The sequence below is a fragment of the Antechinus flavipes genome, chromosome 3, assembly GCF_016432865.1.
Source record: "Antechinus flavipes isolate AdamAnt ecotype Samford, QLD, Australia chromosome 3, AdamAnt_v2, whole genome shotgun sequence".
NCBI classification, from domain to species: Eukaryota; Metazoa; Chordata; class Mammalia; order Dasyuromorphia; family Dasyuridae; genus Antechinus; species Antechinus flavipes.
Genome location: NC_067400.1, coordinates 255,175,252 through 255,236,199, shown reverse-complemented (window position 1 = coordinate 255,236,199; position 60,948 = coordinate 255,175,252). Strand labels below are relative to the sequence as shown.

Here is a 60,948-nt window from a genome sequence, read left to right as displayed (position 1 = left end):
CCTTGTGAATCATATTGAGAGAGAAAAATCAGAACAAGAGAGGAAAAAAAACAGAAGAAAAAAATTTCTAAAAAAGTGAATGTAGCATGTGTTGATCTACATACAGGCTCCATAGTTCTCTCTCTGAATGCAGATGGCATTTTACATCAAAAGTTTATTGGGGGCCATCTAGATGGTGTAGTGTGTAGCATCAACTCTGAAGTCAGGAGGATCTGAGTTCAAATTTGGTTTCAGACATTTAACACTTCTTAGCTGTGTGACTCTGGTCAAGTCATTTAACCCCAATTGCCTCAGGAGTAAAAAATTTTATTAGGATCACCTTGGATCATTAAACTGCTGAGAAGAACCAAGATCATAGTTGATCACTGCACAATCTTGCTGTTACTATGTACAATGTATTACTGGTTCTGCTTGTTTTGTTCAGCATCAGTTTGTGTAAATCTTTCCAGGCCTTTCTAAAGTCAGGTTGTTCATCATTTTTTATAGAACAATAATATTGCATTACTTTCATATACTATAACTTATTCAGCCATTCCCTAATTATGGGCATCTATTAATTTTCAATTCTTTACCACCACAAAAAGAGCTGCTACAAACATTTTTGCACATGTAGATTCTTTTCCCTCCTTTATGAATTTTTTGGATAGTAACACCACTGGATCAAAGGGTATGCACAATTTTATAGCCCTTTGTTCACAGTTCCAAATTTCTCTCCAGAATGATGGGATCATTCACTATGTATTAGTGCCTCAGTTTCCCCAAATCTCTTCCAATATTTATCATTATCTTTTCCTGTCATCTTAACCAGTCTGAGAGACGTGAGACGATATTTTGAGTTGTTTTAATTTGCATTTCTCTAATCAATAGAGATTTAGAGCATTTTTTCATGTGATTATAGATGACTTTAATTTCTTCATCTGAAAATTGCCTTTTCATATCCTTTGATCATTTGTCAATTGGGGAATGACTTGATTTTTTATAAATTCACAGTTCTTTATTTTAGAAATGAGGCCTTTATCAGAAACAGTAGCTATAAAATTTTTTCCCTAGCTTTGTGCTTCCCTTCTAATCTTGGTTGGGTTGATTTTGTTTGTGCAAAAACTTTTAGTTTAATGTAATCAAAGTTGTCCATTTTGCATTTCATAATGTTCTCTAGTTCTATCCCTTACTCTCCTAATTTGCTTTTAGTATTTCCCTTTCTGTCCAAATCACATGCCTATTTTGACTTTATTTTGGGATGGGGTATGAGATGTAGATTTATGCCAAGATTCTAACATATGATTTTCCAATTTTCCCAGCAAATTTTGTAAATAGTTCTTATCCCAGAAGCTGGAGTTTGGGGTTTATCAAATACTAGATTACTATAGTCATCGATTATTGTGTCATGTATATCTATCCTATTTCACTTATCTTCCATGTTACTGACTAGAACTCTTAAGAATTTAGCTATTTAAGATTCTAGAGGCAGAGTGTACCCAATTTTACTTTTTTGTTCTTTTTTATTTTTTTTGAAGAATGTTTCTACTTGGTACTGACTTTATTTACTTATTCATTCTGACAGCCTTAGTTTTTGGGTCTAAGACAAAGCTTCTTAAAATGTGTACCTCTCTTTTTGTACTTGGAATCTGTCATCTTTTTGTCAAGATATCTGTAACATGTTTCATGATTAGTCCTCTGGAGAAATGATTTATTTAATATTGATGAGATTCTCAGTAGCTGGGTACAGTTGGCAGAGAGATACTGGAGCATTGATAAAAGTATTCCCTGGAACAGGCAGGGAAAAGGCTCTGATAAGAAATCAGTTTATTTCAGTGGTCCCATTCTTTGTGGAAGTCAGGCAATCAGAAATCCAAGTTATGTCAAACCCCTGAGGGCCACCCTCTGTGGAGGTCATGAACAGCCCAAATATGTCTGTCAGATATCCCAGGCATGTCCCTAAGGTTAAATTTTCCCCATAAATCTGCTTATGCACCATATCATTTTTGCTGTATTCCTTTGGATCAGGCACTCTGCTCTGTCCTTCTCCTAACCCTTCTCTCCATGTGATGTCTTTTCTCTGATCCTCCCATCATGCTTCATGGTGTCTTTCCTCTCATCCCTCCATTATTATCTCCTCTCAAATCCCACTATGCTTCCCATAGCTAATAAACTCTTTTAGGATGCTAAATCCTTTTTAAGGTTTAGCTTGACAGCTAAGGGCACACCCCAACTTCATGGGGTGTTTCCTTTCTCCTGGATAATTGCAAGATCCACTAGGGAATTTGTCTTTTCCACCATTAATTGCTAAAATCATTTTCTTGCTCTCCTACTCTATTTCATATTTACTATTCCTGATATCTATTATATCCCTTCATTTTGTCTGTAAACTCTTCACTTAAATAAATCTACTGTTGCCAAAGAGAATGGCCATTGTGAACTCTTCAGATGCCTGAACATTTAGTGCTTCTTCTAAATCACATCATCTGGTACCTACCATCACTATATCAGTCACTTCAATGTTTCATGATAGGTTCTCTGGAGAAATGGTTGATTAAGTTCTTAAGTCTTTCAAAGTTGTATTTCTTACAATATTGTCTTGGAATAGTGTTCTCCTGATTCTGCTCACTTCACTGGGCATCAGTTTGATGGGAGTATAGCTTCAAGGGGAAACAGCAGTAAGGAGGTCCCTCCTGACCTTAAGAGTGCTTTTGTTCTAACAATCTGTCAATGATTTTAAAATCTTTTGGCTTTAGAATCAGTGATCTCGAGATCTCCCCAATCTGAGAGTACTATTGTTCTAACAGTCTGTCTGTCAATGATTGTAAGTCTTCTGGCCTAGGAATATAATATTTCTTCCCTTAGACTTTAGGGAAGATGTATTAGTGATCCCAAGATTCTCTGACCTTAGAGTGCTATTGTTCTGACATTCTGTCTGTCAATGATTCTAAAGTCTTCTGGCCTTAGTCCTAGAGCTACTGGTCAGTGATAACCAAATTCTTAAGACCATTTCTCAGTTCTTCTTGTAGTCCATAAAATTAGCATCTCAGTGACATAAATTTGTCTCCTTGCTCCTGGTTCTTTGCTAAATTCTTTTGGAACTTAGCCCACTTCAATTGCAATTAAAATTGCAATAAACTTTGCCCCTTGACTTGAATATAGGTTCAAGTCTGAAAATTCTTTTGAGATACCTCATGACAGTGATCTGCAACTCATTTCCTTGGTAGCAAGGTCCTGACAGAGAAGTAAAATTTCTAGCAGAGAAATCCTGACAGAGAGGTATAAAATCTTGTTAGGGAAATAGGTAAGAAAGAAATAAAGAGGGTAACACTGAAAGAATATCGTTTCAGTGGGCAGAAGATTATAGCTATGCAAAGGGGAGAGAGGTTCCTTGGTATAGCATGGCATGGCATGTTAGGTCCTCTGTAAGGACTGAGCCCCAAGTTGGCTCATTTTATAATAGAAGTCTAGGCTAGCTCTTGATGGGGGCTGGGTGCAATTTCGGAATCAGAATAGAGAATCTTGGAACCGAATCAGTGTCTCTGGGCTAATTTTCACCTCAACAGAGAGCTTAATCAGTAGCGAGTGTTATCAATGGAGGTGGTGTCCCGTCTCTCAGGATAACAGAATGAAACTGTTTTTCCTGTTTCCCCCAAGCAGGGTCTTTTACAGAGACCAGAATTCAAGGAGACTTTCTCATTGAAGGAGTTTCAGAGAGAGAGTTTCGGGGTCCCCCCTTCAGTTTCAGGCTCCCTTTGTCAGGGTCAGTCTACCAAAGGACTGCCAAGTCATTTGCACTCCTTTGCCACTGCACTCCTTTGCCAAGTTCTCCTTTGCCAAGGAACTTTGCTTCAGTGTCTTTCCCCTTACCCCTCTCCCATGCCATGTGGTATCTGTTTTCTATGCCCCAACCTCATGGGGTGCTCCCTTTCTACTGGATAATTATGAGTTCCACAAAGGAATTTGTCTTTTATATGCTCTCCCACTCTATTTCATATTTGCCATTCCTAGTATATTTTATCCTTTCATTTTGTTTGTAATCTCTTTTAAATAAATCTCCCTTTTGCCAAAGAGAATGACCATTGTGAATTTTTCACAAGACCGAACCTAACATCGTGCTTCTAAAGCATATCACCAGATGCCATATCATGTTATATCAACCACATTCTTTTTCTTTTTTTCCATCTACTAATCTTAGGTTCAAGATGAGGAAGTTTGTTTTGCTTATAACTTTTACCTTTTTGGTAACTTTTTTTTTTTTTTTTTTTTTGCTGAGGTAATTGGAGTTAAGTGACTTGTCCAGGGTCACACAGCTAGGAAGTGTCTGAGGTCAAATTTGAACTCAGGTTCTCCTGATTTCAAGGTTGGTGCTCTATCCACTTCACCACATAACTGCCCTCTTTCTGATAACTTTCTTTCTTCTAAATTCCTTTCCTTCTGCCTCCCCCCCTCCCTATTTCCACTTGGTTCCTTGTTAAATTTATGCATTTTTATCAAACTAAGACTGTTTCTTTTGTTTCAAATAAAGTTCATCCAATGCTCACTGTCCCTCCCCTTACAAATTTATATATGTTTCTTTTCATATATTTGATTATTATTACCTCTTGCTTCCGTAGTATATTCTTTTTATTCTACCTTCTCTTTCCCCTTCTTAAATCCTCAAAATAGAAGCAAATTACCTCCAGGCCCTCTGTTTTTCTTATTTCACTCCCTTAATGCTCTTGGAAGATATGAATTTTCTGAAGGGACACTTCTTTTCTATTAGAATGTTACCATTATATCACATGACTTATTTCAGTTGTTTAAAATTTTTATCTTTCTAGGTTTCTTTTTAATGTTGATGTATTTTTCTATTTTTTTTACATCATTTTCCCCTTCCCTTTAAAATTTCCCTTTTATGTATTGACTTCCTCAATTAAAATGTAAACTTCTTGAGAACAGGAGGTATTTGTATTCTCCAGTGCTTAGTACAGTATTTTGGCACATTGTGAATGCTTAGTAAATGTTTGTTGTTTTTAACAGAAGCTTCTCTGTCTTGTATAATCCTGACTGGTTCCTTTCAGTTGAGCTGGGTTTTTTTTTCTGGATTCTTAAACAGGATTTTTTCTTTGACTTTAAAAAAAATCTGAATTTTGGCTTTGACATTTCTGAGATTTTTACTTTGAAGATTTGTTTCTAGGATTCTCTCTTTTTTCTAATGCTACCCTCTAGTTTTAATAGATCAGAACCATTTTCATTTGTAATTTCTTGATGTGTGATAGCTAGGCTTTTTTTCCTCCAAAATAATGTTTTTTTGGGCCTTTTTGAGTCCTTTTGAACTTAAAAAAATGTTTTTCTAATATTACTTGCTATCTCATGAATCATTAATTTGTTTGGTCTCTTCTGGTTTTCAGAGTAAGATTTACCACTTTTTTTGATTCTACCTATCCTCCTTCCACTTCTTTACCCCAGCATTTTTATTTTTTATCTGTAGGGTTAGGTCTTCTAAGTTTCTCCATGGATTGGAAATCAGACTCCACTTGAATCTTTGAGATTGGAGTGCTGGATCTTTAAGTTCTCCTCTGGTGTCTCAGGACAGAGTGGTAGAGAATCCAGGTGTAGCTTGCTCTAAACTCACTTGCACTAGTCACTTTCAGAACTTCCAAGACTCCCAATCTGGGTTTTATAGTTTTTTTCTCAGGAGGACCCTTCACTTGCTTTGATTTGACACAAAGTTACCAGGCTACATGTGTCTTTGGCCCTTTTCTGCTATCTCTGGCAACTATAGATTTGTTTGCATGTGCAGATGCTGCTATTGATGTTAGCTTTACTGGTGACCCCCTTTCTAATTGCTGCATTTTTGTGCAATTCTGGGGTGAAATTATTCACTTACCATAGTTTCTCAATGAATTTCCTGAGGATTATTTAATCTGGTATGAATTTCATGTTTTTGCTGGAATATGTGTGGGAACTTGGTACTCTATCATTCAGACAGCCACCTTGCCTAATTTATTTTCTCGACAATGGAATTTTTCCCTTCTTGAGTCATTAAAGGGTTCACACTCCTTAAAGGAATCAGAGTGCAGACTCATTTTGTTTTTGTATTAAAACTTTCATTATGTATGTCTACATTCTGTGACTACGTCAGTTGAGCTGAAATGGGAATTATAATGTTCTCCTTCCACTACACAAGTTTCACATATGGTACTAGTATTCTGTATGGTAGAAATCCAAACTCTTAGTAGTATTGCAATTTGTTTATAACTAAGCTCCTTATGATGTAAACTAAACTAGCTTATTCTCAGAAATTGTTAAAATGAGCTCATTCTATTCCTATTAATCATATAAAGTTCAGTTCTCCCCAACTGTCCTATTTGCATAGAATGATGTGAAGATGGAGTCCATTGTTAATCCATCCATCCTGTTTTCAACCTCTGAGATCGTCTTGATTAGCATACTTGAGACAGCTTGATGGGAACTCAAGTTTCCCACATCTTTAAAACAGTCTCAATATCTTAATACACAACCTTGTCACTCCTTAGATTCCATCATTATTTTATTCTCTTCCCTCTGAACTACAAAAATCTTGGCCTCCTAAAAGCAAGTTGTTTAATCACCTATGATGCTGCCTTGCAAAGTTGTAGTTAGTTTGAGCCCATGAGTTATTTTACATAAACAAATGGCAGATCTCTGTTATTTGTGATGGATGTCTTGTCAGGGTTGTTCCATGTCACTAACTACTATGCTCTCCCAAATCTACTTCATATTTCTCTTTCATATTACTATTTCTTGTGCCTTTACTACCACATCATTTATCTATTGTATAGTCTTCATTCTGCTTATAGAATTTCTGGCCAAAGCATCTGCATGCATGCATCTTACTTGACCAATAGTTCACCATTACAACTTGTCTTTTCTTCTGTAGACCTCTATATATGTTGCACGGATGGCCAAAATGAATAGGTATTACATTCCATCTTTCTGTTTATTGGAATTATTTCCAATCAGTATTGACATTCCGTTAATAGATGGCAGATCTGGAAATACCAGAGCCACAAGTACACTGTCCTGTTGATACCAATGACTTCATTGCAATATTTCAGGTTCACTTTGATGTATCCCATATATTAGTAATTTTTGTTATCCAATTCTCCAAATTGTGATTGAAATATGATGGCTATTGAAATCTACTATTCAAGACAATGGTGCATCACATTGTCACTCTTTTATGTGTTCCTTTGTTCAGAATCCTATAGATAGAATAGATTCATAAGGAGTAAGAAATGAGACCATATTTCAGTCTCTAGAGCGACTTCTTTCCCTAGCCTTGTTTTCTTTGCTTGGTCTCAGAAGACATCAGCTTCTGCAGCATCAAGGCTATATTCTTCTCACAAGTACATCTATCCTTCATAAAGTTATCTTCTCCCCAGTTATAGTGGAAGCCATTCTAATTGTCTGCAGATGGTGATGTTTGAATGTTAGCCCAATACATACCATTCCTTTGTCTCATTACCTTTCCATACAATATTGTTTTCATCCAGTTTGAAAGGTCTTCATGATGCTGTTTGAGTGGTCTAGATTAGTGGCTATAAGAGAGTTGTTAAGAATCCCCTTTAAATCAGCCACAGGTTTTAGGAGTGAAAGAATTCATTCATTCCCAAATTATTAATTGCAAAATGAAAGTTTATAGTTAGATAGAAATCATTTTACCAAGAGACTGACTTTTATAGTGGCAGATCTATTGGAAAATGGAGTTTTGCACTGAGAATGCAGTTCTTAGTGGACAGAAAGTCCTGGCAGCAAAGAGAGCTACCAAGGTCCATCTACAAAAGCCCTTTGTTGAAGTCAGCTATTTTATTGGGACTTAGTGGGGGTTGGGACAGCCCAAGTTGGCTCATCTACAAGCTGGGTTTTCAGCTTGAACTCGAATTTGAATTGAATGAATTTCTTTAATTGAATAGGATTGGAATTCTTTTGCTAAGGACTAGAACCAATCCCACCTAGATAATGGAATGAAACTGTCTTCTTTCCCCCAGCGTGGCCCCCCATTGAGGCAGAATTGAAGGAGATTTTCTTCTTCAAGGATTTTTAGAGTTTGGGGTCCCTTCTTCATTCAGACTTCAGCTTTTAACTCTATCTTTGGCATGGCTGTCTTGCTTTATTTCTGTAACTCATATACTAGTGTATATTTCTGAGCTGTTTATAGATAAGACTTCCCAGTGGAAATATTTGTCTTTGTGATTACCTTTCATTATGTTCACTTATTCTAACAGTGTTTCAAACTTTGCCACATTCTGTAGAAGTTCTTAACTGTCTGACTGGATTGTTAATATTTTGTGATGTAGCAGGTCACTTCATACTCATTCCTATTTGATTGATTTCTCTTCTTCAAGCATTATTGTTCCTATCTCTACTAGCCTCTGAAATATGGAATCCATGATACTTACAACAGAAGACTTTATCCCTGTTGGAATCTTTACAAAGTGTTAAGTCATTAAAATTGATAGAGACAATAATTATCTAATTTAGCATGGTTCAGTATGATTGATCTGATCCTTCAAGGAGATGTTATGGGCCAGAACTGGAAACAAGTATTAACTCATTAGAGTTGATGGAAACAATACTTAAGTTAACACCTTTGAGAGTTCACACATTAGCTCACACATTAGTTCACACATTTGGGAGATTTCAGGGTTCAATATGAGATATCCAAATTCACACCCTCCATAACTCCACTCTCAGAGGAGGAGTCAACCTTTGAGTTTACACATCTAAAAGAATATAAAAACAACTGAGCTCAGTCAGGATGGTTCAGTTGAAAAGATTGAGAGGGGAGCATCAGTTGGAGATTGAGAAGCCAGGAGTTGGAGTTGAGCTGGAGACAGAAGCTGGCAGAGAAGCTGCAAGAGCTCTTGGAACCAAAGAGGGAGACAGGCCTCTAAGAAAACTAACCAAGCTATTTTGGAAGAGACAGTAAAAGATTGGATTTTAACTCCTGGCTGTATTTGAAGTGATTATTGATTTGAACTGAAACTAAGGCTGTCTCCAGAAAACCTCCCCAAGAAACCTGATCCCAGAGAACGATCATATATTATAAAATAGAAGAGAACACCGCAATCCCCACTATGCTGAAATGTAGATTCAATGAATGGAATTTATGTTTTGTATGGTGTTTCACTATCACCATGATATTTAAGTTTCTGCAAATAAGTCTGCCACTTGCTGGCAGACCTGTGGCAACTTGGCAGACTTTATGACTCCTACTGGCCTCAGAGATAATCCTTTGAGACACTGATTAATTTATTCCTCCTTTCAATATCATATACCTGCCAATTCCATGATAATTCTTAATCCTTCTTTATTCTACTGCCTTCTTTTTTATCCCAGCTGTTCAATAGATTGATCCATCATGGCAGTATCCAACAATTTACAATGGCAATAAACCAAACATATAACAGTGATACAGTAAAGCAACCATCTAAGCAAATGACAATTTCAAGTAATTGTGGAGCAAATGTGTAAATTAGTAGCAATTGAATATTCCATTTTGACACTAACACAGGCATTGAATTTAATTTAATGGCACAATTAACTTTATTGAATTGACTTTCACATCTAAACTTGACATTGGAATATAGCAGTTTGAATAAAATAGAGGGAAATACTTATAATAGGCTAGAAAATAAAATGAAGAACAATTAAATTCAAAATAGAAACATGATTTTTTAAAAAAGATTTAGATTGCAAAATCTCAGTGAGAAAGAAATAAAAGTTCTTTTAAAAATTGCACACAAATTTATAAAATTCAGAAACAAGTAATTCTTCCTCAAATACCAATAAATTTTACTCTAAATTCAATGCATCAAAGGAAAATTAAAGTAACAGAAATATTTTTTTAAGATAGAATTTTTGCAAATAGGGTAGATGCTTACAGCAAGAATGCTGGAAAATTTTGCTTTAAAAAAATTAAAGAAATAGAAAATAAAATAGGATCTAAGCCCTCAGAGCATTTTTTTTGGGGGGGAACTCCTAACTTATGCTCCCACTTCTACTGGGGGTAAAAGTATCAGGTGTTGCTGTGCTAAAGAAGTCTAGTGGCTTGGCCTTGGACTCTACATTGGCTCATTACTTCCCAGTTATTTCCTCAGTCTTCCCATTGGGTTTAACTTTTCAGCAAATAGTTTGGTTTTCCTTTTAAGCTGACTGCAGGAAAGCAATTATGGGAAGAGGAAGTAGGTGGAGTGCCCCCTCTCATACCAATTCTAAACTCAGAAAAAATCTTTTTTTCCCTCCCAGCTTGAGCCCATGCCTAGACAATTGCCCTAGAAATATATGTTTCAATTTAACATGCATTGGTCTACCTGCCATCTGGGGGAGAGGGTGGGGGAAAAGAGGGGAAAAGTTGGAACAGAAGGTTTTGCAAGGGTCAATAAAAAGCTATAATAAAAAACAAATAAATAAAAATAAAACTGAATATATATATATATATATTTCAGTTGTGCAATTTATTTCTTTTTTTTTTAATAGCTTTTTATTTACAAATTATATGCATGGTTAATTTTTTTTTTAATTTTTATTTAATAATTACTTTATATTGACACTCGTTTCTGTTCCAATTTTTTTTTCCCTCCCTCCCTCCACCCCCTCCCCTAGATGGCAAGCAGTCCTTTATATGTTGGATATGTTGCAGTATATCCTAGATACAATATATGTTTGCAGAACCGAACAGTTCTCTTGTTGCATAGGGAGAATTGGATTCAGAAGGTATAAATAACCCGGGAAGAAAAACAAAAATGCAGATAGTTCACATTCGTTTCCCAGTGTTCTTTCTTTGGGTGTAGCTATGCATGGGTAATTTTACAGCATTGACAATTGCCAAATCTTTTGTTCCAATTTTTCCCCTCCTTCCCCCCATCCCCTCCCCTAGATGGCAGGATGACCAGTAGATGTTAAATATATTAAATATAAATTAGATACACAATAAGTATATATGACCAACCCATTATTTTGCTGTACAAAAAGAATTGGACTCTGAAATATTGTACAATTTAGCTTGTGAAGGAAATCCAAAATGCAGGCAGGCAAAAATATAGGGATTGGGAATTTAATGTAATGGTTCTTCATCATCTCCCAGAGTTCTTTCACTGGGTGTAGCTGCTTCAGTTCATTATTGCTCCATTGGAAATGATTTGGTTCATCTCATTGCTGAAGATGGCCAGGTCCATCAGAATTGATCATCATATAGTATTGTTGTTGAAGTATATAATGATCTCCTGGCCCTGCTCGTTTCATTCAGCATCAGTTCGTGTAAGTCTAGGCCTTTCTGAAATTATCCTGTTGGTCATTTCTTCCGAACAATAATATTCCATAATATTTATATACCACAATTTATTCAGCCATTCTCCAATTGATGGGCATCTATTCAGTTTCTAGTTTCTGGCCACTACAAAGAGGGCCGCCATGTGCAATTTATTTCTTTCTCTTTCCTTACATTGTATTTTCCTTACTGCTTTTGAGTTTTGAAAAAAATGTAATTCTGTGATGCAACAATCATCCATATTTTATTTTGGAATTTGTATGTTCAATTATTCCAGTTACATCTGACTCTTTGTGACCCTATTTGGGGTCTTCTTGGCAAAGATACTGGAATTGCTTGTCATTGCCTTCATCAGTTTATTTTTACAGATGAGGAAACTGAGGTAAACAGTTAAGTGACTTGCTCAAGATTATACAGCTTGTAAGTGTTTGAGGCCAAATTTGAACATAAGAAGATGAGTCTTCCAACTTTAGCCCTGACATTTTATCTGCTGCACCACCTAGCTGCCCCAGAATGTATAGTACTCCATATCTATCTCTGCCTCACAGAATCCTAGTTTTTCTTCTAGCCTTAGTTCAAGTGCCATTTTTCTCTTTATATTTTTTCCTGAGTTTGTCCCTCCTCAATTTTCCTTGCTATAAGGAAAATAAGTTTAAAACTCTACTAAGACTTTTGGGAACATATTGTATTTATTTGTAAACATGTTGTACTCTCTCTCTCTCTCTCTCTCTTTCAGTCTCTGTCTCTTTTCCCCCCTCTCCTCCTCCCTCTTTCTCTCCTCCCTTCCTTCCCCCCCTCTTTCCTTCTTTTTCTCCCTTCCCCCTCTTTCTTTCCCTCCCCTTCTTCCTCTCTCTTTCCTTCTCCATTAACCCCACTACTATACCTAGTCTTTATCCTCACCATGATTTCAAATCCCTCCATTTCCATCATTTCCCAAACCATCATTTCTGCTGTGGTTATAGTCTCTTCTCTCTTCAGTCTTCTTGACCATGAACAATTACAATTTGATGGTGCAGTGATAGAACAACAGGACCTGAGTTCAAATACAGCCTCAGACACTTAACACTTACTAGCTATGTGACCCTGGACAAGTCACTTAACTCTAATTGCCTTGCCAAAAAAGAAATAATCTAGTAAACCATTTCATTTCTAAATTTTCCACTATTCTCAGTCCTTGGTTCTTTGGCTAGTACTTTGCCAAGTCCTATTCAAGATTATTTCCATCCTTTTGACTCTTTTGCTGCCATTAATATGCTGCTGAAAAAGCTAAAGAAGTCATACAACTTTACTGACTGGGTCAATTATACTTTTATATTATTATTCATTCATTTCAGTTGTGCCCAACTCTTTATGACCTCATTTGGGGTTTTCTTGGCAAAAATATTGGAATAGTTTGCCATTTCCTTTTCCAATTCATTTTACTGATGAGGAAACTGAGGCAAACAGTATTACATGATTTGCCCATAGCAAGAAAGTATCTGAAGCCAGATTTGAACTCCTCAGGAAGTTGAGTCTTCTTAACTGAAGACTTGACATTTTATCTACTGTGCTACCTAGTTGCTCATTTATATTAGAAAATAAGCTTTAAAAACAAAGAGAAGCAGAAAACAAACAAAAACTATTAAATGATAATTTGGGGATAATATGCCAATTCTTCTAAGAAGGAGAGGTGAGAGAAAGGGAGCAGGACCATGAGAAATTACTATCTTTGATCTCAACAATTTGAACAAATTTAGCAAAAGCCAGCACCTGTTCTATGACTGAAACATGGCTTGATCACCTAATCCCTTTCCTTCAGCTTGGTGTTACAGGAACCATGTCTAGTCTTTTTCTTACAGTTTCCTGGGATACTTTTTTCAGTTTCTGACTTGGCTATTGATATTGGTATTGACAGCACCGCTTTCCTGTGGCCCCATTCCTATTCTTCCCATTCTGGCAGGAAAACTCCAAACACTATTCTTCTCCTTCATCTCCAGTTGCCCTACCCATGTCTTGGGAATGAGAAGGGCTAAATTGTGAATATTTTTATCTTAATCAACAGTTATCTTTACCCAGTATCTATATCTCTTTGGCAACCCCAAAAGACACTATATTCATTTGCTGTCATGTCATTTTGTTTGGAAGGAGACCAAATATTTGTTAGTTAAAGTGTTTTCTGTGCTCTTTTTATAATATTTTAATGATCATTTTAAACTTTTCTCAGAAATGGCAGTATCCACAATAAATATCTTTACGCATGTATTTAATTCCACTTAGTAAATTTGCTTCATTGTTCTAGCTTATTGAGAAATTTTTAATTCTAGCACTCAGAATATCAGTAATCTCTTCCAATTTTGTGTCATCTGCACATTTAAAAAATTATGTCATGTTTATCGACAAAGTTTGAACAGCAAGGACAGATCTCTGAGCATCTCATTAGAGAATTCCCTCTTCTAGGTTGATACCTCTTTGTTAATGACTACTCTTTGGATTTGTTGATTCAATAAGTTCAGAATGTACCCCATTATCTAAAGTCTTGAGATTTTCAAATTCCCATGTAAGCAGCCCACCAAATTTCTAGGAAACAAGATTAAAATGTAATTGGGAAATGTCTAACAAAATAAATAAAAATACAATATAATATAACTCATGTTGACTTCCTATTTTTTAAGTCAGTGTGTGGCCTTGATATAAATTGTGTCACCTTTAACCTTTGGGGGAGCCTGAATGTAAACCCTTTGGGGGAATTCTCAAACCCTGGGAGGAGCACACCTTTCCCAGATAACTCCCATTCAATTGGAAATCTCGGCCTGGAGCATAGTCGCTATCCTTTTGAGTGGCTCAAACTGCCCCCCCAGCTCCAAGCCAACACTGGCTCGATATAAGTGGGGGTCTGTCAACCTATCTTTGCAAAAATCATCCTAATCATGCCCACTAAGAAAGCTGTCTTCTTAGCAAGCTGTCTTAGTGCAAATAAATCCCCTTTTGCCACAAACTTCTTTTGCAAGGAATCTGCAACATCAACCAGTGGGGATCTCTTACCCTCAATTCTCACACCTCATCTTCAGCCTGAAGGGATCTATTTCTGTTTAAATTTGACACCATTTGTATGTGCCAAAATGTGTGTAGCAGCCCTGTTTGTAGTGGCTAGAAACTGGAAAATGAATGGATGCCCATCAATTGGAGAATGGCTTGGTAAATTGTGGTATATGAATGTTATGGAATATTATTGCTCTGTAAGGAATGACCAGCAGGATGAATACAGAGAGGCTTGGAGAGACCTACATGGACTGATGCTAAGTGAGATGAACAGAACCAGGAGATCATTATACACTTCGACAACGATATTGTATGAGGATGTATTCTGATGGAAGTGGATTTCTATGACAAAGAGACCTAACTGAGTTTCAATGGATAAATGATGGACAGAGACAGCTACACCCAGAGAAGGAACACTGGGAAACGAATGTGAACTATTTGCATTTTTGATTTTCTTCCCCAGTTATTTTTACCTTCTGAATCCAATTCTCCCTGTGCAACAGGAGAACTGTTCGGTTCTGCAAATATGTATTGTATCTAGGATATACTGCAACATATTTAACATATATAGGACTGCTCGCCATCTTGGGGGGGGGGTGGAGGGAGGAAGGGGAAAAAACGAAACATAAGCGAGTGCAAGGGATAATGTTGTAAAAAATTACCCTGGCATGGATTCTGTCAATACAAAGTTATTATTAAATAAAATAAAATTTAAATTAAAAAAAAATTGACACCATTGATTTAGACCAAATCCTTCTTTCTTTTTTCAAAAGAGTAGACTTTTTCAAGTACTTTGCTGAAATTTGATTTACAAAATCAAAAGCCATTCCTCATGTTCAAAAAAAAAAAAAAAGATCACGTGGCATGATATTCATGATGAAACAATATATTTAGATATATTTATATCCCATTTTAATCACACAACAAAATGCCGGCGTCTATTGAGTGCTTTTTTTCTATTTACCTCATTCTCCCTACTTCCTTTCTTTTATTTCTTCATAATTAAACCACCAATAGCATCGCTATTGGAAAGCTTATGTTGCCCTATGGCTTCATTCACTATCCTTATGAGTGCCTATACAAAATTTCCTTTTTTGGCTATCCTTCTTTATGTGTTACATTCCCCTATTAAAATGTAAGCTCCCTTATACTGTAACATATCTAACATATATAGGACTGCTTGCCATCTAGGGGAGGGGATGGAGGGAGGGGAAAAATCGGAACAGAAATGAGTGCAAGGGATAATGTTGTAAAAAAATTACCCTAGCATGGATTCTGTCAATATAAAGTTATTATTAAATAAAATAAAATATAAAAAAAAAAAGAATGTAAGCTCCCTGAGAGCAGGGTCTCTCAGTTTTTTTATTTGTATCTCCAATATCATAGCAGGAACATAATAAATATTTGTTGACCAATAAATGCTCACAAAACTTTTCATAATTCTAAATTTTTCCTTGAATCATAGAATTAAAGCTTTTGAGCTGAAATGGACTTTTGAGGTAATCAAGGATCACTGGATCATAAATTTGGAGCTAGAAAAGATGTCATTTTACAGATGAAGAAACAAGCACAGAGAATTTGTCCAAGCTTGTTTTATACACAGAAACCTGAGATTTGAAGGGGGAAAGTGACTTGTTCAGGGTCAAGTTAAGTAGTTTGTGGTTTGAAGGATCCACCCTCTTTCCTTATTTGAAGTATTTGGATAGTATTTGATTATCTTCTGTACTATTTTATTTTATCAATTCTCAACAATTTCCCAAAAACTACCTACCAGTTTTTCTTTTATTTAGATTTTTTTTTCTTCCTATCAAGTTTTCTACTCTGGATTGTAATCATTGACTGGTGACAGTTAATTCAGTGATGGTAGCTAGGTATTTTTTATTTTTTTATTTTTCTGAGTTAACCCTTTGTTTTTTTTTTTTTTTGAATCCAAAAATTGGCCTTGAATATATTTAAAACATGTAAGAATCATAAACCTGCAGCTATTTTTTTTCCCAATTGACCTTGGACATATTCATTGACCTCTTGAAAAGGCAGAGGGGGAAAAATCTCATTGAGTCTCCTGATGGAGGGTACTCCATGATAAATTAGTTGTTTCAGCCATTCCTTTATGCCTCCTAGGGAATAGATTTCAATGATTGGGACTGTCCCCCACAATGAATTTGTTGACTTGGACTCTTGGGAGTTTAGACTTTGGGAGTAGCTACCTTTTTTGTGATGGCCTGTAAAAAGGAGCTGACAAAATATCCTCACTTTCCTTTCATATTTCTTTTGCAGAATTCCTCAGAAGAAAGGGTGGAAAGGCTTTTCATACATGCGCTCATGCGCATGTGCACACACACACACACACACACACACACACAATTAGAGGTGTGCCCTCCTTATTCTCCACAGTTCTAGAAAGTCCATTTAAAATGTTTTGGTTTTCCCTTCATACCAGAGAAAAAAGTCTGAATTATTAAGGTATGAAAAGATAAAATATGTTGATATACAATACTGTACATATATTTGATGCATTTCTGAGTTTTTAAACTTTTTTCTGTGTCATCTGTGGCTTCTTCAACCCCCCCCCCAAAAAAAAAATTCCCATTTAATTTCTTATGCTAACTCACAACATATGGAAATTGTAATGGAGGGAAGTTGCAACGTGGAAGGAATAGATGTATTTGTTTAGGGATACTTTTAAGTTCTTTTAATCTTATGTATTTTCTGATGGGTTAAACATATGTTATCCTACATCCATTACTACTGTTATCTTGTATGGGATTGGGGTGGGAGGGAAACCTAATTGACCCAAATCCATGTAAACAAGAGCTACTTGTGAATCATATTCAGAAGCTTCCCAGAATAAACTCTTTGTGGGAACATAAGCCAAAACGTAAATAATCTTTTGGGGTCAGGATTTGAGGGTTCTAAGACATGGATTATACATGGCATCAAAAAGAAAGTTTTGGCAAATAGGAGATAAAAGAGGATAAAGAAATATCTTGGCAAATATCCCTAATTAAAGAGTAAACATTTGAACTTGATAATACCTTCATTTTTCTATATGATAAACCAAGTTCTTTCTACGTAGAGCTAAGGGATAGATCTAGTTGAAATGTAATTAAATTCTTGATCAAGGATAATTGTTGTAGGAGTAAAGAGGAGGGGGAACATGTGAGAGCTGTTATAAAAATGGAGTCCTTAGGACTAATTTATTGGATTGGGGGAAGAACTAAAAAGAATTAAAAGTGATTATAAACTTTGAATCTGGATTATTCAAGAATTAACAGAAAGAGATATGTTAGGAGGAGAAGAGTTTGCTTGAGAATTAGATGATAAATTCAGTTTTGTTTATGTTGTATCTGAGTTATCAGCAGGTCATCTGAGTTGAGATAGACAGCAGGCAGTTGGGGGGAAAATGTGCAGGACTAAGAATCCTTACACATCTAAAAAAATAGGGTTCTAGTAATGAGATTAAAAAGCACATACACAAAATTATAAATAGCAAAATTTGTGACTGAAACAAGCAAACTTTGCCTGGATAAATGTCAAGATACTCAGTTTGGAGTACGGTACATGCCATGCCAAGAAAAGGGAATAAAGATCCCAGATCACTGCCCAGGATGCTACTCTCTCTACTTCTACCACTATATCCTGATCCCTTTCCCCCAATCTTTTCCCCATCTGGTAGCTTCCAAATCAAGCTGTTTATCCTTGATAACAAAGTGCTAAGGTATACATTTCTTTACATTTGTCAGTTAAGAAATATAATTCCTGGGATTAGAGAAGAGACAATTCTTAAAAGTAAGCAGACTTTTAGGGAGAGAGCTTAAAGCCACTCTCCCTTCCCCACCCATATTCTACTTGCAAATTGTCTCCACTGTGTGTTATTGTCTGCTGGAAATTTTGAGTATGCAATACATTTGTCATCACAACTTTATATACAAGACTAATAAATGTGATATTCATACAACCAAAACAGTGATGATTAATGTTATGGAAAAAGCTCTCAAATCTGAGTTCAAATCACAACTTTTTTATTATGCCATCTGTGTGATATTGAGCAAGTCAGTTCAGAATCATAGAATTTTGTAGCTTAAAGGGGTTTTGGAGGTGATGAAATATAATCTACCCCCCCAAAAAGAATTCATCCTACATGTGACAAATGACTATTATTGAACCTTTCTTTGAAGACCATACAAGGCTATTGAATCTTTGAATACTGTACAAAGCTATCCCATTTTACTTAGGGATAGTTCTAATTTTTAGGAAGGTTTTCCTTACATTAAGACTAACTTTGCCTCTTTGCAGCTTCCACCTATCCATTGTTTCTAATTCTGGAGCCAAGAGAAAACATTTAATAACTCATTTACATGACAGCCCTCCAAATACCAAAGATCTGTCAAATCTGAGTCTTTTTTAGATACCAAATATCTCCCTTTCCTAGGACTAATCTTTCATCGAGTTTGCACTTGATACTAAGTATCTCCCTTTCCTAAGACTAATCTTTCAGAGAGCTTGCATCTGATACTAAATATCTCCCTTTCCTAGGACTAATCTTTCAGAGAGCTTGCACTTGAGAACTTTATCTATTGCATTTGTTCTATTCTAGATGCATTCCAGTTTATCTTTTATAGTGCCCAAAACAACATAATAGTCTAGTTGTGATCTGACAATATTCCTGCTTTATTTCCAGAAGCTATAGCTGTCTTCATGCAGTTTAAGACCACATTAACTTCTTTGCTGAGTGTCAATTTCACTTAGCTGGATCTTGATTTCTTTAACTGTAAGGTGAGCCTACATCTTTAAGTTCTCTTCCACTGCTAATATGGAATAATTCTTTGGATTCTTTTTTTAAAGGACCAATTCTATTATCTATGTCATATCTCATAACTTGGTACTTAGAACTTGGTACTTACAATCCACAAACTAATAATTCAAATGCTTTTGGCTAGTTACCTTGATTCTATTCTGACTATTGACTATAGCTTAAACCATCTCTCACTGATCAGATAAAGTGCTGGACAAAACATTATATGGATGCTCCAAAGAAAAACTATTGGAAAAATATCTACTGGATCACAGTTTTAAAAAATTGAAAACTAATTCTAGAGGGAAATGAATTCCTAGAATTTCCTTTGAATTTGAAGGATGAAAATATTTGATCTGGGAGAAAAAAAACTACTAGACAGCAGCCTGAGATGTAGAATAAAAGATGGATATATATTCTGGTGGAAGTTGAAGAAAAACATAGAAACTAAGAATAAAGTCTGACTTTTACATTTTTGTGAACTCTAAATAGGCTTCTAATTTCCAAACATACGTTCTTAATAAAGTAACTAATCTTTCTTAAGAAAAGTACAACTGAATTATTCAAGTGCAATAGAATGACTTATTACTACTCAGTAACCAGATTTACAATAGTCAATTCATGTCCCTCAGAACATAACACAACTTGAAAAATCAAAATAACATTCAAAACATGAATTTCAAACAGATTCCAAATTCCAAACATTTGTCATTTGTGTTTCTAATTATGATTTTTGTTTTTCAATTTGAAAGTAATTCCATTATATGAGTAATTTTTAATTATATATTTTCTTAGTTAACTTGTTTCTCACCCAATCTCAGCATCCCAAAGAAGGGGTACCTAATGTAAGGTACCAGGCAAATAATCTAATATAATTCATTCTGTTGTCATTGTAGGTCAACATAAATTTTCATTATTTTCTTTTACTCACTTTTCCCCAACTACTTCCTTTTTTTCTCTCTCCCCAGTTTTTGCCTCTTTTAATCCTTGTCTCATGGGCATAGTGTTATTGATACAAATTTTAACGTTTAAGGATGCTGTTTCCATCCTTATTTATGAAAACCCTTTAGGCTTATAATATCTGAAAAGAGTTTAAAGTGTAAGGAGTCAGAGATAGGCAGCAGTGAAGATGAAGCAGGAAAAATGACTACATTTATTTATTTTGACTGGGTCTTCTAATTATGCTGGGAGAAATAAATTGGGAATTTTCTGATCAATTTTTTTTAGATTTTTTAGATTTTGGGAGAATCAATGCATACCTCATAAAGATTTTGAAACCTTGAGTGGATCACAACCTGAGTGACCTATTTCTAAATTTTAAGGGGTACAAAATTAGCTTGCAAAAGAGTGTAAAGAAGTTTATACAATTTGTAGCTTCTTTAAGAAGTATGAAGGAATTCCTTGATTAATTTGATAGAATTAATAGGGCAGTTTTTATTGTTATTCAGTCTTGTTTTCTTCATGACCCTTTTTGGGGATTTCTTGACAAAGAGACTGAGTGCTTTCTTATTTCTTTCTCCAGCTCATTTTACAGATAAGGAACTGAGACAATCAGGGTTATACAGCTAGTAAATAGTCTAAGGCCAAATTTGAACTCACTATAAGCTGAGACTTCCTGACTTCCTGACCCACTGCATTACCAAGTTGCCTTAGAGGGAAGCTAGTTATTGACTGAAGCATCAACCATATACCTGCCATCTTTGCATACAGAAACTTTCTAGTAAGTCACTACAAACAGGAGGTGCCCTCCCAGTTGAGAGAGATTTATCCCTGGCAATTAAAAGATCCAACTGTCTTCTTGGGGAAATATTGTTGCCTCTAGGTGAGAACAAAAATTTTCCCCTCTTTCCTTTTCCTAGCAATTTTACTCCAAAGAGGGTTTAAGTGTGACATTGCAGAGAGTAGACTCAGGGGACCCAGCTAAGTGACTTACTCAGCAAACATTGGGTCTGGGGGATAGCAATGTAAGAACAGGAAGAGAGTACAACTGACAACTTTGTGCAACTTTGCCTCGTATAAATGCAATTGATACACAAGTTGTCACCCTTTGATGTCATTGATCCTTTTTCATAATGAAAGACTAACAATAATAGCATAAATATATACTTATACTCATACCTATACATACACACACATATATAGTATATATATATATAATTGATGTATATATATATATATATATATATATATATATATACACACACACATACATATATATAACTACATGTTCACATAGTTTTAATTATATACACACATGTATATTGATAAACTCAATGGATTGGCCATTCAAATACATGTCATAATGCAGACAATGACTGTTTTTTTGCCCATTTGGTTTTCCTGTATGAATTGTTAATTTTTTTGATCAATCATGGATGTCTTAGAAGAAGCCTTCAACAGAGTAACATCTCCAAAGAGAGCACATGAAAGACCCCATCATCAATAAGGCACTCATTTACACCTTACAGAATGACTTCTCTGTAACAGTGATATACACCTTTGGTAAACATTTATCTCTGGATTATTGAATAATATTAACTAGCTATTTAAACTGTGTTTTCCCTGATACTTTTTTTTTTGGAAAAGTGTGACCTCATATTCTCTTAACCTTAAAGTCAACTGTGTGACCATAATCATGTGGTTTGCTGTAGAATTGTAAGTGAAAGCTTACCTCTTTCCTTCCTATATATTTTTAATAATATATTTTAAATATTTAAAATAAAAAACTCTTTTAATACTTACTGAGCTCATTCTCATAAAAATTGTTTTCAATTCAGATAAGAAAGTATTGTTCTTTTGATTGCCATTTTGTATATTAATATTGTATGCTTTTTTCTGATTATTTTGGTATCTTTTTCTTCCTTGATCTATTTTAAAAAATAATTCTTAAGTTCTTTAAAATGTATATCCTTTTCTTGAATTGATTTTTTTCATCATATATGTAGGTTTGATCTGGCTGTTCTTGCATTTATCTTAAGTGCCATTTTTACATAAAGTTCATTGAGATCTAAAAAGTTAAAAGCAATTGTAGTCTTTTCTGTCACTGATAATTAGATTATAGAAATGTAGTACAATTTATTTCATTTTATGGCTATTTGTGGTCATCTTGTTATTTTCATCTTTATATGTTCTTGGGATGATGTGGCTCTTTTGGATCCCATGTCAAGAGTTTTGTAGACTTATTTTCCTTTCTGTTGATTTTTGCTATTTTATGAAGTTATATTGCTCATTATTTTTCACCATCTTACTTGACAGTGTTTTGCAAATTAACTTTGAGTATAAATTGACTTTGCTTTTGGTTCTCCTTGAATGGTAAGAATCTAATAAATAGTAGTTTCTGAAATCTTTTAGTCTACTTGTCATTATAATTGTTTTATGTCAGTTAAACTTTTGCAGAAAATGATGACAATTAAGATTAGTACCTATTTCTTCTTTTATATATTTCCTATTTCAGCCCACCCTCACTTAAATCCAATTCACTTGCATGCCATGGCTTCATTTCCCTGATATCATGATTCTCTTTGAGAATGAAGGACAAACAAAAACATTTCCTATCACCAATTCTAACAGGCTGAGATTGTTAAATTGTTGCATTTATTTATAGTGTTTTCATCTTTAACTTTTTGTTTAATTTGATGTTGATTTTAACTTTTGCTCTATATTTTTTTAGTCTGTTATCTGCACATGAAACTTAATTCTGATATTGCCCATCTGTGAATAGTAGTTTTCTGCCTATGGAAGTAAAGTCATCTTAATTTTCTTTGATGAGTTGTCTGGAGCTTGTCTGATCCAGTCCTTCAAACTCTCTTCTCATATCTCTATCTCTATAGAAATGTAAACGAATATATGCAAGAGAGAGAAAGAAAGGGAAAGGGAGAGGAAAAGGGACAGGGAGAGGAAGAGGAAGAGGGGAAAGAAGAAGACCACAGATCTCAAATTTTTTTTCTTTTTTAAATTGCTTACTATGGTACATAATCAATCAAAACATTCCGTAATCCATTAGCATTTATTAAGCACTGGATATCAAGTACTGTGCTTAGGTGCTGGGAATACAAATATAATAAATGAAAAACATCACTTCTTAAAAGGGATTTTGTTCAAATACATTTTAATATGATTGGCCTATTTACTGGTTTTGAGAGCATCTTGATCATGTGATACAGGATGAAGGGGAAGGAAGAAGAGATCCTCTTCCATTTTTCCTGGATAGGGCCAGACCTGAGCACATGTTTAAATGGGCAAAGATTTCTTTCTATCTCCTTTGCAACTTCTCTCTTCTCCTAATGCTGTTTCTCTGTATCAGGGACTTCAAGGAACCTCCACTTTTTTTTTCTACCCAATCTTGCTCTAATTTTCAAAGTGCAGCATGTTCTACCATTACTTACCTCTCTTACACCAGGACCCCCCAACTAAATCCCTCCTTCCCTCACTGCAATTGTTCTTAGCTAGATATTAGGATGAAAGCATTCTGACTGAACATTCACAGTAATATGTGACTAGTATATTGGCCCTTCACCTCTCAGAATTTTTAAAAAAGAAGTTTGTAAATCCAAATTTATTTCAATCTGGTGGAAATGCAGGTGTTGGAAATTGTAGAGTGAAAGAGTCCTTGAAAGTATCTTCTGGTAGTTTCTTGGTTCAATTACATAGGCCTTGTTTGTTTTTCATACCTTCTTTTCTTTCTCCATTTCTAGGCTCATGCATGCTCCATTTCCTACCCACCCACCCCCAAATGGCTTCTATGGCAATACATCATGCTATTTTGGAAAGTTCATGAGCTCTGGAGCCAAAGGTAGTTAGAGGCATCTATGTGGTAGAGTAGAGAGGACCTGGAGTCAGGAAATCACAAGTTTAAATCCACCTTCAGACACTTATAACCTGTGAGGCTTGGGCAAATCAGTTAATCTCTATCTGCCTCAGTTTTCTCAGATATAAAATGCAAATAAATAGCAGTTATTTCCCAGGGCTATTTTGAGGTTTCAAATAAGACCTGAGTTCAAATTCCATCTCTGATATAAGTTTGGACAAGTTACTTAATCTCTCTAGGTTTCATTTTCCTCTTGTATAAAATGAAGAATTTGGACTAGATAGCTTATGAAGTAATTCTCAGTTCTAGATCTATGATTTCATGGTTCCCCAGAAGTCTGATGGAAATATGGGTTGAAGGAAATATCAGTGGCTTGGCGGGGAAGGAAGAAGCTAGTTGTAAATTGGTATTTGCAAAGACACAAATTCTTTAAAGATATACATTGTACAGATTAACCATATTTTGTTAATATATGCATCAAAACTGACCACAATACAATATCAATAAATGAATGTAACAATATAGCTTTTGTTGCTTGGGATGGAAAACATTTTGAAGTAAGAAAGGTAAGGGAAGTTGTTTGTGATACTAATAACATTTTCAATGCTGTATGATTTCAAAGAAGATTCCCCATTGAAAAGAGCTGTATCCAAGAATGATACATATAAAAATGTTTGCCTATCTGTGGGCAGTTTAGGCTTATCTTCCTTAAAATCACTGTCATCACTGCTGTGTATCAATAAGCTTTGTTCTGGGAACTGATCCTTGACTTCTGTGTTGATTCGAAGTCTCTTCAGTCCCCAAATAATCAGATATTCTGTTGGGAGAGTAGTAGTGCTACATAGAGAAAGCTTCAGATCCCTAACCAATGTAAAGTTCAGTAGGAAGCCCAGTGCAGTGATGTCTGTGAACCAAATAGTCAGATCACTGTCATAGCTGGCTTGCTCTATTGTATAGGGTAAAACAGTTTTACAAGTGCACATCAGATTGGCCAAACTGTAATCACAATCCCGTATATCAGCAGAACAGCTGCAATTTCGAATGGTGTTTTCCTTGGTGAAAATCAGTGTGTTGTTCTTTTCACCTCTGACAAAGCTGCTGTATGCAAAAAAGCCAAAGAAGCTCATTAGAAGGAGGTGTTGACCAAAGGGCAGAGCCATCTTTTTCACAGATAATACAATGACACTCATTTGTTGGGTTGTCTTTCATTCGGTGAATCAAGCCAATGCCAACCACCTGGGAAAAATAAATAACCTTGTCACTACAAATTCCTCTTAAGAAAATAACATGAGAAAATGAAGCACTTATATCCCAGTTTTGGCCTTCAGTTTCTGGTTCTATCGAAGGTAGAGAATGCTGAAAATTCCAAACCATGGGCAAAGAGCTTTTCCCAGAAACCCACACAGGATTACAATCATTTTATTGTGTCTTCGAAAAGCCCAAGACACCACCCACTGATAGCAGCTGTCATTGGAATAAATGTGCCAATGAAGGCGAGAAAATGCCAGAGCTGAAGTCTGCCATGTAATTGCTGAGAAAAGCTTATATTATCTGTGGGGAAAATGAGTGATTTTGAACTATTTGTGTAATACATCTTACAGGCATATAATTGTTAATGTTTAGTAACTATTTGATCCATTAAACATGAACTACTTTTTTCCCCCCTTGCCCTCTTAAAACAGAATTTGACAAAATCTAGAACAAAGCTTTTCATTGAATTCATTGCTTCCCACATTCTCCCTAGTGTTAAATATTAGACAACATACCACAAATACCAATTAAATGTTTAGTTAATAGTAAACTTTTAACTTGATTCGCCCTTATTTTTCTTCTAGCTTTGTTCTATTTTTTTTAACTCCCTTGTATGATCTAATGAGATAACTTGCCCATTTATTTGGTGCTTTCCCAAGGTGAATAAAGATTGAAAGTGGTGGATTGAATTAATAACTTACATTTGTTACTGTGTGTTAATAAACAATGACAAAGCTAATTAAATGATAAAAACCATAATTACCTTTATCCATATCATTCCTCACTCAGAATACTATCATGCATTGTTTTTTATATCTATATTTATATGTATACATATCATATATACTACACACAATATCTACCAGGAGATAAGTAGCATGGTTGTTATTAAGTCATTTCAGTTGTGTCATACTCTTTGTGATCCATTTGGGGTTTTCTTGGCAAAGTTATTGTAGTAGTTTGCCAGTTCCTTCTCTAGTTCATTTTACAGATGAGGAATTGAGGTAAACAGAATTAAGTGATTTGCTCAGGGTCACACAGCTAGTAAGAGTCTGAGACCAGACTTGAACTCAGGAAGAAGAGTCTTTCTAACTTCAGGCCTGGAACTCTATTGTACCAACTACCTACTCAAGTAGCATTAAGCACTATGTAAAATGAAATTATTGAGGGCAATTAAAAACCTTTGTCTTTGTGGTTTGTGGGGAAGGGGAGTAGAAAATGTGGGGAAGACAAGTACCTAGCTCTCTTTCCTTTTCCTCCATGTTTTGGGAAACACCCATTCATTTTAATAAACACATCTAGTTACCCCAGGGAAAACATAGGGAAAGGAAAGATATTTGGGGAGAATGTATGCAGTCTCCAAAGTCTTAGATCCAGTGGAATGTATTGATGTGAGTCCTATTCAGGCATTGGGGTAGAGATAATACAAATTGTAATAAGTTATGAATTATGCTATAAGCTAACAGGGGATCAGAGAAAGTTACCAACTTGTAAGATGCATGAAAAAATGATTCCTTTAACTTTTAGGATATTCATTCAGGAGGCTTTGGGAAGTGAGAACCAATGTTATAAAAAGGTTTTTTTAAAAATAGAAGAGAAGAGAGGATTCTGTGAAGATAATGGAATAGGTCAAAAAATTCAAAGCGCTGTAGATTTCCCTCACAAACAAGACAAAACTATACCTCAGGGTGAACTTGGACTGGTTAAAAACAACTTGAGCAGGGGTAGAACTATGGTCCTTTTGGGACAATTAGAGAAGATAGGAAGAAAGATATCAAAATGAGGTTTTGTCCTTGTGAAGTGTAAATATCTTCAGGGTAGGTCTGTTGAAACAGCAAATGTTTGTAGGGAGTTTGGAATTTGAGTCAGGGAAGATTCAGAGAATCTCTGCTAATAAGAAATGTCAGGCTTACTTAACTTGCTGCTGAGACAAAGCCCTGGGTAAGAAGGAACCAACACAACCCAATAAGTGTAAAGCCATAGTAGGGCAGAGGCACTGCTGGCTGTGGACATTTATGGAAATGGGGAGCTCTTGGTTTGGGTTCCAGGTCAGGAGGAGAACTGAAGGAGAACCTGAGGCAGAAGACTAGAGATTATTACTAATAAACACTTTTTTTAAACAAACAGACAAAGGAGAAAGAATTCAAGCATAGAAAGTTACTATGGGAATAGAAAAGATTGGAGTTTATCTTTAAGGGAGAATACTGAAGTAAAAAAAAAAAAAAGCCTCTCCTGTCCCAAAGAGTAATGTTAATTTGTCACCTGCCCAAAGAGAATTCATAGAAGAACTCAAAAAAGATTTTCAAAATCAATTGGGAGAGACAGAGGAAAAACTTCAAAAAATAAAAACAATCCCCTAAACCCCAAGATTATGAAAAGAAAGTCAACCAAGCAGAAAAGGAGATCCAGAGTCTCAAGGAAGAAAATAACTCCTTCAAAACTAGAATTGGGCAAGGGGAAACCATCAAAGTTATAAGACCAAGAAATAATAAAACAAACTAAAAAGGATGAAAAAACAGAAGAGAATGTGAGGCATCTTATAAAGAAAACAACAGATCTGAAGAACAGATCAAGAAGAGAAATATAAGAATAATTGAACCACCTGAAAGCTATGGTACAAAAAAGAATTTTGATATAATAATACAAGAAATGATTAAAGAAAATTGTTCTCAAATATTAGAACAATAGGGGGAAAATAAAAATAGAAAAAAATCCATTGATCACTAACTGAAAGATATCCTATAAGTAAAATCTTTAGGAAAATCATTGCCAAATTCTGAAACCCCCAGATGAAGGAAAAATTTTATGAGCAAAAAGAAAAAAAAAGCAATTCAAATATAGCAGAGATCCAATTGGAATCATATACATGGAAGATAAAAGAACTAAAGGACAAACTTTATGTTTTATACATGGAAATGTAAACCATATGTCTAAGATTGCCATTGATAATTGGGTAAATCAAAAGAAAGAATGGAATAGAGTTGAATATGATATAATTCTCAAAAGCTAAACTGTATAGAAAAAGGTAAAGAGTAATTATATTATACAAATGAGGTGTGAGAGCAAGAACTAACCCAGAGGAATTAAATGAGAGTGGAAAAGGTAGTAGTTCTGGAATCCTTCTCACATTAGGAATGGGTTAAAGAGGGAACAATAAAAATGTGCCTAGAAGGGTATAAAAGTCCTCTTTTGTATAAAGAAATAAGAGAGAGGGAATAGGATAAGGGGGGCATTGAAGGGGGTATAGATTAATGGGAATAGGATAAGATATGTAGATTAACAGGGATGGGATAAAGAGGAATGGAAAAGATTGAGGGACAGGAAAAGGGAAGGATCTTTTCAGGGATAGAAAAGCAAGATAGCTGGTAGAAGCAGAGGAGTCAGTAAGGCTAGGAAATAGATACACACACACTTAGGGAACTTAGAGAAAAAAATCAGGATTAGTAATCATTGATCTCAGCAATTAAACTAAACTAAACTAAGCTAAAATAGATTTAATAAAAAGAAGAAAAATAGGGAATTTGATGCCAGTCATATTAATCAATATTGTTTTAAACTATTTAAAATAACTAGATATAACTAGCTAGTGTAAGGTTGGAGTATTGCTATGGTATAGGATATGATGAGTTGGTGGATTAAGAAAATTGTGGAAAGACTCAGACCTGAAGGATGATGTTATCCATCTTCAGAGAAACAGGACAAACAAGCATAGTATGGCTTTACATAGATGTATTTGAATGTACATGTGTGTGTATATATATATATATATATATATATATATATATATAATATGTGTGTATACATATATATGATTATAGATATCTGTATATATACGTGTGTGTACATACACATATATATGCATGTAAGTATATTCATGCTTTTATTATTCTTTTATATTTAATGTTCTACAATAGTGTTGCACAGATTGATAAAATAATTGGAGTGGTTTTTTTTGGTAGTTAAAAGCATTTGTATATAAATTTATGCTCATTGCAGGCATTATCAATATAATTCCAGAAGCAGATAAGGCCAGAAAGATGAATATATCTCATTCTGTTTCCACATTATTTTGGTCTCCTCTGCTAAGTCTACCTTTTGACAACTTTTGTTTTATGTAGTTTGGAGATATCAACTCCCTATATAATAAATTGTAGTGGTTCCTTATCATTTTTAGGATCAAATACAACATGGTCTACTAGATTTTTAAAGTTCTTTATCAATTGGCTCTTTCCTACCTTTCCAGTCTTAATGCCTGCTTCCTACCAAATACTATGTGATCTCGTGATCCTGTGATCTTGTGTGATAAGAGACTTTTGGGCTTAATTTTCTTACCACCATTTACTTAAGATGAAGTGGTAAAACTAGGTAGAACTTGCAGAATCAAGCTGAGATGTCAAATTATAGCTCGACTGGTAAAGTTCAGTTTACAAATTCCATCTATATAAACCTGGTATACAATTACTAATTTACTGTTTTACCTGCTGTAAATCTTCCCCTTTTGCTATCCATTCTTTATGGAAATGATCATCTCCTCTTCTGTCTTCTATAAAATTCCATTGTACTCATCCTTCCCATATAATTAAAACTTATATAAGGTTAAAGAAGTTGCTGCTTAGGACTTAGTCCTTTCTGTATACAGTAAATCTATGCTGTGAGCATGTAATAAACCAGTTTTTCCAGATCTCCATGTGCTGATAGATATGACTGACAACAGTACCTATCAATGACTCCTCGGAAAATTTTTGTATGACTTGTTTATCTATAATTGTTTGTATGTTATCCCCTCATCAGACTATGAGTTCCTTGAAAGCAGGAATTGTTTTTGTATCTTCAGCACTAAGCCAGTTCCTAGACAGTTAATAAATGCTTGATGATTACTTAAGATTATGAGTATTTGGTGTGGTGACAGCTCCTGAAATGTTGTTCTTAAGTTTTTGTGGCTCTGCGTTATTTCTGAGTAATTTTGAGCAAAAATTTTGACTAATATGGCTTAGTGGTTGAGTGTGTGTATCTGGATGTATATGTACATATAAGTAAGAGTGGATACATATATACACATACCTAAATTTTTTGAAACTATTTTTTGTGAAGACCATGAAAATGGTATTGGATGTAGCTTGTTTCCCTTATTTTCATTCATAATTTATTAATTGTTGTCCTATAAGATATTTGTCAGTTTTTTGTTTATAAAAATGTTGACAACCTGAAAGGAACAGGTTTCCTTTCAAAATCACCTTCATTATAAGAAAAGGATAATTCCAATGTTGTATCAAAAGCAGCTTCCTAGTTAATCAATAAACATTTATTAAAGCACTATTGTGTGCCAGGTATTATGATAAGTGCTAGGAAATACAAAAAGAGATAAAAGATAGTCTTTTTTTTTTTTAAGTCTTACTATCTAACAATCTTACAATCAAGAGAAAATGCCTTATGCTAAAAGATGGAGTGTTCTGCTCCAGAGTCCAGAAGAGTCCAGAGATCTAGTGTCACTGGAATAAAGATTGAATATGAGTTGGGAAATAAGCTGTAAGAAGATAAGAAAGATAAGAGGGGGCTAGACTATAAAGAGCTTTAAATGTAAAACAGAATTTTGTATTTGCTTCTGGAGATAGGGAGCCATTGGAATTAACTGAGTATGGGTAGTAGTGATATGATTTATCTACTTAAGACCTGTGCTTTAGGAAAATCACTACTGGCTTAATGGAGGATGGATTGAAGTGGAGAGACTTGAAGCAGGAAGACCCCTGTATCTTCCATATAAGGAGACTCTATCTCAGGCAGTATGGGCATTTCTCATACCTCTTTTATGCTGTGCATCAGTGAGATTTGGTAGACTATGACTAATGAATGCCATAGCTTTGGAAGGGCATAGCTTATTTAAAAAGAAGCTTAAAGATTGAAAGTGAGTAATAGAATAACAGTGTTTAAAAACAATAGATTTGTATAAGGAAATCCACAAACCAGAGCTGGGAAAACTCAGGAAGACAAGAGAAGGGACTGAGAATCATGCAAATCTTTTTTCAGCTTCTTAAAATTTCAGGGCTTCAAAGAGCTACTTTCCATGCCCCTGGCAACTTTGTGTAACCTGGTCTAGTGGAATGAGTTTCCACAATAAGAGTTCCCTACTCAAATGAGATACAGGTTTGGATTAAAATATAATCCCACAATTGTACAGACAACTAAAGCAGTTGTTATAAATTCAGGGGTTTAATCTCAACAGTGTCTTGTCACTAACTATAGCCCTTTAATAAATGGAAAATAAAGGACACTATAATTTTCAATTGCTCATCTTTTAAAATATTTAAACAGACAAGCTTATCAAGTTATAAATTAGTCTTTTCTCTTTTAATATAGGTAACATGTCAGACAATGATCAGCATCTTAAAATATAGCAAAAGACTAGAATTATGCCTTTTAGATTAGAATCTAAGAGGATTAAAATTAATAAAAGGATGATGTAAAGGTGCTACCATTAGGTTCAAATAGGGTTATGTGTAAGTAATGCTACAGATAGAAGCAGAGGATCAGGGTTCAAATCTTAGATGTGTTACTTAGGACAGATCAGTAAGCTCCTGGTATCCTTTTAGCTCTAAATTTGTGTGATTCTATTCACCCAATATGTATCAAGTGCCTGATGTATGGAGAACATTGTGTTAGATGCATGTAGATACAAAGATAAAAATGAAATAGCCTCTGCCTTCAAGGAGTTAACATTCTACGGAAGGGGTCCTTAGACTTTTATTTTTCATCTATGCATATGATGTTATTGGTATTGAAAGAATGTGGGTTTGGAATCTTCTATTCAGATAAACAATTCATTTGTAATTTTTCATCTTAATGCTTGGGATTACTGGGAAATTAAGTAATTTGGCTATGGGCCCATAGCTAGATAAATGTAAGTTGCCTGGGGGGGGGGGGGGAACAGGAGGATTCTAAAAGAGGTGAGGAAAGAATGAATTTCAAAAATGGAGAATAGCTTCTGTGAATACATAGAGATGGGAAATGGAATACATACTGATTTTAAGGAAGTTAGTGGGCCAGTTTGACTGAAACAGTCTAGGAGAGTAGATTGAAGTCAGAATGTAGAAGACTCTCAATTCCAGAGAATTTATATTGTTTAAAGGCAACAGGGAAGCCACTGAAGATTTTTAATAAAAGAGTGATAAGGTCAGACTTATTCTTTAGGCAGATCTATTTGACATCTGTGTAAAGGATGCATTAGAGAGGGGAGAGATTGGAAGTAGGAAAGGCAAGCTTTAGCATAGGAAGCTATTCTAACAGCCTAAGAAGAAGATGATGATGTAGGATCCTGCTTGAGTGGAAAGAAGAGGTTGAATGTAAAAGATATTGTGAAGGCTGAATTGACAAAACTTGGCAGTTGGTTGGATAAAGGGAATATATAAAAATAAGAGAGAGAGAGAGAGAGAGAGAGAGAGAGAGAGAGAGAGAGAGAGAGAGAGAGAGAGAGAGAGAGAGAGAACGAGAGAACAAGGAAGGGAGGGAAGTAAAGGGAACAAGGAAGGAAAAGGGAAGGAGGGAGAGAGAAAACTCAAGGATAACTGAGTTTCTAAACTCGAGTGATTCTTTTCGTGAAAGATGTTATTTTGGGTCTACTCAACAAAAATAGAAAAAGTTTGGAGGAGTACAAGTTTAGAGAGGAAAACAATGTGGACATGTTGAATTTAAGGTACTGGATGGTAAGTCCAGCAATAATTGATGTAGGACTCTAAATTAGAATCACAAAAGATTAGAACTGTATAGATTTGTGAGTCCTCTGTATTGAGCTGATGATTGAACCCATGAGAGTTATCAAAAGAGGGAGAATATGGAGAGAAAAGGACTCAGAGCCAAGCTTTGAGAGAGTCCTGTCATTACATTACAATAATGATCCTAGAAAGGAGAATGAGGAGTGGCTAAATAGATAAGAAGAGTCTTCTTAAGTCAAGAAGATGGATAATTGAGAAAAAACCAATGCCTTTAGTAGGTAAGAGATAGTTAATCTGGTGAGAAAGTAGTGTCAGTTGAATCGCAATTTTGGAAGCCAGAAAACAAGGGACTGATAAAAGAGAAAGTATGGTAAGACAATGGAGAAAATGAATGTAAAAGACTTCTAGGCATTTAGCTATAAAAAAGAATTACAACAATGCATAGGAGCACATTCCTTTCTGGTAAGCAATCCAACAATAATAAGAACCTTAGACCCTTTGACTATATAGTCCCACTTTGACTTTATAGAAATATGAAAACATCTATATGAAATAATACAAAATTCAAAAGGACTAGAAATATGAAATATGCATTATATACACAGTGGCTGGAATGGTTAGGTAGCATGGTGGATAGAGCACTGGGCCTAGAGCGAGAACACCTGAGTTCAAATTTGACTTCAGATACTAACTGTGTAACCGTGGGTAAATCACTTAATCCAATTTGCCTCAGTTTCTTCATCTGTAAAATGAACCGGAGAAGAAAATAACAAGTCATTCTAATATCTTTTTAAAGAAAATGCCAAAATGAATCAAGAACAGTCAGACAACAACAACAATAATATCATGTTATATACATCCACACATGTAAATAATAACTAATATTTATAAGGTTTACAATAATTATATTTGTGTGTTTATGTGCATGTATGATAGTAGTAGCTGTTTTACTAGGTTGTTGTGAGAATCAAATACACATATAAATATAAAAATGGCAGCTACTATTATTATCCTCATTACATTTTACATATAAGGAAATTAAGGCTGAGGATAAGCAATTTGCCCAGTATTACAGTGAGTAAGTGTTTGAGGTGATAACAAAGAACTAGAAACAAAATAAATGCCCATTAATAGGACAACAACCAAACAAGTTGTGGTGCATGGATATAATATAATATTTCCATGCCATAAGAGATTATCACTGAAAAATTGAGAAAAGCCTGGAAAACATATATGAACTGATACTAAATTAAGTAAGCACAAGCAGGAAAACACTATACAATGACTACAATAAAGAGCAAAAAGCACTAAACTGAAAAATTTGTAATTATAATGACCAGTATTGATGAGATAATTTTTTTTGCAAAAATAGAAGAATATAAGTATGGAATATTTCATATGCTGTGAATGTTTGTTGATATGCTGGTTGGTTTTAGCTGAACAATTCCTTTTTACTCTGTTATATATTGGGAGATAGGCTAAATTGGCCCCATCACTCTGGGCATATACAAAAACTGGATACAATTCCCTATATGGAAGAGACTGAGGAGCTTTCTAGCTTCCTTCAAGGTTCTTAGGACTATCTTCTGTTTAAACCCTTTTCTAAGTCTCCTAATTATTAGTATTTTCTCCCTAAAGATGATGTATTTCCTTATCTGTGTACCTTTTCTTTTCCTCAGTAGAATGTAAATTCTTTGTACTTTCATATAATAGGCTTCATAAATGTTTGTTGAATTAAATAAATTTATGTTGACCTTGGCCTTCTCAAAACCTTCCTCCATGACTCTGGGCTCCATAGTGGGTAAATCCTGAGAAGATTTCAAAGACTTTTTTTTAAAACTAGAACAGACTTCCAGGACTTAGTTTCCATAAAGTTTCCCTAATTCTTGTTCTATGACTTTCTTCTTGAGATACTCCAGTGGAAGACTTCCCTTTCCTTTAACCATCAAAACAATTTCTAGCCTGACTCTTAGGGTTACTCAGCATTGCCTTCTATTTAGCACAGTTTCAATTTCTCTTCTTGTCAAGTTCTATTTGGTCCTCTTCTTTCCCCCCGGATTCTTTATTTGAAGTGTTCCCCAATGCTATTCTGTTTGTAAATGAAAAATTATTTCTGATTTGAAAGTGACAAAAAAGTCCTAGAATTTCATAGCTATGTCATTCAGATTTTCATTTCAGAATAAAATAGAATTTAACTCAAAACATTATTCTTGAGAATTTCACATCTCTTTACTCTGCAAGTAGTCCAAATGATATCTTTCCTTTGATAAGATATTGTCTTACAAGTAATATCTTCCTGTAAACAGAACCTATCCTATCCAACTAACATTCCTTTTGGAGACAGATATAAGCATTATCTTTAAAAAATGTTGTTTAATTCTCGATTTAAAAGGAATTTGGCATGGAATTTGTTTTGTAATAAGTAATATCTTGTGTGCCCACGCAAAATCCATGGGGCACATAACTCCTACTACAATGCACATTAGCTCAATTCTGATGTGTCCAGACTTCATCTCACTGTCATGCACACTCATATTTAAACTGTATTGTGTACAATATTTTGTTCTAAAGACAGTCCCCAACTGTATTAGTGATACAAAGACTTTCCAAGTTCAAATCCTGTTCTATAAGCTTGAGACTCTTTCAGTAACATAAACAGAGATATTGTCACATTTACACTGCTTGAATTTTTGTAGTGTTTTGGTATAAAATCACTCCTCTTGGGTTAGAAATGCCTCTCCAAGTTTTTGGGGAGAATAAAATATTTAACTATTAGAAGAAGGGCTACAAAGCAAAAAAAATCAATAACAATAAAAAAAGAAAAAAAGGAATGTGAAGAGGCAGAAGATAATCTTGACCATTATGGGGATCAGGAAGGTAAAGAAATGTAACTCAAAGGATAGAAAAAAGAAAGAACATTAAATAATTGGTATTGAGTGTTGGGTGTAATCCATGACTCAGCCTCTCAGGTCTGAGAACACCTGGATTAGATTTGATATTGTGTATCCTCAAGAATGTTCCAGTTACCACCATGGGTAACCTCTGAATACATAAAAAAAACCTTGATGTATGTATTTCTGGGGTCCCTCTTCCCAGCTCCCTTATTATATCTTAAGAGCTTTTTTGTCCTTTGTTTTCAGTCCTTTCAGTCATATCCAAATCTCTATTAGTTTATTTGGGGTTTTCTTGGTAAAGATACTGGAGTAGTTTGTCATCTCCTTCTCCAATTCATTTTACAGATGAAGAAACTGAGACAAACGTCTAATTGACTAGCCCAAGCTCACACAGTATTTAAATGAGGTTGAATTTTAACTCCAGGTTGAATTTGAATAGTTTATTTCCTCTATCTCCTAGTTGTCCCACTATAAGCTATGTCTCACAAATATTTCACAAAGACTAGACTTATTAGGGAAAATAATAAAACCAGAAAACCAACAGAAATAACATCTTAGTCTTTGAGCTTTCTCTATTGGGATTTCAGGATTTTCAAGATCCCGATTCACAGTCTTGCTTTAATATTATTCCAATTAAGGGCCTCAGTGGCCATCCTTTCTTTGTAATTTGCTCTCCTCATCATACTCTTGGGCTGTTCACTGTTCTCTCTCTGCAGTTGCTGCCACTATTACTTTATGGATGATTCAATAACCTCTCAAGTTGAAGTACCTGCATCAGCCAGCTCAACTGTCTATCCATAGACTTTCTCTTAGTAGTGTAATGCAATCACTTTAGTAGTCTGGCTCCCACTACACCAAGTTGTTCATACAAACAAGGTATAATTGGAAGGTACCAGAGATTAATATGGTATAGGGGAGGATTACGTCCCCACATATTGGGATGATTGTATATTCATTCTTCTTGTGTCTTTGAAGTAAATATTCCTTTGTAAAAGTTCATCTAACTAGTAAGAGATTAAATGGAATGGGGGCAAGGACCCCTAAAATTAGAAGGGCACAATCAGCTTGAGCCACTGGCAAATGGTGTCAAACCCTTTTTAAGTATAAGAAAACCTTGGGGGAAGGGTAAAATATTACATACCTAGCCTTCAGGCAGTAGCAAGCAGGGTAATCACTGTTATAAGTGTAAGAAATAGCAAGAAACCTAGTATTGTTGGATCACAGGGTGTAAGAAGACGGAGACATAAAAAGCGATCTTCCTTACATAGGAAGGAATCAGGTTACGAAGCACTTTAAATGCCAAACAGATGATTAAAAGAAATCCTCGACATAATGGGGAATTATTTAGTAAGGAAGTATCATGATCAGACCTGAGCTTTAAGAAAATCACTTTGGCAGCTGAATGGAGAGAGATTTAAAGCAGTATGGCCAATTAAAAAGCTGTTACAGTAAGCCTGGAATGAGGTGATGAAGATCCACACCAGAATGGTGGCTATGCTAGAGGAGAGAAAGTGGTATTATATATGAGAGATATTGGGAAGGTAGACTTAATTGACCTTGGCAACAGATTCAGTATGGGGATTGAGAGTGAGAAGTTGAGAATGGCAACTAATAGTGAACCTAGGTGAATGAGAAAATAGAAATGATTCAACAGCAATAAGGAACTTAGGAAAGGGAGAAGATTTTGGAGGAAATATAATGAGATCAGTTTGGGACATGTTGAGTTTAACATGTTTACTGAACATCCAGTTCTAGATGTCCAATAAGGAATTGGAAATGCCAGTCTGAAGATTGGGGTCTATGAAGAGATCTAAAGAATCATCTGTATTTTAAATGATGAGACCTAGTGAAATCACTGAGAGTATAGGAGAAGAGAAGAGCACCCAGCAGATCCTTGGGAAATACTCATAGCCATTGGGCATGAACTGGATAAACATTCAATAAAGGAGATTGATGATGAGAGATCAGGTAGGGAGGAGAGGAACTAGAAGAGTGCAATGTTACAAAAAACTTAGAATAAGAGAATATACAGGAGAACAATATTATCAACAGTGACAAAGGGGGCAGATGGATCAAGAAGAATGAAATCCTTCCTTCGTATAAATTGTGTCCTCCAAACAAGTTTGTAATGTATTTTGTAAAAATAATGAAAGAAGTCTTATCTATTAAATATAAAATCAAATGAGATAATATATTTCAAGGGCTTTGTAAACCTTAAAAGTATAAATAAAAATTTTAGAAAACTAAATAATAAAGAGTTGAAGTGTTATAGGTGTGTTAATAATACCAGTTAAATACTAAGCTCAGTTACTTCTATATTGTTGAAAGACTGTTTATGTTCTTATAGTTTTGCCCTAATTGTGGCTCTTTCTGCAAGGGCAAATAAATTTTATTTGGGTGAATAATTTAATATCAGGCAATGTATCCATCCTTTTATATGAACTGTTATATCAAATGGAACCTATTTCTAACTAATGCTGAGGAAAAGGAAACTTTGAAAATATATATGTTCTTTAAATTCCATAATGCCTCCCATATCCATTAAATTATGAACCTCCATACATTCCTTAGAACAAATTCCACAATATTCCCAATTCTTTTCATAGAATAAAATGTAGGAAGAGCTTTTATTAGCTCATCTAGTTTAGTTATCTAATTTTGTAGATGAGAAAATTAAATTTATTTCATTTATTTTAAAAATATTTTTTATTTTAAATGCTTTTTTAAAATAATGCTCTTATTTATATCATTCTATCTCTTGCTTAAATTTATTGTTCCTTGTAATAAAATGGAGAGTCTTCAGGGACATGGAGTTCACTTGTAGAGATTTTCATTATAATTGAATTTGTTGTAATGAAGTTTGATTTATAATCCTCATTCTCTTCTCAAATATCCATATTTGTTAACAAGAAGCAGTTTGGCAGTGTGAATAAAGAGCTAGATTAGAAATTAGGAAATTAGTTCAGCTATTTTCTCTGACATTCACTAGCTATATAGTCATGGAAAACCTACTTAATCTCTCTCTGAGCCTAAAATAGCTCTCTACAACCAAAAATTTTAAATAGGCTGTATCTGCCCGGGATTTATTTTCTTTCTTGGTTCCCTTCTCCTTCCTCTCATTCCTCCTTCCTCTTACTGTTTAAACTTCCTTCAGCTATAATCATTTAAAGTGGTCTCATGTTGTTGTTTGTCCTTCATACTCAAAGAGGATTAATAGCATCATAATGTTGGGATGAAGGTACACTGTTCAGCTATGACTGATCAATCCATTATGAACTTGGAAGGCACTTTCTAGATTTGTATATCTCACATTTCCTTTGTCCTACTGCAATTCTGCTTTGCTCATGGAATACAGCACCTTCTTTGATTCAAGTGCACCATGCTGAGCAGTTCTCTGCTAGCATCTTATAGTTAATTCCAAAGTTCTTTGAAGAGATCTTGAGAGTGTTCTTTTTTTTATTTTTATTTTTATTTTTTTGAGAGTGTTCTTAATAGCACTTCTTTTGACCTTCAGGTAAGCACTTGACTTGTTTAATTTCTCTATAAAATAGTCTTCTAGGTAAATATACATTTGGCATTTTGGCTATTTGGCCAGCTCATCAGAGTTGTTTTCTTTGCAATAGTTTGAATGTTTGGCAGTTCAGCTCAGGAGAGAACCTTAGTGTCAGGTACCTTATCTTGTCAGGTAATCTGTAAAATCTTCCTAAAACAATTCAAATTGGAAATGATTCAATTTTTGGCATGATGCTGGTAGATTATCCAGGTTTCACAGTTATACAATCATGAAGTCAGCAGAACATTTCTGTTTGGTATGTTTCAGTTTGATATGCTGCCTAATACTTCTCTCCTACACTTTCTTTCAGAGTCTTCCAATTGCTGAACTAGCAATTCTTGCATCAACTTCCTCATTTATGTGGACATCCCTGGAAAGCATATTGTCAAGGTTAAATGAACTTATCCACAATAATTTCTCCATTTGCTATAACCAATGATTTCATGTATGGATGGTGTGGTGCTGGCTGGTGAAGAACCTCTATTTTATTGGAGTGTTATTGTTGTCAGGCCAAATTTAGCACAAAGTGACGGAGAATTGCCCACACTTAGTTGCATCTTGGTTTTGGAAGCTGTATTGAGTACACAATCATCTACAAACAAAAACCCTATTGCTGTGTCCAAACTAGCCACATTCTTAAACTAATTCTTTTTTTTTTTTTTTTGCTGGGGCAATTGGGGTTAAGTGACTTGCCTAGGGCCACACAACTAGCTTAAACTTATTCTTAAATTAGTTCATTTTTAAAAAATAACTCTTTAGTGACAGTACATATGCATGGGTAATTTTTTACAACATTATCCCTTGTACTCACTTCTGTTCCAACTTTTCACTTCCCTTCCTCCATCCCCTCCCCTAGATGGCAGGCAGTTCTTATATGTGTTAAATATGTTATAGTATATCCTAGATACAATATATGTGTGCAGAACCAAACAGTTCTCTTGTTTCACAAGAAGAATTGGATTCAGAAGGTAAAAATAACCTGAGAAGAAAAACAAAAATGCAAATAGTTCACACTCATTTCCCAGTGTTCCTTCTCTGGGTGTAGCTGATTCTGTCCATCATTGATTAATTGGAACTGAATTAGATCTTCCCTTTGTTGAAGAAATCCTCTTCCATCAGAATACATCCTCATACACTATTGTTGTTGAGGTATATAATGATCTCCTGGTTCTGCTCATCTCACTTAGCATCAGTTCATGTAAATCTCTCCAGATCTCTCTGAAATCATCCTGCTGGCCATTTCTTATAGAACAATAATATTCCATAATATTCATATACCACAATTTACCCAACCATTCATTTTCCAGTTTCTAGCCACAACAAACAGGGCTGCCACAAACATTTTGGCACATACAGGTCCCTTTCTCTTCTTTAGTATCTCTTTGGGGTATAAGCCCAGTAATAGCACTACTGGATCAAAGGGTATGCACAGTTTGACAACTTTTTGGGCATAGTTCACAACTCCACCAACCAATGCATCAGTGTTCCAGTTTTCCTGCATCCCCTCCAACATTCATCATTGTTTTTTCCTGTCATCTTAGCCAATCTGACAGGTGTGTAATGGTATTCAGCGTTGTCTTAATTTGCATTTCTCTGATCAATAGTGATTTGGAACATTCTTTCATATGAGTGGAAATAGTTTCAATTTCATCATCTGAAAATTGTTCATATCTTTTGACCATTTATCAATTGGAGAATGGCTTGATTTCTTATAAATTAGAGTCAATTCTCTATATATTTTAGAAATAAGGCCTTTATCAGAATATTTAACTGTAAAAATGTCTTCCCAGTTTGTTGCTTCCCTTCTAATTTTGTTTGCATTAGTTTTGTTTGTATAAAGGCCTTTTAATTTGATGTAATAAAAATTTTCTATTTTGTGATCAATGATGATCTCTAGTTCTTCTTTGGTCACAAATTTCTTCCTTCTCCACAAGTCTGAGAGGTAAACTATCCTATGTTCCTCTAATTTATTTATGATCTCGTTCTTTATGCCTAAATCATGGACCCATTTTGATCTTATCTTGGTATACAGTGTTAAGTATGGGTCCATGCCTAATTTCTGCCATACTAATTTCCAGTTTTCCCAGCAGTTTTTGTCAAATAATGAATTCTTATCCCAAAAGTTGGGAACTTTGGGTTTGTCAAACACTGGTTTGCTATAGTTATTGACTATTTTGTCCTGTGAACCAAACCTTTTCCACTGATCAACTAATCTGTTTCTTAGCCAATATCAAATGATTTGGTGACCGCTGCTTTATAATATAGTTTTAGATCAGGTACAGTTAAATTAATTCTTAAACTTAACTCTATCCTCAGATTTTTCTATTATATTTTCAAGGTTTGTTAATTCTCCAATCCCTTTCTACTCCTTTTACCAGTTGATTTGCTAGGTCAATCACATCTATCTTTCCCCTAATCAACTCTCATAAATTCTTCCATGTCACCATATTATCATGTCACATTCCATTGCTCATTTAATGAGGGCCCATTTTGATTTGATCAATGCAATGATCAATTATTATTCCAAATAACTAATTATGAAGAATTCCACCTGACAGGTGATTGACTAATATGCAGAATGAGACATACCTGAGGCATGGTCAATATGGGGATACATTTTGCTTGATTATATATGTTTGTTACAATGGTTTTGTTTTTCCTTTTTCTTCCTCCAAGGGGTGAAAGAGAAATATTTGTTAGTTGAAAAAAATCAAATTTTAAAAATTAAAAAAACAAAAGCATAAAAAATGTGAGAGACCTTATATTTCCTCAAGAAGTATGTTTTTGCTTTTTCAAAGAAACCAAAATGATGCGCTTGTTTATAAAAGAGTAAGCTTATTGTCAGTAGTATCACAGTCTGCTTTCCTCTCTTCTGTTAGGGATGGAGTAAAGTTGTGTTAGATTAGTGAGTTCTATGTGTCCTTTTCCCCTTTCTGTGTAAAACAGTGATTACTATCTGGCTACCAGGAATTCTCCCTGTCATTGAGTCCTACTGGACCAGGCTGCTTCTCTGCTGCTTTTGGGGGAGACATTAATAATTCTAATTATTGCAACCTTTGACAGGTTCTCCAAATCTCCCAAACTCACAATATTATCTGGGTACTTTCATATTTAGCTATTCATATGTTTAAGATCAGGAAGGAATAAATACAAAGAGAGATAGAATCAGCCATATGCTCACAGTCACCTGTAGGGCTGCTGTTTTTCTCCACCTTTTTGGGTTGATTCTAAATAGTCCTGTCTCCTTGTATTGTAAAGGGAAAAAAAAGTGAAAGATCAATGTATCACCACTTTTATATGTAAACTCTGTTCAGAATGTATGTATACTTTTGAGTCATCATTTTTTCCAACTTCTCAACCAATTGGATGACTTTACAGGGAGTATCTATATATACCTCAAGAACTGGTACTCATATTCTAGTCCACCTCATTATATTCTATTTTAACCTGTTTCAGAAATGTTCAGTTCTTTTGTTGTTGTGTAATTGAGTCTTTCAAGCATGTCCGATTCTTCCTGACCCCCTTTGGGGTTTCCTTGGCAAAGATACTGGAATAGTTTGCTATTTTCTCTTCCAGCTTATTTTACAGATAAGGAACTAAGGCAAGGTTTAAATGATTTATCCAGAGTCACATGGCTAGTAAGTGTCTGAGACTGGATTTGAATTCATGAAGATAAATCTTTTTTTTTTTTTTTTTTTTTTTTTTGCTAAGGCAATAAACTAACGGGTTAAGTGACTTGCCCAGAGTCACACAGCTAGGAAGTATAAGTGTTAAGTATTAAGAGGCTAGATTTGAACTCAGGTTCTCCTGTCTTCAGGGCTAGTACGCTATGGCAACACTTAGCTGCTATCTTTTTTCTTTTTCTTTCATTCTTTCTCTTTTTCCTTCTCTTTTTCTCTCTTCTTCTTTCCCCCCCTTCCCTCTTTTCTGGCCTTCCTTTTTAAATTTCTTTCCTTTTAAATTTCTTTCTTTCTTTTCTTCCTTCCTTCTTTCCTTCTTTCCTTCCTTCCTTCCTTCCTTCCTTCCTTCCTTCCTTCCTTCCTTCCTTCCTTTCTTCCTTCTTTCCTTCTTCCTTCCTTCCTTCCTTCCTTCCTTCCTTCCTTCCTTCCTTCCTTCCTTCCTTTCTTCCTTCTTTCCTTCCTTCCTTCCTTCCTCTTTTCTTCCTTCCTTTCCTTCCTTTCTTCCTTTTCTTTTTTCCCTATCTTTTCTTCCTCTTTCTCTTTCTCCCATTCTTTTCCTTCTCTCTTTCTGCTCTACTGAGGTTTTGTATAAGTGTATAAAGAGAAATTCAATTCTGTAACTAGTTGAGCCCAAATGCACCTAAAGGTAATCAGATCCTTGCTGACTTGAAAGTTTCTCTAATGTTTTTATCCCAAGTAAAAATGCCTTCTCTTCACATTGATCATTTCATAAAGACCATTTTTATTTTGATAGAAGGGTTCTAACAAACTCTCAGGCAATTTTTGTTTGGACTTAGCTGTGAATTTATGAAATGATGTACAGGCAGGAATCCAAATGAGCTCTATTGGATTCCTGGCAACTAAGAAATGGATTCTGGTAGTTATGAGGCCTCCCTAATGACCTTTGAGACCAGGCCTTTCCAGATGCAAAGTGGGTACTGATCCAAGTCCTTCTTTTATGGGATGCTGATCAAACTTATCCATTTCCTAAACACTATATAATGAAAATGATTGGGGCTTTTTTATGAACTTTGGGAATGAACTCAGTTGAATTATACCCTCTTCCCTTTTTTTGGATAGGGTATATATAAAACATATAACAATAATATTATCTTTTATGAAAGATACTTCTCTAATTTCCTATTTCAGTCTTCGTGTCATTTTCATATTACTTGGTGGGCTTGGGACAGCAGTATATTTTTCATCTGCTAAATTCTTTCCCTTCTCTCATATAGACTTTCTTTTAATCCTTCCTCTTGCAGTAATTCTTCCTAGACTCACTAATATACCTTGCCTCTCAAAAACTGACATGATTAGTCATTTAACCTTCCCTGTAGGTACTAATCAGGTGTAGAAAATCAGAAATATTCAAGAAAAAAAACAGAAATCCAAACCAGAACATTGAAACCAGTCATCACATAGTAATGATTGTGTGTGTTCTCTTTTGCAACTTTTTGTTCTCAGAATCTTCCTGAGTTCAAATCCTAGTTATGTGATCTTGGGCAAGTCACTTAATCCGGTTTGCCTCAGTTTCCTTATCTGTCAAATGAGCTGGAGAAGGAAATGGCAAATCACTCCAGTATTTTTGCCAAGAAAACTCAAAGGGGATGCAGGGGTTCTCAAACTTTTTAAATAGGGGGCCAGTTCACTTTCCCTCAGACTGTTGGAGGGCCGGACTATAGTAAAAACAAAAACTTTGTTTTGTGGGCCTTTAAATAAAGAAACTTCATAGCCCTGGGTGAGGGGGATAAACATCCTCAGCTGCCGCCTCTGGCCCGCAGGCCGTAGTTTGAGGACCCCTGGTAAAGTGAGTCACAACTGACTGAAATGATTGAACAACAAAGATCATTCTGGGTGATGCTACTTTAGTTTGTATTTCGTGCTACTTCTGAATGTAAACTTTCCATGGGAAGAATCCAGACTAGGAAAGAATTCTAAGTACTGATAAACAATAAACAGTAATTATGGTAATTTCATATCTTAATGAAGAATAATAGACACTTTAATTGCTATTTTGCATATAAGGAGAACAGAAAAAAGAAAGTTCTAACTTTCAAATACACTAAAAAAAATTATTTCTCAGTTAAAGGCAGGAAAAGCCAAAGTTACTAGATTGAAAAAAATAGGTTAAAAAGTAGATGCAGGTTGTTTTAAAGATGTAAACCAAGATTACAATAGATTCTATTTTAAAAATCCAGTAAACTGAATAAATAAGTGATAGCTATCTGTCCTTAAGACACCATGAAGACAATGATGTTATACTTATGTAAGAATGTATACCTAGAGAATGATCAACAGAGGTACTATGACTTTTAGGTCACTGTTCTGTTCATTACTGGACAATACTAGAAAAGTAAAGGAAAAATGGGAAAAGGGAGAGGAAAAGAAGAGTGGGGAAGATAAAAGAGAAAGGAAGGGAAAGGAAAGACAATGAGAATGGGAAGGGAAAGAGAAGGAAAAGGAAGGAAGGGAAAAGAAGGGAAGGAGAAAGAGAAAGAAAAAAAAAGGGAAGAGCAGGGGAAGGAGAAGAAATGAAAGGACTGCATGTATGCATAATAGCCATCGTTACTAGGGATTGTACACAGCATATGCACCTGCTTCTGATTTGCCATATGCATGACTCAGTATTGAGAGTATTTCATGTTTTGAGATAATTATGTGTCTCCAAGCTGACTATTAAAGGCAAATGCACTGTTGAGGACTGGCGAGAAATATTGACTGATTAACAGATGAAGAAATAAATTAAATGGTCCCATTTTTGAAAAAGAAATTAAACAAATCATTAATGAATCTTTAAGAAAAAAATCTCCAATATTTGGAAATCTGCCTGCCAAGACAAAGCCAGCGAACTATATGAAAACAATTATAAAATACTCTTTACACAAAGTTTTATAATAAAGTTAGATTTAAACAAATGGAAGAACACCAAATGCTCATGGGTAGGCCAAGCTAACATAATAAAAACGTCAATTCTATCTAAATTAACCTACTTATTCAGTGCCTCACTAACCAAATTGTCAAAAAATTACTTTATAGCACTAGAAAAAATAATAAAATTCATCTGGAAGAACAAAAGGTCAAGAATTTCAAGAAGATTAGTGAAAAAAATGGAAAAGAAGGTGGCCTAGCTGTTCCCGACCTAAAACTATATTATAAAATTGCAGTCATCAAAACCATTTGATACTGGCTAAGAAAGAGAGTAATGGATTAGTGGAACAGATTAAGTTCACAAGACACAATAGTCAATGACCATAGTAATCTAGGTGGTTGATAAACTTAAAGACTTGAGCACCTGGGATAAGAACTCAGTATTTGACAAAAATTGCTGGGAAAACTGGAAAACAGTATGGCAGAAACTAGACTTTTATGCCAAGATAAGGGTTGAAATGGGTTCATGATTTAGACATAAAAGTTGTTAATAGAAGCAAATTAGGAGAACAAGAGATAGTCTTTTCAGGTCTGTGGAGAAAGAAGGAATTTATGGCCAAAGAATAACTAGAGAACATTATGAAATGCAAAATGGATAATTTCAATTACATTAAGTTAAAAGAGTTTTGTACAAACAAAACTAATGCAGCCAAGATGAGAAGAAAAGCAGAAAGCCTAAAAAAATTTATATCCATTGTTTCTGATAAAGACCCTATTTATAAAATATATAGAGAACTGACTCAAATTTGTAAGAATTCAAACCATTCCCCAATTGATAAATGATCAAAGGATATGAATAGTTTTCAAATAAAGAAATTAAAGTCATTTGAAGTCATCTGAAAAAAAAAGGCTCCCTATTGATTAGAGAAATGCAAATTAAGACAACTGAAAGATATTTCATACCTCTCAGATTGGCTAAGATGACAGGAAAAGATAATGATAAATACTGGAGGGGATGTGGGAAAACTGGTTCAATTAAGTATTGTTGGTGGAATTGTGAAATGGTCCAACCATTCTGGAGAGCAATATAGAACTATGCCCAAAGGGCTATCAAACTGTGCATACTCTTTTATCCAGCAGTGTCTCTACGGGGTCTGTATCCCAAAAAGATCATAAAAAAAGGAAAATGACCCACATGTGCAAAAATATTTGTAGCAGCCCTTTGTGCAGTGGTAACAAACTAGAAATTGAGCGGATGCTCATCAGTGGGGACCATCTGGATAATGAATGTAATGTATAAATGTAATGGAATATTATTGTTCTATAATCTATAATGATTTCAGAAAAGTCTGGAAAGACTTGTGTGAACAGATGATATGAGAAGTGAGTAGAACCAAGAGAACATTGTACACAGCAACAAAAAAATTATGTGATGATCAATTGTGATGTACTTGGCTCTTTTCAACGATGGGATGTTTCAAGGCAATTCCAAAAGACTTGTGATCGAAAGAGCCATTAGTAACCAGAGAGGAAACTATGAGACTGAATGTGATCAAAATATAGCATTGTCCACTTTTTTTTGATGGTTGCTGTTTGTTTGCTTGTCTTCTTTTCTTTCTCATGCTCCACCCCCCAACTTTGGATCTGATTTTTCTTGCACAGCATAATGAAAATGTTTAGAAAGATTGTGCACATTTAATCTGTATTGCATTGCTTGCTGTCTATGGGAGAGGGTAGGGGGCAGAGAGGAAGAACATTTGAAACACAAGGTTTTGCAAAAGTGAATATTGAAAACTTATCTTTGTATGTAATTAGAAAAAAAACTATTAGAATAAGAAAATTGCCTTTGAGAGGTAAAACTGCTTGCTTTATTGTATGTATGTTAGGACAATTTGCATGGTATCTTTATGGACTTCAGAATAAAGTTTGCTTGATAGCCCAGAAATCCCATGTAATCAACTCCAAGTCTTAATAACTTTTAAGAGTCCCATACCTCTTTTGGCCTTTTATGAATCTGATTTCCACAAACTAGGGGCAACTTTAGAGCACTGGGCCTGGAGTCAGGAAGACCTTAGTTTAAATCCAGCTTTGGACATTTACTAAGATCATTATGTGATCTTAGCTAAGTCACTTAACCTGTTCATTTCAGGTTACCTCATCTGGAAGGAGATAATAATAGTATTTATTTTTCAAGGTTGTTGAGAAGATCAAATGATCTTCTGGCACATCGTAAACAACATATAATTGTGACCTATTATTCATATTATTATTATTAGACTGCATATCTTAATGAGAGATGGACTCCATGTTGAATGTCCTTTATGTCGCATTGAGATATTAGAGATATTTTTATTGCAGGAACCCAGAAGAATTTTTATAGAGAACAGTTTGGTTTCTCCTCTGAAGGTAAGATGGTAAGTTCCAGTCAAACTAGGTGCCCTAATTTTTTTTGGAAGCTTTGTTGGGATCATACCTTCCCTGTGCAGAAGAGTAAAAATCATTTTTTCCTTTTCCTTTCTTTTTCTTTGCTATTGTCGCTGGCAGTAACTGAGAGTTTTGAAATATGTGTTTTTTGAAATAAATAACCTTGTGTTTGGAAGTGAATTATAATTTATAGGCCCACCATATATGTTAGGACTGGACTCTCATGGAAATCTGCTAATTAATGTTCATGTTGTTTAAGGATAGTACCAGATAGACTTCGATCAGATTCTTGGGGAAATTTTCAAAGAGCAATATTTGAACCTTCCCAAGACACTAGAGAGCTGTCCAAAGTTTAGGACTAAGGACAAATGAAGCAGAAACTGTGACAACTGCACTAGCACCCAGGACATCCCAGAATCAGCTGGAGTCAGGATAAGCAACAGTCCTTAGTCTTTATTCTTGGTCTTTAGACACAGGATTGAACAGGGTGGAAGCAGAATCTCTGTGACCACCTTCTCCTTCATCTACAGCCAAAGTGACTCTGGCTAGTCTTACTCCACCCCCTAGTCCCTCCTACAATCCTCTGAATATACCAATCATTGAGCCAGCACAGGATAGTGAGAAGGACCATTTTCCAAGCATATGTCCATAGAGTAGTGTCCAATCAGTAATTAGCCCTAAGTGCTTGAACCAACCTCAGTGCAACGACTCAAGAGTTTCAGCCCTCTACAAGAAACACCTAAAGTAATTTGCTGTGGACAGTAAATATTTAATTAGGGAGGAAATGTAATGGAGAGAATTGATCAGGATGCCCCTGATTAATTGATTTTCCCCAGTCTGTTTGATGTTAATGTAATCATAGAAAGTAATAGATAGGCAATAGAGACAATGTCTAAATCTTAAACAAAGTACAAAGAAGATATTAGACTTTGTTAATCATTTATGAAGAATGAAAAAAGTCTCTGATCAAACTAATGAAGAAAGGGAGCTAGCCTTTGTATGATCAAAAACTAGCCATACTTTTTGTGGCCCTTTTAAAAGTGGGACACTCTCTGTAAATATGAGAATGTTAGGATTCCCAGAGCAAGACCACCCCTTTCTTTTTACTCTTTTCTTTTTACTATTATGGTCACCCAATTTTCCAGAGCTAAGGCCAAGCAAGCAAGCTGTGCCCTGAGTTTGACATAATTCTTTATGCTCATCCTCTGGATGAACTCTGCTGACATACAATCCCTTTACACCAGCCCCAGGTGCTCCCTGAGCTAACCTAAGCACTTGTAAGACCCATGTTCTGGTCAAGAAGTCCTGCTATGAATCAAACTTCTCTCACTGTTGCCGTTGCTCCTCATTGTCAAGACAATAGCTCACTGGATAGCCATTGCTAAATGTATTATTTAATCTCACTAAAGCAGCTCTCCTTCTAAAGAAGGCCCTGTCACATGTGTCTAGTTTCTCTCTTCCAATGGAATAAAGGAAGCTTTTTGCTTATGACCACGGTTAACTTCTTGGTTTTACTTTTTTATTTTATTTTTCTTTGTTGTGGTAGTCTGTATGAGTTCTTTGGTATTTTCATAGTTAACAATAATTGCATAACTTCTGTGACTCTTAGGTCATTTGTTTTCAGACTTGACAAGAATCAAAGCAGATTTTGTGGAGCTCTGTGGAGTATAAGCTCTGGCAATAGAGAAGAGAATCAGCTATGGAAAAAGAACATAGCTTTTGAGAGGAATTTGATCCTTGCTTTTTGGTGAGAAAAGTAGAAATCTTTCCCCCTTTCCACTGTTGGCCATGGAATCTTGCAGTAGTGCCACTTACCAGTAGGAGAAATCATGCCCAAAATAATTAAAAATTTGAAGAGTAAAACAGCTTTAAGAAATCAAGAAGAGAGCCCACCAGAGAGACTTACATGAACTGATGCTAAATGAAGTGAGTAGAACCAAGAGAACATCTGACACAGCAACAAGATTATGTGATGATCAACTATGATGAATGTGGCTCTTTTCAACAATTAGGTGATTCCTATCTGTTCTAATAGATTTGTGAGGGAAAGGGCCATCTGTATCCAAAGAGAGAGGACTATGAGGTTTGAATGTGGATCACTACATAGTATTTTCATCTTTTTTGTTTTTTGCTTTTTTCCTTTATCACTTTTTCTCCTTTTTAATCTGATTTTTCTAGCACAGGATGATAATTATGGAAATATATGTATAGAATTGCACATATTTAACCTATATTGAATTACTTGCTATCTAGGGGGAGTGGGGAAAAGGGAGGGAGAAAACTTTGGAACACAAGGTTATGTAAGGGTGAATGTTGAAAAATATCATTGCAAGTATTTTGAAAATAAAAAGCTATTATTAAAAAAATAAAAGAAGAGAGAGCCTACCCTGGCTATCAGTAATTGAGCTAAAAGAGAGGTACAGGCCTAGGGAGCCCAGTTAAGTGTCTTGCCCTATGGAGATTCTTTACACAGAGAGTGTTACATGAGGACACCATGAAACAAAGAAAAGACTCCATAAAGATTCCGAAAGACTTCATAAGTCCTCATTGTCAGATATATGAATTGCTTTGGCCACATAATATAATGCCTATGTGCCTTTTTACTAGTTTGTGTCTACTCTTCCACTGACACCATATGTAGCTATGGGAAAATGCAATCCAGGTTTATTGGGGAACATTTCATTATTATCGTTCACATGATGCCATCTCAATAAAATACTTTGCTTTGAGTCCTTTGTATCTCCTGGCTGATTAGTAAAGGTAAGCATACCACAGGATTATTTTTTTTCAGGGTATATCCATAAAATACCTTGAAGCTGCAACAATTGCTACTTAGGGGCCCAACCTGTAAGTGTGAGTTAGAGGAGGAAAGGAGAGCTGAAGCCATGAGGCCCTTGATGATATTTGTTACCTAAATGTATATAATGCATTTATACTCTAAATTTGTGTTTATTCTCCTGGAAAATGTATATCTTTCTGGGCCTCATAAATTAGAGTTTGGGGAGGTCCAAATAACTGAGATATTCTAGAATTGAGCAGTAGTATCTGCCCTTTGGGAATACAACTTTCAATTCAGGAGAAGGAAATATCCCAAAGGGTCATTACATTTACAACAATGTGTTTTCATTTGTTCTTCCTTGGGTTTTCCAGTGATTGGCTATAACATGTATATTCTTTTATTCAATAATCAGTCAATAAATATTTATTTAGTGCCTACTATGTGCCAGATATATGCATTGACAGAAGTATGTCAATAACATAATTATTAATGGCAAAGTTATATGTTGCCTTTAGGTGATTAAAGGAAAATTGTGTGTTGAAAAAGACATCTGGAAATCCAAGTTAGCTGTTGAATATGACTCATTTCCTTAGAGTTTGTTGAAGCTGTTGGTCTCAGTTATATGCCAGATTTCTGACAGAATGAAAACATCTCTTCTTCTAAACTAGTTGCATCATTTTGTCTTTAGTGAAGAAGTTTTTTTTTTCCCAGAGAAAATAGTAATAAGCATCCTCCTTATCCTTCAGTTAATTAAAACATACACACATGGCCTGGTGTTGTTTTTGGTGGTTAGTAAAAGATTTATTTAGATAAATAATAAGCCTACAGTTTATGCTGTTGAAGCAGCTCCTTTCCTTTGGTAAACAATGATAGAAACTAATTAACTGAATTTTTGAATATATCTTTGGGCAAGGATTTTAACTGAAAAAAAGTCTTAAAAGAACTCTTTTTTCCTCAGGCAAATGTGATATTTTTCATTAAGATTGAAAAACAATTTTTAAAACTACTTGAACTATGGTAGCCAAATATTTAGCTAAATTTCCCTCTAAAATATTTTGAATATTCATGTAGTAATCATTAGCTTTTCTTCAAGATGGAAGCAAAGCTAAGAATTTACAAACCAAAAGGATAGCATGGAATTTTTTTTTCTTTCAAGGCTTCCATAAGAAAAATATCAGACAGTGACAGCTCTTTTTAATCAAGGAGAGACAGAAGTTTTAAAAATGTAAATCATAACCTAATTTTGTTTCAATTCAACAAGCACTCTATAAGTACCTATTATTTTCTAAGTAACCATGCCAGAGTTTCCATGCCTGGCACTTGAGTGAATTCTTTTTAGTTTATTAATTGACCATCTATATGTTGGGATCTTTGAACAATATGGAAATTAAATGATATGAGCTTCATCTAATTTTTGGTTTCATGTATGAAGTTTAAGACAAAAAAACCAATTGACTTTTCCATTTTCTCTGTTACCTCCTTCCTGGGTTCTATTTTAAAGGAAGACTCTCAAGAGGAAACAGTTTATATCTATAAATGTAAGCTATTTAAGCATGTCATGGTGAGAATGATATGCTAGCTTATAAAACTCACATTCAAGTAACACAAACTGTCCTGTGCAAAAAGAGAGACCAAAACGAATGAATCCTAGATCCAGGAGAAAACTTTCATATCCTACAGAATGAATAGAAGATATTAAAAACGGTCCCAGTTAAAACTACTAAACACGCCTTTAAGAAAATAAGAAGAAGGAAATTACTTACTTTTAGGGGTTAAAACTATGGTGCTCCCCTTTTTCCCTTGCAAGTTTGGTCTGACCATTGACGCTCCATTCTGGCCCTACAGCTGGGTAAATCTTCAAGTCTGTGTGGAATGTGTGGTCTTGCACTTGCTGTTGGTTTATGCTAACAGAGGGCCGACAGCTCTTGTCGTTGCCATGACAACCAGGGAGGAAGCCTTCAGACTCCAGCCTTTATTAAGGATCCAGAAGGATCAGTACCTGAATTATTTTGAGCTTGGGTGTGCTCAACTTGAAAGTTTACAGGGCAACAGGGGAGGTGGTTGTGATAGGACAGCCTTGAACAAACTCACTTTAGTACAAGAAAGCTTACTTAACAGGAAATTGCATGATTAATTTTGGAACACTGAAACTCCTGACATGTTTTCCTCATATGGTTATTTCTCTCTCTGACCATTTGCTTTCTGAATTTTTATGCACAGTAAATGTCTGTTCTCTGGCACTAATTCCCTCATAATGGAAAAGATTAAATGCTTTGTAAATTGTGCCTAATGCCATCGCTACGGATCTGCAGACTTCTTTATTTCATTTTTAAAAAAAATTCTTCTTTATTTCAATTATATGATTAGACAAACATTCTATTTTATTCACAATCTTTTATCACTTTTCCCCATCTACCTCTCATCCCATCTACCTCATAGAAAGTTAGAGCTGGAAAAGAACTTAAAGGGCATTTGTATACCCCGCCCCCCCAATTCACCTTAAAATGAAGAAAATGGGTGCCAGAGTGATCATGACTTCTTCAAGATCACAAAATCAACATTTTCTTTTTAAATGAACCAGAACCCAAGTTTTTTGACTTTCAAGTCACTACTCTCAAATGCTTCCTCTCAGTATTTAGGAAACAAAGCTTTTCAAAATATGTAGATTAATCACTTGGCAACAGTAAAAGTCATTTAACATTTTTTTGAATTTTATTTTTATTTGGTAATATCGACTACATTACAATTAATTTTGCCTTGATTTTTCAAGGTTTTTTTTCCTTTTAATAAAATAACACAGGTAACTCCCTGTTATGATAAAGGTCTAGCCAAATGGCAAGACTTGCAAGTGTAGAAAGTTAAACATTTACAGTAGGATTTCTATTTCCTCATATTTTAAAGCACTTGAGGTTACTCTGTTTGTTTTCCATATTAGCCAAAGTAAGCACTTAACAGTTGCTTTAAATAAGTGTTAGAAAGAGTAATAAGCCACTTACTTTCTATGTGACTGTGAGCAAGTCATTTCTCCTCTTTAAATCTCAGTGGCTTCCTCTTCTAAAATGAGGAAAATGCTATTTTTACTGCCTTCCTGAAAGGATTGTTCAGAGGAAAGTGCTTTATAGGCTTTAAAGTTTTATGAAGCCGCTTTGGGGCGGGACAAATCCTGCTCTTCCATAACGATTACGGGAAATGTAGATTGAGGCTTGGATAGAATGACCTCTATGTGAACTAGATGTGGAGGCTAGAAAACAAGCCAATAAAATCTGGCTGGAGGAAAGCAGGGAGAGAAGGAGAGACTCCATCAGAAGAAATAGGACGCTGAAGGCTGCAGTGGTCTGCTGTCTTCACTCCCCAGCGCTGACGGGGAGACAGCAGTGGCTATAGAAGAGCTTTAGACACCGAAAGTTAATCCGAGCGTCCACCAGCAGGCAGTGCGGAGGAATTCAACTGTCACTATCCCAACTTGTTTGTTCACAGCCTGACCTCCGGGGATAGGATGTTCCTTTTTATTGCCTTACGACTTTGGTTGCTATAAAAGTTGGGTCTACAAAGACATGCCTTTGCTCAACGTGACTATAAATGGAGACTAAGGATGCTAAAGAAAGGCAGAGCAGTTCTGAGAAGTAGTTTAAAATATTTCTCAAAATATATAATATAGGACCCCACTTCCTGGCTTTTTGATCTACAAGACACCTGGAAGGATATTTTCAAGCCGTTTATTCTATCTGTTATAAATTTGTTAAAAAATCCTAAGAGCAGAAACGAAATGAAGCCTGAGTTTTTTTTTTTCCCCTCAGACTATATGTCTATTTTTCAGACTATATGAGCTGATCTTTTATTTTTATTGGTTGTAATAACCAAATGTGGGTCACTGGGAGAGAGCCTGGTGGGTCCCCACAGACTCATGTGGGAGGAGAGGAACACACAGCTGAGTGCTACAGTATACAGTGAGCTATATAAATGTATACGTAGCAAGTTCTGAGATATTTGTTCCATCCTGGTGCCTTTATCTTTTCGGTAACTGAAAGAAAATTGTGTCATTTTAAGGGCTGTGCATGCTGATGATTATTGCTAAGTAGGAAGGCAATAGGAAAGAACTTGATGAAAGGAAGGAATAGTAACTAGGAGAAGACAAGACAGGAGGATTTTCACCTTTATCTTCCACTTGGACTCGACATAGCATGGCGTGGCAAGCTTGGAAGACTATATAGAGTTTTCCCTTGCCTTTGACAATAGTGTAGGGGAAGAAACTGTGTGAGCTATGAGGAATGGAAAAGAAAAGCAGGAAGACGTGAGAAAGGTAGGAGAGGAAAGAGACAGAGAATCAGAGACAGAGAGATCTTCCTTTCCTTTCCACAAGGAAAATCCAGGAAATATCAGGACAAAGTAACAAGCCTAGTGGGGGAAAATCTCTGCTAGAAGAACCCTTGTACTTGAGACTATAATTATATGATTCTGAAGTCTGTATATATGTGTATGTATGTGTGGGATGAGATTGAGGGTAGGCACCAAATGATGAGATTGAGGAAAGCAATTGACACCAAATGTTGGGGTTCAATCATGTGACAAATTCACAGTGACCTTCTCTTTGCCAAAGGGTAGGTTTATTTATTGAGAAGAAGTTACAGGCAAAATGGAAAGATAAAATAGGCACCAGGAGTGGCAAATATGAAATAGATTTGGGAGTCCATATAGTTAGCAAGGAAAGGACAGGTTCCTCAATGAAACTCACAATTAACCAGGAAAAAGGGAATATACCATGAGGCTATAAACTGTCAGGCTAGATCCACAATGGAGTTCAACATCTTAAAAGAATCAGGTAGCTATAACAAAGAGAATGACACTATGAGGCATGGGGGAGACATGGGGTAAAGAGAAAGACACATGAGGAATGGAGGAGGGAATGAGAAGAAAGACAACATGAGACAAAACACTGGTGGGCTAATCAGAAAGGGATTCAGCAAAGATGGTGAGGACCATAGGCAGATTTATAGGGGAGTTTAATCTTGGGGGGGTTTGACATAACTTGGCTTTCTGACTGGATAGAGTAAGGTGGGATTACACAAGCCCTCCACAGGGGTGGGACTGTAAGGCTGAGCTCATCCATCAGTGCCCTTTTTGCTTGCCTCAGGGAGTAATCTTATGGGTACTTCGGCTTTTTCTGCCAACCCCACCTAGTGACCCAGGACCTCATCATGTATATGTGTAATGTTCTGACTAGCTTTGTAGAGGGCCTTTGGACCAGCCTTGGTCTCAGCAGAATAATCACCATGAGAACTGTCAGGCATGAAATCCAAAGTCTTTATTGTCTCCTTCAGTTTCCCAGTCTGTGTCAGCAGTCTCAGTCAGCAAGCCAGTCAGCAGTTTGCACATTTCAGTCTCTGCTCCCTACTTTGGTCCCGACTCTATTACAATTAAATCAATCCATTATACTGAGTATAAGCCTATCATTATATCACTAAGGAACCAATTATCTCATCAATTTCACTGAGTTAATATCTTGTTAAAGATTAAAATCAGTCATACTGAGCCTTAAGTATATCTTTTCAGAGTTTCTGCCCTCTATATGTATGTGTATGTGTGAACATGTATGTATGTAATAGCAGGTCCCAGAGTCACTCTTAGTGGAGTTTATTGTTTATGAATATCAAAAGGCCATAGATGCTTTTATATAGTAGGCAAGTGGCGTTACTTCCTGGCTTTAACTCACTCATTTACATGGAAAAACAGAAGCAGTATTGGAGCCTGCTTGAACCTGGTCAAGAGAGCCAATTATTAAATATCCAGTGTAATCATTCACCCCTTAGAAATCAATAAAAAAAGCTATAAATCAGGACTCAATTTATTGTTTTCTTGTCTAGAATTAAGAAAATAATGCAGAAAGTGTTAATATTATAAATTGCACTCAAAAATTATGTCACATGTTTAACATGTATTGAATTACTTATCATCCAGGCGAGGAGTTGGGAGGAAGGGGGAAAAATTGGAACACAAGGTTTTGCAAGAGTTAATGTTGACAAATTATCCATGTGTATGCTTTGAAAATTAAAATAAAATAAATAAAATGAAATAAAATTAAAATTAAAATGAAAAATAAAAAAGTACGTCACATATACAATTCCCCCCCCCTCCAGAGTCTTATTTTTTTTGGGGGGGTGGGGAAGCTATTATGATTACGTGACTTGTCCAAGGTCACACAGCTAATGAATATTGGAGGTTAGATTTGAACTCAGTTCCTCTTGACTCCAGAGCCAGTGTTATATATACTCTTTCCCCACCCCTCTGCCTCTCAGTCCCAGCTGTGTCTCCCAGACAGCCTCTTATTAAATATTTACCAGTATAGTACTGGATTTAAGCTTCAAAAACTGAGGGACCCTGAACTCCATAGCTGTTTGGTAAATTATTCAACCAATAACCATTATCTGATTTATGTAATCTAGCCACCAGAGATTGGGAATTTGGAGGTTTATGGAATGCTTATTGTAGGTGAGGTCTTTGATAGTGACTTTGATTGCAAAAAAGAATCTAAAGAAAAGACTAAGTTTGAGGAAATTAGCTAGATTTCCTAGCAGAGGATCCTGCTCTTTGCTTTAAAGAACCTGGCACCTGAGGTTAAGCATCCATTGCTAGGAAGGTAAGAGGTCTCAGTAGCAAATGATTTTGAGGCAGTAGAACCCAAGAGGAGAGATTTTTTTAAAATTTAATTTTATTTAATAATAACTTTATATTGACAGAATCCATGCCAGGGTAATTTTTTTTACAACATTATCCCTTGCACTCACTTCTGTTTCGATTTTTCCCCTCCCTCCCTCCACCCCCTCCCCTAGATGGCAAGCAGTCCTATATATGTTAGATATGTTGCAGTATATCCTAGATACAATATATGTTTGCAGAACCGAACAGTTCTCTTGTTGCACAGGGAGAATTGGATTCAGAAGGTAAAAATAACTCGGGAAGAAAATCAAAAATAAAAATAGTTCATATTCGTTTCCCAGTGTTCTTTCTTTGGGTGTAGCTGCTTCTGTCCATTATTTATCCATTGAAATTCAGTTAGGTCTCTTTGTCTAAGAAATCCACTTCCATCAGAATACATCCTCATACAATATCGTTATCGAAGTGTATAATGATCTCCTGGTTCTGCTCATTTCATTTAGCATCAGTTCATGTAGATCGAGGAGAGATATTTTTTGAAGGGGTAGAAGAGATGATTACCAACCAGAGGTTTCTGATTTTCTAAAAGAGGCAGAAACCCCCCAACCAAAAAAACTCCAACAAAACTATGGGTTTTAAGCTACTTGAACACGAAGGCTTGTACCTGTTCTTTCCTTCAAAGAAATTATCAGAAAGATTTTCAGTGGAATGAAAATCTATAGGGAACAGATCAGTGCCCAGAAGACCAGGTGTCCATTCAAACAGGGATCAGAAAGTAGTAGTTAGTGGAGAAGAATCCAGCAGATCAGACAGTGGCAGAAACTATGCATTTGAACAGTATGCAGCAGAAGTTAAAAAGCCAATAATATGCAGATCTGGAGGGAAGTTTATAATGGTATCATTAGAAGATATCAGTGACCCCTAAGTAGTTGAGGCATAATTTGACCCTCCATGCTTGTATACTGGTCACATATTTTCTGTGAATCAGTTCCTCTGGGATTGTATGTCCCCTTCTAAGTGTGTTCCCTACAAATACTCTTTCCATTTGTAATGTTTGTAATTGCTGAGGATTGGGGAATATGCCCCAAGTTTATAGGAGATATTTATGGCTATTTAGTATACTATTTCATTAAATGTCTTTGATTTATACCTCTTGTGTTCTCTGACTCTCTAATAAAGATGAATGCACTAATGGGGCTAGGAAGTTATGATTTCAGGAAATATAGACCCATAGAATATATTGAACATAAGGTTCACTGTGGGAGAGCTAGAGAATTGATTTCCCCAAATGGGACCTATACATTGTTGGGTCTAATAGTTGCTCATGCTAGAATTTCCATTTTATTTTCCTTTTTAAATAAAATCTTCTTAACATTATGCCTTCTTGCCCACTTATGATCTTATTATACAGGGAGGTGTTATACATACATTATAAAGGAACTAGGTTGTGCAGTGAATAGAGCACATATACCTAGGATGAAAAAGAATGGAGTTTAAATTCGGCCTGAGCCACATATTAATTATGTGATCCTGAATAAGTCACTTGACAGCCTTATTTCCCTTATCTGTAAAATGGGGTTATAATAACTCTTACTTCCCAAGGTTGTTAACTAAATTAAAGTGAGATGTTTGTAAAGTGCTTTTCAAAACTTAAGGCACTATCTAAATGCTATCATCATTGTTACTGAATCCTTGTCATTGTCACATCAGCCCTGACATGCTTCCTGATCAACACACAAAAGAACTCACATATAAGCAGGTTAACAATACACTCAGGGTAGAGTGATACCTGTGCATGTGTGCTAGGGAGGAAAGGTGAAGTTGAATGAACATGAGATGTTATTTCCAGAGGATGATTAAACTTCTGGGATTCAACCTTCTTACCCATTGTTTCTAGCTAGAGTTATATATTCTCAATAAAATACATAGAAAAATTCAGGTCTCTTCTCTGTTATTCATAATCCAGTGAATTAGAACTATTTTAGGTCTGAAAGAAAGAATTTGGGAAGGGAAGATGATTAATGTCTCATGCCTCTTTTATTTCTTACATCTTTCATTTGTCATTTAATTTCATTTGCTCTGTTTGGTTTCTTCCTCTACCCCACTCCTATCTCTCCTCCCCCCCCCCCCATCACCAAGATAAGTTCATTATCAGGAAATTCATCACCATGGAGATTTCTTCAGCTTTGATACTGACACCTTCTCAGTACCCTCAGTTGCTTCTGTCCCTCAAATAGGAGGGCTGGAGGGTGGAGCAAAAGCCCCTCCCATAATCTCCCTTTAAGGAGGGCTCTGGGTGCTTGCCTTCTCTTTATTTGCCAGCGACTTCATTTGGTTTCAACTCTAACATCATTCATGTCCCCACACCAGGCACCATTTAGCACCATTTGTCATCTTTCTTTTGTATATTATCTTTTTACCATGGAATGTAAATTCTTTGAGGCAAAATCTATAATTTTCTTTCTTATTTGTATCCCTAGCACTTAGTCCAGTAACTGGCATGTATTAGGCATTTAATAAATGTTTATCATACTATACATCTGGCAGCAAATGCCTTTCTGAATGAGAGATTTGTGTGGGGGTAAGGAGTGGTAAATTAATATTCATATTAACTAAGGAAAAAGAGATTTCACACATAAAATGTTATGTATCTATTACTTAGTAGAGATTTTTGGAAAGATACTCTGTACAGCTGATAAAATTTTAGGATGACTGGAGACAGAGAATGCAATAAATGTTCAAGTCTGCATCTCAAGGGTATTTCTATTATCAGATTAGTGACCACTGAAGTCAGGTTGTATGTGCCTCTTTCATCTCAAGTGGAAACATCAGTAAATCAGGGGGAAAACAGTTTCCTTGGGAGCCATCTCTTCATAGGCAGAGGCTTATTAGGGAATCAGGGAGGCCAGGTGTTGGGCTGAAAGTTTTAATCTCTGGCACAGTCAAAATTTGCTGAAGGATGCTAACACCTCAGGGATCTGAGTGAGTGATTTTGAATGTACTATTCCCATTTTAGGATAGACTTCTGGTGTGCCATATCTATCTTGTTAGAGGAACCATTTGCATCATTCAATTCATAACTGGCATTTCTGGATGCAAAATGATTATATGGCTCTGCATCATTTGTTCTGGCAAACAATTAACTTTTTTTTTTCAAAAGTAGTATTAGGAGTGATTGCTTTGTGAAGCTTGAAGGTCCAGACATTTTATGCTCATTTGTCCTGCCCATGTGTAAGTATGTGCCAAAAGG

The 60,948-nt window shown here is 35.4% G+C and overlaps 1 protein-coding gene across 1 annotated transcript; it reads right to left on the bottom strand.

Moving 5' to 3' along the window:
• Positions 1–23,072: 23,072 nt before the first annotated feature.
• On the bottom strand, positions 23,073–53,105 carry C3H21orf62 (chromosome 3 C21orf62 homolog). The gene is made up of 2 exons (XM_051984956.1): positions 52,811–53,105; positions 23,073–25,128 (listed from the first exon to the last, which is right to left on the bottom strand). Exon 2 carries the CDS (start codon positions 25,080–25,082, stop codon positions 24,393–24,395), a length of 690 nt encoding a protein of 229 aa, XP_051840916.1. The 5' UTR covers positions 25,083–25,128; positions 52,811–53,105; the 3' UTR covers positions 23,073–24,392.
• Positions 53,106–60,948: the final 7,843 nt, after the last annotated feature.

Excerpts from the sequence above, each read along its gene's own strand:
- C3H21orf62 (XM_051984956.1), bottom strand. The coding sequence starts at position 25,082 with ATGAGTGTCATTGTATTATCTGTGAAAAAGATGGCTCTGCCCTTTGGT.